This window comes from Lonchura striata, chromosome 2, assembly GCF_050655825.1.
Source record: "Lonchura striata isolate lonStrDom1 chromosome 2, ASM5065582v1, whole genome shotgun sequence".
In the NCBI taxonomy this organism is placed as follows: domain Eukaryota; kingdom Metazoa; phylum Chordata; class Aves; order Passeriformes; family Estrildidae; genus Lonchura; species Lonchura striata.
In genome coordinates, this window is record NC_140704.1 from 133,806,139 (window position 1) to 133,878,004 (window position 71,866).

The 71,866-nt window shown below is 41.8% G+C and overlaps 1 protein-coding gene, 1 long non-coding RNA gene and 1 other non-coding gene across 5 annotated transcripts; 1 reads left to right on the plus strand and 2 right to left on the minus strand.

Annotated features, from left to right (window-relative positions):
• Nucleotides 1-22,728: 22,728 nt before the first annotated feature.
• On the minus strand, nucleotides 22,729-33,822 carry CFAP418 (cilia and flagella associated protein 418). 3 transcript variants are annotated; one of them, XM_021543239.3, is made up of 7 exons: nucleotides 33,708-33,822; nucleotides 31,820-31,919; nucleotides 29,685-29,755; nucleotides 29,117-29,182; nucleotides 28,249-28,344; nucleotides 26,181-26,312; nucleotides 22,729-24,843 (listed from the first exon to the last, which is right to left on the minus strand). In XM_021543239.3, exons 1-7 carry the CDS (start codon nucleotides 33,800-33,802, stop codon nucleotides 24,555-24,557), a joined length of 849 nt encoding a protein of 282 aa, XP_021398914.1. In that variant the 5' UTR covers nucleotides 33,803-33,822; the 3' UTR covers nucleotides 22,729-24,554. The 3 variants fall into 3 exon arrangements, with proteins under 3 accessions (XP_021398914.1, XP_085428487.1, XP_031359910.1); XM_085572361.1 differs by lacking the exon at nucleotides 28,249-28,344; XM_031504050.3 differs by having other exon boundaries at nucleotides 22,729-26,312.
• LOC146768434 (uncharacterized) lies at nucleotides 33,741-45,582 on the plus strand. The gene is made up of 2 exons (XR_014953007.1): nucleotides 33,741-34,162; nucleotides 34,742-45,582. It is a non-coding gene; the product is annotated as an uncharacterized LOC146768434 (long non-coding RNA).
• TRNAS-AGA (transfer RNA serine (anticodon AGA)) lies at nucleotides 34,011-34,092 on the minus strand. Its single transcript has one exon. It is a non-coding gene; the product is annotated as a tRNA-Ser (tRNA).
• Nucleotides 45,583-71,866: the final 26,284 nt, after the last annotated feature.

Sequence of the window (71,866 nt, forward strand, 5' to 3'; positions counted from 1 at the left end):
TTAAATATTGCTCTCTTTGGCTTTCAGTGATGCATATAGTTTGTCTCATATGAGACAATTAGAAGCAGAGGAAATTTGCCTTCTGTTGAGGTACTTCTTAGTTCACATATTTCCCTTGATGGAAGTTAAAATGGTAAATCCAAGATCTCATTTTTCTGTGAACAAACTAATCTATCTGACTTGTTGCAGGGAATATTTAATGCAAATCAATGAGCATAGTGCAGTTCTGCTCATTCCTGAAACAAATTCTTGATGTGCTGCATATTGGTAGCTTCAGGTTTACAGGTGCTGACAGCATGTCTTGAGCAGCATATGAGTACAATGTTAACATGGACCCTCCTTGTCACCCTTTTCTGAAGGACAGGAACAATTTGGAAAGGGCAAAGTTATTGCTGTTGCTGGTCAACACATTAATGCTGACAAGTTCAGTGTGTGATTCTTAGTGGCTGCAAATGCCTGAGGATCCTTTGATGTAGTTTTGGAGATAAGTACCTTCCTGCCATGCTGTCCCAAAGCCACACTTGGGGAAGGAACGTGCCTTATCTGAAGTGCCCTGTGCCTGTCTGCCCCGGAGGAGGGTGCCCAGCATTGTTGGGTGCTCCACAGCACCTCTCCAAAAATGCGGTCAACCCTTGCTGCCCAGCTGTGCCCCTGCAGTCCTCAGCTGGGCGGGCTGGGTAACTCAGAGCTGGTTAGGGGGTGCAGGGAGGATCACCCCAGGATGCAGGTGGGTTTGGTGAAGTTTGCATGTGGTAGTACAGCAAGTGTAGAGACCGCAGTCTGCTTATAGCACAAGCATCAGCATGTCTTATGCCTGTCACTTGGCTCTGTCAGGTAGGTGCGGCTCAGCAATGAATACCTGGCACTGGAGCTGCTGGCTGAGGAGCTTTATCTGCAGTTTCTGTCTTGGGTCTGATGTTTTGTGTTGGTACCCATGTTGAGAGGCTGTTTTGGCTGTCAGAAGAGCATCAGGCATGCAGGCAGTTGTCCTGCTCGTGCAAGCGTCAGTGCTGGTGTACAGGTGACTGATGGCTGGGGCCAGCGTCTGCCCTGCTGCCTTTCTAGCTGCTGCTGTTCATCACAGCATGCAGTGGCAACCTAAGTGGGGTTTAAAAAAGGAAGCTTGTTGGCATGCAGTGGCAACCTAAGTGGGGTTTAAAAAAGGAAGCTTGTTGGTCCACAGAATAAATACAGCACAACTGCTGGCAGGAGCAAGGGACCATGCAAGGTCTGTTCTGCTTCTCTCTCCTGTGTGCTGTCAGACCAGTGATGAGAGGCTGGAGTGACCCAACTTTTTGGCTGAATTAAAATCTGTGACCTATTTTCTTGGTCTTCTTATACCTGTGTAAACTGGGAGGAGAAGGAAAATGGTGTCTGTCTGCTGCTTCCTGTGGGAAGTCATGGGACAGCTGAGGCTGGTAGGACCTCTGGAGGTTGTCTGAACTAACCCCCTGCTCAAGCAGGGCCACCTGGAGCTGGTTGCCCATAATGTGTCCTGGTGGCTTTTTAATATCCCCAAGGATGGAGACTATGCCATCTCTCTGGGCAATGTATTCCAGTGCTCAGTTGCCCTCACTGTGAAAAAATGTTTCCTGACATTCAGAGAGAACCTCCTGTGTTTCAGGGTGTGCCCATAGCCTCTGGTCCTGTCACTGGGCACCACTGGAAAGAGCCTAGCTCCCTCTTTGTTGTACACATTTATCCTTCGGGATATAAATGTGTATAAATACACATTGATACGGTTCTCCTTGAGCCTACTCTTCTCCAGGCTGAACTTCTCCAGCTAGCTCATAGGAGAGATGCTCCAGTCCCTTAATGATCCTTGTAGCCCTTAATTGGAGGCTCTCTGGTATGTCCATGTCTCTTTTCTACTAGAGAACCCACAACTGGACTGGATTCAGGTGTGGCCTCACTAGGGCCAAGCAGAGGGCAGGAATCACCTCTCTCTGTTTGCTGGCAATTTTTCCTCATGCAGCTGATGATACTGTTTGCTGCCTTTGCTGCAAGGGCATATTTTGCCTCATATAAATTGGGTCATGAAGTGCTGGGCACATCTATAAACTTCTGCTAACTTGATTTTTTATTTCAGGTTTGCTGGTCCCACCTGTGTAGTTGTGTTTCTTTGTCATCCTCTCCCCAGCCCCCCTCCAAAAAAGTTATATTTTTGTGTTTTGAAAGAGGAATGAAGAGTTTTTAAAAGTTGCTGGTATTTTTTTTATTTGTACCCAGATTTTTCACACAAGGATGTTTACCCTGTTGCCATCCCTTTGCTCTGCCATGCATTCTCACCCATACCGCATATCTAGGTGGGAGAACTATTACCCAACCTCTTAAATACGTCTCTGTTTTCCAGCAGAAGAGCTGACACTGTTTTGGTTTGGCCTTCCCAACATAGTGTGAGGATTTGATTTGCTCCAGCCAGGAGTTCCCATGCCGAAAGTCTTGGCTGTGTTTGGGATGGTTTCATCCCAGATGATGCATGGCCGCTGCCACACCTGTGGGCCTGCCTGTGACTAAAATAGCACATCTGTGGGTGTTGGTTCCATGACAGCCTGTGGCAGTGGGAGCTGGACTTCCCTCACCTCAGTGTGTTTGTCCTCAATGCCCAAAGCAGCTTCGTGCAGGCAGAGGTGTGGTAGCTGCTGCACTTGCAGCCATGCAGAAGGTGGGGAGAGGAAGTGGAGCTCAGAGTGTGACACCACCGAGCAGAGGGGTGGGATGGGCATTGGCCTTGCCATGAAACCCTCGTGCCTGCTCTGGGGAAGAAGCGTGTTCTGGTGCAGGTTTCACACGGTTTGGGGCAGGGAGGCTGGGGAGCAGGGCCAGGGAGGTGAGGAGCAGGGAGCTCTCTGCCTCTGTGAGGCAACAGCCCACCCCGGCTGTTAGAGGAACAGCCCTGCATCCCTGCTGAGATAAGGGCTCCTGTGTTGCTTCACTCCGTAGGAATGCCGAAACCTGCCTTCTCCAACCAGCTTGGAAGAGAAAAGGGCAGATAAAGGGGAAGAGGAATATGAGTCACAGAGAAACAATGGTTCAGGGCAATCCGAGAGGAGCTCAAGGCAGGGTTTGAGGACTGCTGTGCTGTCTTCCTCTTGACTCACTTTCTCTGCTGTATGCAGTTTTTTCTCCTCTTCGATCAGAGATTTGGTAATCAAGCCTGACCCCACATTTCCCACACAAGCAGCACTCTCAGCTCTCCCAAGGGGAGGGAGGACAGTGCTGGGGGTCTGGGTGGAAATCCAGTTCACCCATTGCATGCTTTTGCACTGGGAGAACCCTCAACACTGATGTGGCTCCAGGAAGGTTGCACCAGACTCCTCTTTGCCCCAGTCCTTCACTGTACAAAGTGCATGACCCATACAATGGTGCTACCTGGATGTTAAGAACTGTATTTTGTGGATATTGGGATGTGGGGAGGAGGCAGTGGGTACCTGTTAGTGACCAAGCAACCAGGGCTGTCTTTATGCATGGAAAAGGCAAAGCAGAACTCAGGAAGTTTTTCATTTAAGGACAGGAGAGGAGGTGAACCAAGGTTAAATAATAAAGAAATGCTGCAGGTTGGATTTTCCTTTTACAATTTGTGTAGCTGCTTGTGCTGGGAATTGCAGAGGCCGTGGTGGGAAGGAGAGGGTTTCCCATGCAGTGCCTGCCTTGCAGCTAGCAGCTGCCAGGGCTGTTTTAGCAGGTGCATGCAAGGGTGTAGCTTATGCTCTGTAAAGCTCTAACTGGGCTAAATCCCTACTGCGTCAGAGCCTGCCTGTCTCCAGCATCCGCCCGGCTCAGCAGCGACCGTGTCACCGGCTGTCATGGGCCACTCCCAGGGATGTGACTGGCGTTCAGTGGAGCCTAGTTCACAGTGCAGGGTGTGATGCAGCCTTCAAGGAAGCTACTCAGGGCCTTCAGAAAGCTTCCCCCAAATCTTTGAGTCCCTTGCTCTGCCCAGATTCATTCCTCTGTCAAAGACGCCATTGATCTCCCTTTCCCCTCGCACACGCTGCAGTTCCCTGTGCCCTTGCTCGGCACTGGCAGCAGCTTCACCCGTGCTTGGGAGATTTCCAGTGCAGCTTGATTTAAGAGCAAGGTGGGGTAATGGGTGCTGCAGGAGCTGCTCAGGTCAGCCCCTGTGAAGGGAGGAGCTCCCTGGAGAAGGCACCACAGCCTTTCTGTCCTTTCCTGCGCCGAGGCAGGGGCTGTGCAGAGCTGCTTCGATGTGCTCCACTGAGGAGAAGGCATGAACCTCCTTGTAACCGTGAGGGAGGGCAACCCAGGGCACAACCACAGATAAGGGAACACTCGAATCTGATACAAATATGGAGGCTTCTTCCCAAGGGGGTCACAGTGGATCACCTGTGAAAGAAAGTTGCCTGTTCTTTTTTCTCTCCCTAGCATGCTGTGGTGGAAAGCAGGAAAGGTATGGAGGGGAAGGGAAAGGCAGCCAGTTTCTGCTGTTTGCCTATAAACTGAGTTCAGAGGAAAACCTCAGTTTTTAGGCATTGCCAATTGTTTTTGCAACAAAATTTTTAGTACATATCAAAGTCCTTTTAAGAAACAATCAAATAATCAAAGCCCTTTTAAGGAACCCTTATCCTTGTGGGTCCAACAGCAAACTAATGTGCAGACGGACGCACAATTCATTGGGAATCTTTGGGGTCTTTTACAACCTTAATGATTGCATGAAACTCATGAGTATGAGCTCCATCCTTATAAAATACTTAGGGTAAGTGACTGTCACGTGTTATCTGTCCCATGGGGAAGCTGTTTGGTGACCTGGTGTTACCAGGGGATGCCAAACCCAGCTCTGGGCTGTGTTTCTCCACCAGTCTCTGTCATCACTAATACTTGGTGGGCGGCCAGCCTGTGCTTACAGCATGTGGTTACTTCTTGGGTTTTGTGTGTCAAGTTTCAACTCTTTGCAGACAAGAAGCTTTAAGATGTCATTTGTGTTTTGGATTTGCTGCTTGCAAACAAAGGACTGCTCCAAACAGGGCAGCACTGCTCAGCCCCAAACATATGCTGTTCACAGGTCTGGGTTTCTCACTCTTTTAAGTAAAAGTTTCCATACCTGAAGAAAAGTCAAGTAACTTTCCAGCAGTCCCAAAGCACTTTGCAGAGTATGCTGGGTATTGTTTTGCTCAGGATGGGGACATCAATGAACTTATGACATTGTTGAATGCCAGGCTGAGGGCTGGACACAAATCTTTTCTGCTGTTTTGCATGCAGATGTTTTACGTGATGGACTGTGTCCCTCCGGTGAAATGATGCCAGCAGTAGGGGAAGAAGAGTTTGCCTCCCCTTACCAAGAGCCACTGCCTTGCCCTGCAGAAGGGGCTCCCAAACCCATGGTGGTATGCAGAAACAGTTGGACATTGGCTTCTGGTTGATCCTCAGGTTACATCCTACCCTGGGACTGGCACTCACTTTTGCAGAATCCACAACCTTTGCAGGATCTACAACCAGGAGAGAGGATGTATCCCATATTCCTTCTTTCCTCTCTCTGTTTTTAGCCTGGACTTTTCAGCCATGGTCTCTCTAGAGATTTTCTTTAGTCTGAGTCTGTATGAATGTGGCCCTTCCACTTGGTGGGGAGGACAGGATCTGGCATCCACCTCCTCTCCTGGCCAGAGACAGCTCAGGCAGCCCACGCTGCCATGCCAATGAACTGGGTTGGAGGGCAGAGCTAAAAGAGCAAGTGCAGAAGAGGAGCCAGACCTCAGCAGGCATCTGGCTCTTTCCCAGCACATTACCATAGTATGCAGTGGCGCAGCTGCCTCGCCTGTTTTTTGTGAAGTACAGAACTGGTAGCTGCTGATTTATCTCATGAGCTGAGGGAAGTGCTAAGAGCAATCTTTCCCCCTGCAGGCTGCATGTGTGGCTTTTTGCTTTTAATGGGGAGAGAAAAAAGATTTAAAGATATTTGATCTGCAATCTAGCTCTGAGTTAGTTGAATATTTACTTTGTTGTACATGCAGTTAGTTATTGAAAATCTTATCGTGGAAGCAAATCAGACATGGTTCAAACCCAGGAGGCAGCCAGACATGGAGAACGTCAAGGAGACTGTGCCACACACCGAGAAACCTGCTCATTGCCGTACTCTCGCCTGTGTCAGGTTTTCCATGGAGCAAAGGGCAGCTCATGGTGCAGGGTCACCGTGTCCTCGGGCCCTTTCTGCACAGAGCCCTCCAGCCTGAGGGTACCAGAGCCCCTGTTTGCTGAGGGGGCTGCTGCCACTCAGGACAAGAGAAATGCTGCATGTGTTTCTGAAATGCTGTAACTACCCAAAGCAGGAGTTCCACAGAAGCCCTGTAGATGGGCAGCTGTGTGAGCCAGGAGAGATGGGGCTCTGTTGTGGGATTCCCTGATGCCTGCTGCAAGCTGGCTTCCTTTATCAGCCTATTCTGCCAAGAGGGTGATGGCAAGATTTTTATTTACTACTTCTATCTTCACAAGACTTCTGCAAGCTTCAAGGCTTCTAATTTTCTTTTTTTTTTTTTATCTCATTATGTTAAAATATGGCGGGCAGATTCAAAACCTTTTTAAGCATGTTAAACAGGAGAGAAGGATTGCTTTCCTCAGATGACCTGGCTAAAATCATAGTTCTGAGTCTTGCAACACAAATTGGATAAGAAACCAAAAATGAGCAGAGCTCTTAGAGAAGCAAGAATTTGTCTGGAAGCTATGCATGGGGAGAGTCCCATCAGCAGTGTGAATTAATTTTTGAGTGCAACAGAGTGCTGTTTATCTGACACAGAGCGGGGCTGGATGCCTGTCTGCAGGTGGGCAGGACAGTGTTCTATTTACCCAGGGTGAGGACAGTGTGCTGCTTCAGCAATGCCTCCCAAAAAGCAGTGGGGACTGAATTATGTGGTTGGTTATTAATTTTCTTCTTAACCAGATTCTGTCCCTCTCATGTTTTGCTGGCCTTTTTTTTTTTTTTTTTTTTTTTTTTTTGGGTTGGTAAGACTACACAGCATTCCTCTTCAGCAGAGAAGTCAGGATGGTGGACTTGCTCTGGCAGCCCATGGAAGAGTAACCCTTTTGCTGGCTATTAGAATGGCAGCTGGCTGCAGAGGGCCATGAAAAAGGTGCTGCTGGCTCTTGATGGATTTGCTGTTTTACTTAAAGCTTCACCTTCCCAGAGTAATATGAAGTACATCAAAATGTCAGGTTTCATTATACAGTTAGTGGTTTGGGAGGAAAACTGAAACACAACCCTAAAGGCTCCCAATCTGAAGGAGAAGCCAAGTGCATTATATGTAAATTCTTGCTTTTTAAGCATTGAAATCTGACCTTTACTCTTGAATTCTCGAGAGTTGGCAACTGTGCAAGGTGGTATGCTGCTCCTGCTTTTTGTCTGCTGTTTGGCAGCTTTGGTGTGTTTCCTGGTTAACCCACAGTGTAGCTCAATGGCTTAGGGGCTTTGATGTGCTTTCCAAAGGCTGATGCCACTGCCTTGGGTGCATCTCCACTCTCCACCCCTTGGTTCTCCCTGCATCAATTCCTCACCCTTGGCCTCCTACAGTAGCAAATAGTACAATGCTCTAAAAGTACAAACTCTTTAAGCAAGGTAGCCCCCTCTTCTTACTAATTTAGGAGGATCTTTAATTGCCAAAGCTCTGTCAGTGAAGAGCTGGGGCTAGCCTGGGCAAACCCAGCCTCTCCCTTCCAGGTGTGATTGATGCTGGAGGCATTGCCTGGGCTCCTGCCAAGGTCCAGAAAAGTATCAATGCTATCTGCTTGGATGGAAACAGGGAAGAGCTGTGAGCTTGCAATACAGCACCTAAACTTGCACGGCAAGAGTTTCATGAGGGCTCATGAGGCTGTCATCTGCACTGCTGAGGACTGGCAGCCATGTCTAGGGGTGATGATTTACCCTGCAATGCTGCCAGAAGGGAGGGGAAGACAGCTGGGGAAGGGGCTGCAAAGGAAAAGCAGGGAGAGAAAGGCCTGGAAGTGAGATAAGACAGAAAAGAGAAAGATAGATCAGAAAACAATAAAGTAAAATGGACTAAAAAAAGAAGAACCAGGATTTGAGATGTGATCAGGCTGGTCTAGGATGACTCTTGTCCATCTGGACATTTCTTTTGGTGGGGTACATGCATGACCAACCATGGGCAGGAGCTGCAGCTCGGACCAAGCCCTTTGCTGATGAGGTGATGACAGAGAGAGGTTTGGGATGGGTCTGGAGTGGACATGGATTTACTGATGGGCACAGCCCCTGGGATGAAAGGTGCAGGAGAAGGGAGAAAGCACTGCCCACCACCCCTTGGAGAGGCCAAGATTGCCTTTATGCCACCATCTGTGAGATAAAGTGCCAATGAGTCCTTTGGCCAGACAAATTTTCTGCTGCAAAACCTTGTCTCTCAGAAGAGGTTGCAGGGGTGAGTTGTGCCCAGAGTTTACAACAGAATAGTAGGATAATGTGGTAGAAATTTCTTAAAGATGTTGGTTTTTGTAGCCTTTCACACTACAAAATCATCTATTTCACCCCTCAGCATAGGGCTATCCTTAGTCTTGCACTGCCAACAGAGAAAATTGGGCTTTAGATTACACCTGCACCTGGGAAAGGAGGGAGATGCCAAAAAATAATGAATGTGAAATTAGCTGCATCTTGGAGAAATAATCTGAGTCTGCATTAGTGTGTGATAAACCACTCCCACCCACTTTAAAACTACCAGTTGTGTTTGTAGTTTGCTTTTGAGGGGTTTTCTTAAACATAAAGACATGGTTGCTGGTGGTGTGGCAGAGTGTAGGGAATCAAAACATAATTTTTAACATCTAGGCCTGACTTAGCCTCATTCTTAGGGGTCTGATCACTAATGAAGGGCAATCTGGTGCATGGCGAAATACCCAATAACCTTTTAGCACCCCTGAGCATCTACAGCCTCTTTTACACAGCTGCTTGTCCAGGTTTTGAGTAGGGAGGTAAGAGGCAAAATGACTGCTTGAAACCACAGAGCAACAGACCTTTAACAAGGCCAAGCTAGATGTGGGTTTTCATGCCCAGAAGTCCTCTACCTGATTGCAATCTTCTTGAAGTTAAAAGGAGTACTGAGTGTGTAAAACCAGGGATCTGGTTCCAAAAAGTGTCATCTTTCATGGCACATCTTTCAAAATGCCGGAGAGCAGAGGACTGCTGCAAACAGCAGCTCCTTGGGGCCAGTCCCCACATGCTGCCTCTGCGTAGCGGTGACATCTCATGAGACTGAACATGGGGAGGGTCAGGGTCTCTGCTGTGGCCATGCAGAGGCTTTTAAAATTTGCATCCATGGCTGCACCCTCACAAGTTGTAGCATTGCTACACAAGTACCTCATCAGCAGTGGGCAGAAGCAGATGGAGCAGAACTTGCTTTTCTCTTAGGACAGCCAGAAGCACTTGACCACTGTCCCAGTGGGGGAGGAGAGCAAGACCTAACCCAAGGACTCTGCAGTGCTTCCTGCTCCTGCCTGAGCTTGTTTGCCCCCAGCCTGGGAACTCCATATTGAGGGGTGCAGTGCAGTTGGCTGCTGAGAGAGGAGGGCTGGGACAGGGATGCTCCAGCACCTAGTGGGGTAGGAACAGTGCTGCCATGCAGTGACACAGGTATGTGATGCTACTGGCAACTCCATGATATTGCTGGCTTGGGGGCCACCATGGGTCAGGTCTTCATATGGCCTTGACTAGGACCCCAAAGCCCAAATCTCTTTCTTTTCTTATTAGCTATTATTAACTGATGGGTTTAGCAGAAGCTTAGCATCTTTAGCCATAAGGAGGTACTTGGCAAGCTCTTTTGCATCCCCTATGGGCAAGTGCCCTCTATCCTCACCCTCACTGGGATAAACAGTTTCAAATTAGAGGGACTCCAACAAATTCCCTCCCTGTTCCTGTAAGGAGTTTCTGCTGGGTCACTGGATGAGTGTGTTGCCTTACAGGATTTGGATGTGCTGGCAAAAGTGGGATGGAAATCTCAGCCCTGGCTTCCTCTTCCAACCTTACCATTTCTCTAGCAAGCTCCCTCCTCTGTTATCCTGGCGTGGGTCAACAGAGCCCACACAGCCTTCATAAGCCAGGTTTTAACTTAATTCCTGCCTTGCTGAGGGGGAACAAGCACAGAGCTCAGATGTCAGTGTTCTCTGCCCTGGGGATCCTGCCAACCTCTTGCAGCCCTTTTCCTCAGCTTCCCCTTTTGAGATGGACTCATGGGTCTGGGTTGGAGTCCTTGGTGCTGCTGTGCCAGTCCCTGATGCAGGTCTGGCCTCGTGGGAGCCCCAGAAGCAGGGCTGCCTGTGTGAGCTGGAGCAGCTGTAAGCATGCTGCATAAGCAGGGTCACGGTGTAATTTGCTTTTCACTGTGTTTAGGGCAAGGCCTATGAACACATCCCTGGGCTTCAGGTGCTGTACAATGCACCTGAGCTGCACAGCGTTCAGTAGATGTTTGCCTCTGGTTTTCCTTTGATGAAACAAAAGGACTGTTTGTGGTGATTAGGGCTGAGTCATAACCAGCCTGGCCTATTTGTAAATTGTCATGTCCCTTACCAGAATCCTGTGCCAAGGGAAGCAGATGCTCATGGCTGCAGTGTTGGGAAGGTGACTGGAGCTCCAGGGTACCTGGTAGGGCAGCAATAAACCACCTTTTATTAGCTGCTGTGAAAACAGGTTCTTTCATCTGAATCCTGGCCAGATTACAAGCAGCATGATGAATTAGTACCAGTTAATGTGCTCATCATAACTACTTCAAGGGAAATTACTAGGAATCGCAAAGGCACTCTTCATTTAAATATTATTCATTTATTTTAAATTGCCGAAAATGGGCAGGTGGGAAGGAATGCAGGGAGTAGACAGTGATTAGCTGCTATTGGCAAGGCTCCATGGCTTCATGCAGGGGATGCCCCTGGATGCCAGGGTATGTTCTGTGCTCTCAGCATGAAGGAAGTGGTAATTTTAAATATCACAACCATCAGGCCAGGCCTGTGTGGCACAGGGGCTGAGAGCTGGAGCTGCCTGAGCAGTTGCATGGTGCCAGAGGGCCTGCTCACACCACCCTTCTCTAAGCACTTAGGGGTGAGAGATCCCCTTTAATGAGGGAAATAAGGTCCCCATCTTGGTATGGATACTCAGGCCTCTCTGGGCTGAATTAATTTTGGACAAATGTAAAAGGCTCAACTAATTTTATCTTTGTTTCCAACCATGCAGACTTTCCTCCCCAGTGTTAGCCCCTCCAAGTCACATTAGCACAACAAAAATCAGTCCTGTAGCTCTCAAAGGGCAGCTCACCCGTGGCAGCACCACTCTACAGATGCTTTGCAGAACTTCTAAGCATGCCAAAGTGGCTCTTTTAATATTTACACTGGCAATGCCCTACAGCAGCAAAGGCACAAGCCTTATAAAAGCGTTGGGGCAGTGGCTCAGGGGTGAGTGGCCACTGGTGGGGATGAAGGGCAGGTCCTGCAAGCTCAGAGGAATGTCCCTTGTTCACCAGGTCTTTACTTACCCAGTAAATGGGAATCAAAATACAGCACCTTGCATTCTTTTGCACCCAGCTCCACCCTGCCACGTGCCTGTGGCTCAAGCAAAACTCTGCAGAAGCTGAGGCCATAAGGGACCTCAGACCGGTTTGAGGTTGAAGCCACAGGAATGGTGCTTTTTGAAAGTCTTCCTGAGAGAAGAAAACCAAATAAATATGATTTTTTTTCTTTTGCTACAGCCATTTCCCTGATGAATAAAAGCAGTGCTTGTGTCTCTGAGCAGAGCAGACAAAATGTCAAGGACTGTCACAGTCAGTACCTGTTCAGAGTCAGAACCTGCTTCAAAACCACTCTGAAGCACATAGATTTGGGTAAAGATGTGGGTCCTCCTTCTGGGGGCTGCACAGGGGGAAGCTGCCAAGCTGGAGGCATCCACAGAAGCACAGGAATGACATCTGGAACCCTGGGATTTGAAAATAGGCTGGGAATGTGGGGATGTTTGCTCAGGTGTCTACTGCTAAGCTTGCTACTCTGAAAGAGGATTGATGAGCAGCCCAGCCACAAGTGGGGTCTGATCCAGCCCAGCAGGTGGTTTTCCCCAGTTCCATGACACCTCATCCATGGTGGATTTTGGTCTGGCAAGACAGGCAGCACCTACTAGAGAAGGACATTTCAGGCCCCACAGTGTCATTTTACACCCACCTGCCTGGTTGTGAACGCTCTGTGGGACTTCAGGGTGTTTATTCAGCAAGCTCTGATGTCTCAGGAGAGAGCTTTGGTTTTGAATAATTTTTTTTAAAAGGCAAGAAAAGAGAAGGTTTTTCACCCACAGAGTGCTTGGTCACTGGAGCAGGCTCCCCAGAGAAGTGGTCAAAGCACCAGCCTGACAGAGCTCAGGAGGTGTTTGGACAATGCTCTCAGACACATGGTGTGACTCTTGGGTTGTCCTGTGCACAGCCAGGAGTTGGACTCAGTGATCCTTGTGGGTCCCTTCCAGCTCAGCATATTCTATGATCTACAATTCTATGATCCATAGCTTCTCAATGTTTTTGGCTTTTCTCATTTTTGCAGTACCTGAGCTTTTCTTCTGCAAGCTGAGTATTCCTAGTGGGAACCAGAAATAGCTCAAACCTGTCCATAATTCATCTAGCATCAAGTTGCTGTTTCCAAAGTTGCTGCAGTGTCCACATCCAAGCAAGCCGTGGTGGACAGAACATTCCATGGGCCATGCATCCTGCCGTGCCCTAAAGAGGCTTTCAGCTTTGAGTGCCTGTTTGCTTACTCAATTTTACAAAATTGAGTAAGGGCCCCTCTGTGCAGGCTTTGTGGCTACAGGGTTCACAGAAGATTTATTGCTTGGAAACAGCCTTTGAGCCAAGGACCAAGAGCAGGAGAGGTACATATGGGTACTGAGGGGAACAACATCACTTCTGGGGTCACAGAGGGGAGAAAAGAACAAGGGTGGCACTTAGCTGGCACTCATCATAGACAGCAAAACTTCATTCTCCTTATTTTCTTCACAAGGAAAGGAAACTTCCACAAATTTAAAATTGCTGTGTTTAAAAGCATCTTTTTTACCCTGTTTGGTGGGACAAACAGAGCTTGGGCTTTGCCCTTCTGCAGCTCCACAAGCAAACAGAGGTAGCTGAAGCTTCTTGATGTCTGGGATATGGAAGGGAGACACCTCTGGGCTTGTGCTCTAGTGTAGCATAACCTGCACTTCCCAAATACACTTTAACTTCTTCTTTGCTGTGTGCTGACTACTCCAGCTTTTTCACCAGTTATACTCAACCTCCTGTTGAGTACTCACTGCTAGTCATGCCCTGTGTCACCTTTCCTCATCACAGCATCTCTTGATTCCCCCACCAAGTGCCTGTGATTGAAAGGGGAGTGGCAGTGACAGCTCAACTCCTGACAGATTATATCTGTGTTAAATAAGCTGTTTCTCATCTCCCTTAATGCCAGTCTGCTCTGACAGCAAGAGAAAGGCTTGTGAGCTTCAGGCACTCTCATTGTCCAGAAGAAACATCTGCACACTGATATTATGGAGGGGATCCTCTTCTGTTTTAAGTGCATGATTCTTTAAATTAATGTAAAAGAACTGTGGGAATAGTTGAGTTCCTTGCTCCTGGTTCTATCTTTTATGAAATAGCTAAATATTGGTTTGGTAAAAAGACATATATGTACACAAGCATTCCAAAGGTTCTCTTTCTTGATAGATCTTTTTCTCTATATTTCCTATCTTCCTTAGCTACAATTGAGCACATCAATTGATTCAGCTATAACTGAAGTATTTGGAGTGCTGGTTGTTTAACATGTTGTTAGATCACTAATTTAAAAGCAGGTAAAGAGAATGAAATTGTACTTGATGCTACTTTCTTACTTCTGCAAAAACAGATCCTTAAAAAAGAAACCAAATTGAAAAAGTGGTGAGTGTACAGGGAATGAATGGACATTTCAGTGGGCAAAAGTTATCTGTAATTATAAAAATTATTGAAAAGAAATCTATTTACATTTGAAAGTTGAACACTTCAAGGAGGGCAACTCTGTTGGGAATGGTTCTGTCAGTCTGGAATATGATTAGATACTGTGATTACTATAATTTAAAAATGCAGTTTAAAGGATGAAAGGGGGTGGAACCTCTGTGAGTCTTTCTCCTTCCCACCATGTGTCACTACCCCAGCATATGCCTCTGAGGGGATCTAAAGCATACATTTTTATACAGTAATAATAATTCTATAAAATAATCAGTGTCGATGCTGGTTTTAAACCCTTCAGCCTCAATACTTTATATTTTAGCTGTGAGAGCTACTGAACTAGAAATCACACTGGCAAAATTTTCCCTGAGGAACCACTTGGTTCAGTTTGCACCTGCTGGCACAGCTGAGGGTTATTTGTAAAACCAAACCTCAGCCATGTGGGGACATCCCTGTGTGTAGGACCACATGTTGACAGGGGACAGTGGGAAGGGCAGTGCCATAGGTGCCTTGTGTGTGCTGGGGGTTGGTCACCCAGGTTTGCAGCTGGACAGTGACACTCTGGAAATCACAGCAGACCTGAGCACCTGGGTTTGGCACAGGTGAGGTGGTGAGAGGCTGTGATTTTTCTTTTTTAAACTTTTGTAGCCCGTGGCATGGAGAGAATAAGTGGTGGGATGGGATCCCACTTTGCAGCTACACCCCTGAGTGCCCTGCCATAGCACCTCTGCTCCATGCTGGGGGACAGTCAGCCAGGTCACTCCCAAGGCATGGTTTTCTGAGGGAGAAGTGGGTTTTATCCCCAAGTTTTGCTATATGCTTATTTAGTTCACTAAAGAAGCTGGTAGTTTTTTTATATTTTAAAATTTATCATTTGCCCATCCACTTTCCAGTGCTTATCCAAGAGGAATTCAAACCTGCTGCCAAACTGCTTTTCTCAGCTGTTTTTTGTGACATGTATGAATGTGGAGTAAACACACACCAAAAGCCACTGGAACAAGCAATGGTGGAGGCAGGCATGAAAGACACATTTAAAATGCAAGTGCACAATGTTTTGCAAAAGCTTCAATTAGGCTAATTGTTCCTGTTGAATTAATGCAATCCTACATTTAGATAAGCTCCTGAGGTATGACTCTTAAACTAGTTTTCTTAGGAGAGTATCAAAGTCTGGCTGACTGTTCTTATTTCTGGCTAACTCTAGACAGTGCTGAAAGGGATGATCATCTCAGCTGGTTTGATTGAAGCACCACAGTCTAAATCAAGCAAAGGCACTGTCAGCTTGTTCCCAGCACACGTTAAACCAGTCTTTGTGGGACGCTGTCCTAGAGCCACCTTGCCTTGCTTAGGTATAGCATGTTTTTGTGCTCAGATACATGATCAGTTTAGGGGAACACACCAGCCAAACATCTTCATGTTGCCTTTAATCAGTAGCAAAGGAAGACTTTTTCTGGTGTACAGTTTGACTCAGATCTTATTCTGTTGCAATTCTGGGAGCGAGTTTTGAGAGAAGAAGCCCTCAGAAGTGAACACTGGGGATGGCTGAGGGAATATGTATGTGCCAACCCTGCTCATCCCACCCAGGTGTTAAAAGAGTGAAAATCACTGCAACAAAACCATGGAGCTGCATTAAGGTCAGCAGCAGGGGAAAGCTGGCAGTGCAGTAAAGGAAAAAGAATGTACCAACACTTGGGAGCCTCAAAGTCTTTATCTAGTGGGTGAGACCTTTGAGTGTCATCCCTCTTGTGAGAATATAACACATTGACCAGGGACCAGTCTTCACTTCACTGGAGGCTAATACTAGCCCAGTGGGCTTCCCCTGCAGAAAATCTATCTAGTGTGTTATGATGGTGATGGGAAGGTTAAGTTTGTCCTGTGTGCCACGTACAAGGCAGCTCTGCAAGGCCAAAGTGCATTACAGGCCCTATGCAGGCAGCAGCACCTTAAAATCCATTCTCAGGTTGTGAAGCACACAGAGAGGTATGTTCCTTTGAGGTATCTTTCAAACTGAAACAAAACCAGAGGATTTAGTTCAAGGAAATTACATTTGGGCATGTGCTATTGTCTAAATCCAGACTCAAGATCCCCAAGGAAAATCTGGAATAATCCAGTTGAAGGGTGATTTGAAGTGGAGCCTTGTGCTGGTGTGTGGCCTTGCCTGTGCTCTCGCAGGAAGGAATGTCTCCAGCGGGATGGACCAGCTGTGGCAGGCATCGCCCTGGCTCACAGGGCCTGACCCAGCTGAAGATCAGGCTCTACGTGACTGGGGAACACACCATGGTTTTTTCCATGGCCCAGCAGCAACTGCTGTGTGCTGTGTTTTGAGGAGTGAGTTGAAAGGATCGCTGTCAACAAGCAGCATTGCGTGGGGAGCATTCCCCTGCCGTGATGTGGAAGGATTTAGGTACGTAATTCCTGACGCAGCTGCGTAATAGACACAATAAACTGGTTTTGCATCAGTCCCTAATACTTTATCCATCTGCCTTCCCTGGAAAGCAATGCTTAGCTCTGTGGAGAGCCACTGTGGGGTGAGCAGGGCCAGTTTGGAGCTGCACCCTCCAAACACTGGGTGGGTGGTGGAGAGTGGATGCTGAGTCCCTTCTTGAATGCCTTCCTCCACAGCCATGGCTGCCCTCAGAGCCAGTTTGGTCCTTTTAAGAAAACTGCTGTACTCCTCAGTGGCAATTTCCCTATTTAAAATACCATCTTGCAATTTCTCTAATCCTTCTGTCAAGGCCTCAGCAGTGACCAGGAGTGTGCTTGATCCCTGCCCAGCCACTCGTTTCATCCTTTAATTCAGGTTAATGCTTCAAAGAAGTACAGTACTTATCCCCATTACACAACCACAGTCTGGAGGCATTTCAGGGCTGGCATACCTTATTTTAGCATTAACTCCTCTTAAAACTATTAAGTTTTATGCTAAGACATGAATTTTTTTTAAATAACTAGCAATTTATGGAGAGATTTTAAAAAGTATGCTATGCATGTGAGTGAGTACTCATTGTCTGAACTCCCCAAGAGTCCTAGAAAAGTGCAGCCTGCCTCCTCCATCTCACCTTCCTCTGCTTTCTGGCTGCTGACAAACCTTCCTCAAGCACAGTGCACTTGTGGTTTCACAGATGCCTTCTTCTTTCATGGTAGAGCCCAAAATCCTTACTAGCAGTGTGGGATTTAGGAGAGGGGGAGGAGTGGAAGTGCCTTCATCTCACTGGAAGCATCCTCCATCTCTTTCCCTTTTCAAACTCACTGCTACTCCTTTTGGCAGCAACCACTGAGGAGCTTCTGCTGGGAGCCCCTTCCTTTGTATCTGAGGTGCATGGAAGAAAAATGGAGCCCCTTGGTTGGCAGGGTGGGTTAGTGCCATATATTAAAACTTCATAGAGTATAATTAGCAGAGTGAGGGGAGCTCCTCAGGTGTTTCTTTCCAGTGAGCAGGCTCCTCAGTGCTCACTCACACCTACCTGGATGGCAGCAACCTAAGTGATGATGTTTGTACACAAATATGTTAATGGTCTACAGTTCTACACACAAGTGCTGAATCAGAATATGCTACAGTGGATTTTCCTGAAAACATCTTTGCATTTCAAGAAGAATTTGGCTCGGTAAACACAACAGCTCTGGCTATTCCACTTGTGGCCATGCTCTCAAACCTTTCTTTCAATCTGCAAACCCACACTTTTTATTTTTTCCCCAGCAGTACAGTTTCCAGAACAGAAAATTTAAGGCGGCTGACAACAGAATTGCTTTTCTTAACTACTCTTCTTGGACCTATCTGATGTGACCTTCTGGGGCCCAAGGACTCACAACTCTAGACTGCACTCCCCAAAGAACAACTCGGTCTCCTACAAAATTTAGAAGGATGGCTGTCAAACGTGACAGTTGAATTGGCTAGATTTATTGAGAAACTAAATTTGCTTCCTCAAAGTTTGCTTTGCAAGCATGCCCTAAGCTTTTCCCAAGCCATTTGGACAGGGATAATGATTTTTCTGGAGGATGAATAAGCATAGTTTTAAATCTGTAAAGAAAACAACAGCCAACAGGAGCCAAAAAAAAATGTGGGAAGCAATTTTTTATTTTAAAATGTTTGAAGAGTGAATGTGCTCAGTTAAAGCAGGGTTGTCAAAAATACCACTAAGTGCCTAAAGCCCACTGTGACGTTAGCTTATTGCAGTTCTCCCTTGCTCTCCCGTGCTCTCCTAAATATTTCTCTTCTTGGCTAAGACACAGCCCAATCCATCAGTCAGCAGGGAGAGAAGGATGTTCCTTTCCTTCCTCCTGGGACTTAACTGGGCAGCTGGCATGGAACATGTGGTGTTTTGATTTATCCTGTAGCCAGCTCCCCTGCAGACAGGAGGGCATGTCTGGTGGCAACCTACACCAGGGTTTAGCCTGAGCTTCCTGTAGGGGTAGTCCTGTCTCAAGGCAGAAGGCAATGCCTCCCAGCCCTATGTTAATATCATGCATTTGAGCTTGGCTCTAGAAAAAGGAAAATATTTAATTCCAGACAAGTTAATGAACTCTCATTTTCAGCCCTCAGCCCTTTAAATAGCAGGACAGGAAATATGAATAACTTGCAATATCTGACAGAAAATAGCTGCTTCATTCTTTTATGGCCTGTTACCCTGTTGAACAATGACATGAGAATGTGTTGGGACCAACCTGATGAGGTGCGCTCACTGCAAGGTGCCCATTAGGCTGTTTGTTTTTCCCCTACTTAATGGTGTCATTTGCCTTATGATGCATCCCGAAAATACCCAAGGTAACCACATGCCCAGCAGTGGCTGAGCACCCGGAGTAGAGAACTGTTATTGCAAAGTCTGCTCAATGATTTGACATCTGGAAAATATCCAGTTTACAAACATATACTTTATAAAGAAGTAATGTTCTCCGGGTTTTAGATTTGCAATATACCACAGAGATAAAACTCTTCTGCAAAACTAGAATGATTAAAGATTCTTGCTTACCCTAGCAACCCTGGTGTGGAGCACCTGGCTGGATAATCTGGTGCTAAGACTGCTGACAGCTGTGTCACCATGTCCTCCTGTGCTCCAGACAGGAGCATGCGTGGCACCCACATTCAGTGAGCAGAACAGATAGAACCCAATATCCTCTTGACTTGAATTATTTTAGCCATTCAAATCCAGAATGTCATCTTTGCAATGACCTAGAACAGATTGCTTTGTTGCTGTTCAGGACATGGGTAGACTCTTTTATACCACTCTCCTTTTTCATAGCCTTCCTCACTAGAATGGAACTAAATATAAATCTAGCATGGAGGATGGGGAAAGGGAAAGGGAAAGGGAAAGGGAAAGGGAAAGATGTTTCAGACACGTGTGTGAAGATGCAACTAAAAGACTGCTTTAAACTGCCTCCAGGTCTCAATCTTAGCCAAAATAATTTCTCAGTATACTTTGGGGAAGACATGAGAAATGAGAGTCATCATTCACAGAAAAATTAATGTGGAGGAGCCTAGCATTTTTCAGCCACTAAGGAGCACATTGATGGAATGGTGCTTTGTTGTGCTGTAGATTCAGGGCAGATGGATTTCCCAAAATACACACATAAATCAAAAGGAAAAATGACATAGTATGTTAATGAGCAACTAATTACACTGCAAACAGTGTTTTGAATCCATGTATCTGCCACTTGTAAACAAGACATCTCACTGATCCAAAGCACTTAAGACAATGCAGCAACAGCTTTTTTCTCTGAAGAGATGGAACCAGAGCTGTGCCAGTACCGATACAAAATCTGTAATCTAAATGAGATATTGCAGTGTGTATTCAGATTCAGGAAAAGCTTATATTCCTTTATGATTAGTAAGACTAATAGCAACTCTTCGTATGACAAAGTTTTTATTTTTAAAGATGCACATCCTCCTAGTTCAGCATGCAGATTAAACTCTTCCTTCAAGTGCCAGTAAGCCAGACTGAATGAGACTGTAGAACATGAAGCATTATTTTGGACAAGTGGCCACCAGATATAATCCCTTCCTAAACCTATCTGCACGTGTAAGATTGAACTCTGATAACACTGATGAGAATGGGCTTCCCAGGAAGGGCCAGGCAGCTATCACAGGCTGCTGGAGCAATTTATACACTTTTTCTTATCAGCATCCTGAGCAGCCCGCTCTGCCTAGATAAGGAGTTTGATGCTAAATTCAGCCTTCCTGTCTCTGGTAACTGCTTCCCCCTTCCTGTGAATGCTGTTTACATCAGGGCAGTCAGGACATGGGATTCCAAGCACAGTCACACTGCTGACTATCCCAAAGCTGTTAGCTGGAAGATGTGTGCTGACTATCACATCTACTGCAATGTCTTCAAGTGAGGCAGTACAGCTTGCCTTTAAATAGAGATTGAAAAATTCTATGGATACTTTGTAAATACTCTGTCATATTCAAGAGTGAATTTTTTCCTGTCTGCAGGCAATCACATTTTCTAAGCAGAGGAATTTAAGGTACTAAGGAGCTAGAATATTATGTGCTGATTTGCCTGCCTTTCCTCCTCTGAGGAGCTGCAAGGGTTTTGGTTTCATTAACTCTCCTTAAATACTTCAATATCTTTTGCTGACATTTGAATAACAGTTATAAACCACTAAGAAGGTTTTACAAATCCTGAATATTTTAGCTCTTATATCTAAATATAATATCAATGTTAGCTATTATCTCTAAAACCCATCAACAGGAAACAGGTTTCAAAATACAACAAGAAACCCTGAAAAAGGGAATTGGTGGGTAGGGGGTGGATTCACCCCCATCTTCTCGGCCAGCCTGTGGAACTCCAATCATAAAAGATTCCTAGAAAATACTCCCCCATGTGAAGTTTTGTCCTTGCTTTGAGCAAATGGACATCTGAACTTCTCCCTGCAGTATTGTATTTTTATTTCACTTAGGTGTATCATTAGTTTAGAAGCAAACACAATGGCTTATTTTCTATTTGAAAAAATGTTTTATCAAAACATATGAAACCTCTCACAGTGTGCTACTCAGCCTTGCTTATTCCTTTCTGCTCTATTAAATTCAATTGTTTCTCCTATTAGAAGAAATCAAGAAGTAAAGAACGAAGTGTCACAGAGGTCACTCTGTGACATCCATGGTGTAACTAGGCTAAATTTAGATCATACTTTCTATTTTAACAGTAAAATAAGTAAACTTTAGTTTCATGGTTTAGGTATGCTTGTGCTTCTAGTTAAAAGTACCTTGTCACTTCTGCAGAAACAGACACAGCTTCACTGGTGGTTATTGGAAATAATGTTTGCTTCCGTGCACTTTAAATCTGCTTTGTACACTTACTTTCTGGACACCCAAAGAACCAGAATAGAGTTCAGAGAGTGAGACTTAACTAACCTCAGCCGTGGCTCATGGATGATGAACTGCATGATATAGGTCTTTGGATGATTCTCATGCTATATCTCAGACTGCTCTGCAGCATTTCTGGTCTACTGCTTTCCTACATAGACAGGAAACTTTTTTTTTTGCATTTCTAAATTTTGAACTTTTACTATTTCATTTTAAAGAGCTGTCACCTTTGGTGATGTGCTATATAAATTTTATATTGAATATTAAAAGATCCTAACATATGCAACCTCTACTTGCCAAAATTATTTAACATTTTCAGGGAAAATTAATTTGGGCAGGGTGAAAAAATTGTGAGGCAATTCAGGTTTTCCACTGATGTTATTAGAGGATAAACATACACAAATATACCTACATATAGACACACAGAGAGTTTTTTATGCTTCTTTACATGACAGTTAAAAATTTAAGCTATTTCAGTATTGGTCAAGGACCACTTGAAGACCATTTGGATTAATTGATACAAAAATAAACTAGAATTCACACAGATCTGGCTACCCTACTTATAATGACACTAGTAGGAGACAAATTAGTTTACATTCAACAAACCAAGGCTTTGTTGAATGTAAACCGTTTACAGAAAAAAACAGGGGTATGAACAAGTGAAACAGAAGCCTGAACTGTAACTCTCAGCGGTGCTGCTCTGCCCTCTGCAGACTAGACCGCACAATCACATATTAACCCAGATCACGTACTTCTAAAACACATCTAACTCAACAGAGAATGAAGTTATCAAAGTGAATGAAACACACATAAACATCACTGTGACACTGCAAGTCCTAAATAAGTTAGGAGTACTCCTGAGGAAGTGGCTGGTTTCTGAGCATCCTCACTGTGTCCACACTGCCAATTAAGTTGAGGAAACAATTACTGCCCAAATAGCACCCATTCCTGGAATCTGAATTCAGAATGAGGTACAGGAAGTATTTATGTTTGTTGCTCTAATGTAAGCCACACGACATTTCTGGATGGTGGAGAAACAAGTTCCAACTTCCATGTACAGAGCAACTCCTCCTTGGTACTAAGAAGAGTTTCCTAGAGCAAGACCCAGGGCACGTGCAGCACAGCAAATGCATGACTGATACACCAGGCTACCAGCACCCCATTCTGCAAGCTGCTTAGCTATATGCCACCCTGCACAGCACCTGTCTCCACCTTTCATCCTTGGTAAACATCCAAGAAATGTGGCAAATACATTCACCTTTATGAACTCTCTATATTCATGTGCTCATCATGTGTTAGCTGGTAAAGAATGCTAAAGCTTCTTTAATTCTTCCCTATTTGCTGCATCCCCACCGGTGTGAGAAAACACACAACAGTACTTACTGCTTCTTATGAACTGGACAGTGCTTTTGAACTAAGGACATGTCATAACCCTTCTGACAGAAACCATAGTTTTTATGAGGCTTCTCTTGGATAGGAACAGTGCACTAGAATTCACACAACACACAATTCAGATTAGTTCCAACTTTTCGTTTTATTAAGTAAGTGCTGACATTTGAAAAACTTTCTCAAAGCAAACATGCCAAACCCCAGGCATCAGATATGGACCTCACAAATGAGCAGCACCTGGTGTCCCTTTACTCCACCTGCCTGCAGTTATCAGGTGTTACACCACAGTGTCATATCTTTTGAAAACAGAGCCTGGCAGGAAGAAAAATTTGCATATGCAGCTCCTGACATAACACTTCTTGTATTGTATGACTACCACATGTGCTGGTTACATGACCCAAAGACTCACATGTCAGGAAACAAGAGAAGTGGCAGTCTTTCAGCAAGTGGCAGCATTTGTAGAATATCTTCAGTACAAAACTAAAATAGGTGTTTGGACAAAAAAAACCCCTTATTTGATATAATACAGTGCAGAGCTTGCAATATGTAATGTTATTATGCTTCTGTAAGTTAACTTTAATGGCAGGTTGCTTCTTAATAATGACTCTTCTGAGCTATATTCACCCTCCATAGTTTGCAGTTAAAGCAAGTGAAAAATAAGTCAGAGCAGCATGTTAAAATCTGATGGAATCTCATTTTGTCATTCTTCATTGCTTTTGCTTTTTTGAGGGGTCTGTTGCAGACTGATAGGACAGGCTAGGAAATTTCCAAGCGTATCAGTAAGCAAAATAAAAGTCTTAAATTTTCACCTTGCCCATTTCACAAATGGAAATGGTATTATTATTCCAAAGCAAAAACCTGGAGGAAAACAGTGGTCATGTTTATACTTAGCAACACTGTTCTCCAGTACTTCCAGTCACAACAGCTGAATTGCATTCTTAAAAAGAATTCTTTACATATTCTTAAACAGAATTCTCTACATAATCCCTGCTATCTCAGATAACTGACACAGAAATATCACTTAGGGTCTGGGTTACATCTTGAGAACCTTGTACAATCTGACAATGCCTTCATCAAATGAACACTTAAGCTCTAATTTTACCTTTCTTTACATTCTTTTCATCCAAGGACTTTGGAGTGGTTTGTAACATGTAACTGAAGAAAACAAAGGAAAGGAAATAAAATCTTAATACTGCTCCTCCTTCCAACAAAATAATTGTACCTAATGACGCAGCAATTATTCTCAAATCTAGAAATATGATAAATTCTGAAAACCTGTACCAGAAGTACTATTCTGTACCTGTTTACAACCTCCCTTGGACAAAAGGCTGTCATATCCCACCACTCTGACCAAGGCCAGAAACAAGCTAATTACACTTGAATAAACCCGATTATTTCAGGAGAATGTTCAGAGTACAGGAGAAATGCTCCCTTTCCTAGTCACGCAAGACTTTATCTCATGAACTGAGATGGGAATTAGGATTTTGCCCATCTCTGGCTCACAGGTTGCAAGCCCAGCTTGTTTCTACACTGTGACACAAATTCCAGTACAATTCTAGCCAAAAGACACCCTGTGGAGCTACTTGGTCATGCGTTTCAAATAGCCTTGGAACAGAAAAGCCAAGGCAGTGCAGCTCTTTTTGAAATGCATTCTTTGAGAAGAATGGCAAGTAGATTTCTTCTTCCCCAGAGAAGCTTGTTACCTACCTCTGGGTTCTTCTCTTATTCTTAGCACTGATGTTCTCTAGGCATGAAAAGTCGCTTGGGCACACCTGAAGAACACTCAGGAACACTCACTGTGCACAGCCCAGACCAGGGCTACATCTTCACAAAGGACACAAAGGCAAGCAGAGTTCTTTTAGGAGCTGACTGAGCAGTAGTCAACTGGTCTCTGGTCCTGAAACTGCAGTTTTGGACTCTAGCAGTTGAAACTTCAGCCTGAAGTATTAAATTCACTGAAAGCAATACGTGACCCTAAATATGTCTATACCATCATGCGAAGTAGTACTCTCCAAAGCCAGCTCACCTTTGACTCTACAGCAAGGCTGCATGGGCACTGGAAGGAGCAGTCTGGAGCACTGAAGAAGCACTGCTAGACTTCCCAGGCACACTGCTGGGCCTCTGCAGGTTCTAAAACAAGCACTCATGGGAGGACAAGGTAAGCACGGTGCAGAGTGCATGATGCCTCTGATCACTACTGAGATCTGCTCTTTCAGAGGGCGACACACACAGGAATCACGTCTGTAAGACCACACAATTGTTTTGGGAAAGCTCAGACACAGAACAAATGTACAGATTAGAACCATGAGCAAAACTTCAGAGAAAGGGAAATGGCTCTGTAATGATAGAATTCACCAAAGTAAGTAATTCTGAATTTATCTGTACAGATACACATACTGCACAGCAAAACTAATGACAGATTTTCCATATTGAGACACTTTTCAATGTAGTAAATGACAGGACTGGTTATTCTTTCCTCCCTCTCCCCCTGCATAAAACTCAAATCTACCTTCGGTGTTATTTATACATAATGAAAAGGAAAAGCTAATGAACTGTAGTGACTGACTGTAAGCAACTTGCCAAGTAACAATGTTACTGAGGGAAGGGAATGTGTTGAAACAGGACAGTTGCACTTTCTGAATACAAGATTTTTTCTAAAGAGAAGCTGAAGTGAAAGGTAAGTGAAACTGAAAAAAAATCTGAATTTGAACATCAGTGGGGATATATATTTTCTCACTCTTAAAAGCTTGAGCCTTTTTCCCTTGAAAATACTGATAAAAGAGTAACATACCCTTCAGAATCACTTTAAAATTGCATATTTAAAAACTGCACATTTAATAATTGCACAATAATTTTTTAATCTCTTGTGCAGTGAGGGCTGAAAAGAAGTTAAAGAAATTCATTGTGGTAGAAGTCCTCAGTCAGCAGAAAGTGCTCTGAAGAAAGCAGTAGGAACTGGATGAAAATGTTCAACATCTGCAATTTTGGCTACTGGTGGGTAAAAGTAAGTAAAATTTTGGGGTGTGCTGAAACCTTTAAGATGAGAGCTGATCCCATAGTAATTTTTAAAGAGATAAACAACCACTTTCTCATTTAGAACTATAAGCAAAGCAGCAGAGCAGGATTCACTTCTGTGCAGAAAGTCATATGCTTGCGTGTCGTGGTTGTTTCCCAACCCACCATTTTGAGTCCAGGATCCTGCAGACACGGGAAATAATGCTCTCTGCTAGATGTGAAGAAGACTCTCAACATACTTTGCCATGCCCAAGTCTGTTATTTCCTCTTATTTTCTTTACTGAGTATGAACTTTAACCTCATTTAGCTTCCGGAAAGCCTCCAAGTTGGTTATTTCTCCTAATAATTAAACTCCCCACACTGCTTACAAGACAGTTAATTTAAAAAAAAATATTTTCAGGTTCAAATATGGGTGTTATAATCTATTTCTGGATCTAAGTATTCAATTTTCCATCTGTTCTCAAAAAACTGCATAGGAAACAAATTGATTTTAAGAGCCATTTGCACACAAGTGGGTATCCCACAAAAGAAGATTTCATTCTCCATGTTTACCACAAACCCACCGAAGCTGCTGCTCTGTTTGGAGGTCAGTTAATTCATCAATGGATCTCCAGCTGCACTGACAAGCATATGCACGTGCTCCTTTCTTCTTTATCATCTTTGCTCGTAGTTTACTGAGCTCAGGCATGTTATTCCTGCCAAAGAAGTGAATTCATTTTAGGATCATGCTGGGTTGTTTTGGTTTTTTTTTTTTTTTTTTTTTTTTTTAAAGAAAAAATATTCATGAGGCCATTTCAAATCAGAAGACATCTTGACAATTCTGACTACCACTGTCATGGATTAATTTAGGGATATATTTGAATTCTGTTTTGAACACTCCTTTCCTGAGTGCAGTTTCAGTGTGTAGTTTTTGTGCTCTCACATAAAGTACAAAGTGATGTCTTTGTAAACAATGTTACCTGTTATGTTTCCAGTCAGTCTCCAGAGACAGAATTGTGAAGTAAACCAAGCAGAGATAATTCTTGTGTTAAAAAATTACACAAAAATGTATTTATCTTACCAAATTTACTGTAAAAATTGCTATGCACAATGGGAAAAATTACATACTTAAATTTTTCATCAGGAACTGTTACACATGTTGATTGTTAAAGTGACTGAAATGAAATGGCTGTAAGAGGGTAGACTGTACATCAACACAGAAATAATTCCTGTGCAGCCATCAACCATAACAAAAAACGTGCATGCTATGACAAGAACAAGTTCTTTCCAAAATACTAAGTGAAAATGTAGCATTTTAACTATCTGTGCTCTCATGACCTCCTCCTGGCCACTGAATTGCTCAAAAGCAACATTAAAAAGCTCATTTAAATAAAGAAAACTCAAAACAAGTATCAAGGGAAGAATTTTTAGCAAAAGAGATCAGACACCTATTGATGGAAGGAAAATGTTTAACCTTAAAGTTTGCTTTCTAAAATTCAGGTTTATCAAACTTAACAGCTAAATATTTTGCTAAAGATTACAGATTTTAATAAATGTTACAGGTATTTGATACTAATGCCGCTCATATGGTTTTTTTATTCCCTTTTATTTCATTTCTTAATTTCAATTAATTTCTGAGAAGTGAAACAATTTTGACTTTGGGTAAATAAAAGAATCCCAATTTTGTTTAAACTTTTTCCACTACCAAATTAATCTTAAGAGACTAGTGCAGCATGGTATTTTTAAAACTGCTTTAAATAATGGGAAAAATAATGGTATTCAATAAAAAATACTGATTTTGAGACTGGAAGAAAAATATAGGAATAACCAAAGATGTAACACAGGAAAAATCATGGAAAAGGAGCCAATATCTCCATTAATGTTTTTTCTCTGACTGTCACATCCCTGTCCAAGCAGATACTCTGAACACATCCACCTCTACCATCAGTTAATTGGCACAAACAAAGACTGTACTAAAATAAGAGGAACCAAAATTTGATGTCTATTAGAAATGTGCCTACTACACTATCTTTCACTTGGCATTAACTTTAGAAAAACTGGAAATAGGAACTCCTTACTTTTAAGTCTTCAAAAACTATTAAAAGAATTAAAGACATCACAATATAAGCAGAAAACAAAAATCCCACCTCTCCATTGAACCAAACCTTGCTTCAAGAAAGAAATTTGTTAAGAAATAAAGCTATTTGATTTTCACTGAACATGACAGCACACCTGATAGTGGAAAAAAACATATGCCTTTAAACCATCACAGACTGTATGAGTGAAGGTGAGGTGCAAAGCACATGCTGAACAGTCTGTATTCATGTTGTAGATACCCTGCACTGGTTGGCAGAATCCAACCCATCACATGGATTACCTGCTTATTTCAGCAATAAGATGGCCTTTTCCTCCATGAAACTTGAATTATTTTTAAAAGCAGAGGGAGAGTCATGGAAGAAGAGATAGAAACGGATGAAAACAGATTTTGGGAGACATTACTTCCCCCTCCCCACAGACTGTCCCACTTGATCCCAAACAGGTAGCATGAATGCTTTTTAGGTGACACAGAAATGCTCAGGGCTTTTCATCTTTCCCATTCTTATTGAGCTCCAAAGCACAGTAGCACAACACTAATACCCACCCCAGACACACCTGAAAAAAAGATAATCACAGGACTGATCCCAGACGTAGTCATTGAAAAGTGACACACGGAAGTCACAAGCAGTACAACGTAGCTGATCACACGTTCTGGACAAAGAAGAATAATCAGAGAAGCTGACTGAAACAATATACATACATCATAAATGGGTCAAAGTACAACACTCATTCAGAAACTCTAGAAGCAATGTCACTTAATGCCTTTACATCTCTGGCATGTTCAGATGTATGGTATGTGATTTAATTATATGTTCATGTATTATTTTTACAGGTTCCTATCCTCACTGAACACATAAAATAAATTGATATTCACTTGATATAATCTCCTTAGTCTTCCTCACTGATACAACACATGTGTTGAGTGCACAATTACTACAAAAAATGCCACATGGAAATGCAGTAATGTTCTAAAGGATGTTGTGGATAAATCATCTAAGTATCTCTTCTGCTAAATTCAGCTGCAATTGCAAAATACTCTGACCATTTTCAGTCCAGGTTCTGGGAGATTTCAACCAACCCAGTGACTTAAATCACATACTTGGCATCACATACAAAGATCAAGAGAGGCAGAGAAAAATAATGCAGCAGCAATTTCCTTAACTACTTGTTACTGATTTTTGGTTTCATGTCTCATTTCCAAGGATCTTCCACCATTTCAAACAAGCAAAAGGTCAGATGGTCAACAACAGAGGACTAGAAGGGACCAGTTGATTTCAAGTGCAGTTACAGGCAGCCACTTCCTCAGATGACTGTAAGGCTGTCCTGCCCAGTTCAAATGCAGAATTTTGTACCACCACAGAAACACAGCTGTGAATAAAAATAATGCTAAATCAAGTAGCACATATTTTTTCAGGTTTCCTACCTTTTTGAAATATTTGTTCCTATCCCAGATGGTGAAAGGCTTCCACCCAAGTACACTGGACAGCATCTAAATGGATTCATTAAAAAATATTAAATTAGAGCAAAACAGGTTGGAGAAAGAAGTATAACATTTATCCTAGTTTAACAGCATGGTATTTAAAAAATAATTAAATATAGGCAAGGCATCCAAATGATTGTAAACTACAGAATTTTAAAATTTTCATTATCAAAGCGTTCAAAGAAAAGCTCTATGAAAAACACTCTCCATGCCAAATATACAAGAATCTACATGTTGCAGCATTTGATAAATGTATGTGTCCATAAGGCAAAGGAAGATGTTCAATAGCTTAAATAATAAATTTATAATAAATTATTTTGACCACATGGAAACACATTAACAATTCTTTGAAATTACCAATTTATCTTTGTTTTTTCTTTAAAAAGACTATCTCTCTTCTTGGTGTCTTTCTTAAGAAATGTCAACACAGATTAAACAGCAGCAGTATTATCAGCCTGATAAGAAATTATAATCAAGCAATGTTCAACAAGCCAGAATGTTTTTCACCTACCTTTTCCCATGTGCCTGTACAACACCACTATTTCTTTCAGGTGTGAGATTTGCAGAATTAGACTGCAATTTCTGTTTAAAAACAACCAAAGAATAAAATGCAACATTACCACAAAGTAGAATATTCTGTTTTACTTAGTAAGCAGAAACCAGAAAATCCCAGTCACAGAAGAAGGGGACTAAGACTTTGGGAATTTTCCTGTTCAAGTTTCTGAGGCTCTGAGGTAACAGGTAAGCAAGGAACAAAGCTTCTCTTCCCATAGTGAATTTCCAGCTCTGGCTGAAGGAATTCCAAACCACATGATTACTTAGACTTTACAATCAAGACCTCCTTTTACTAATTTTGCTTTTAAAACCGCTTATAATTTGGAACCTTCTTCCTTGATGTTTTTAGCTTTTGTTTTATTAAAACCCATCAAAAAATTAGATTATTAAAAAAAATAGAGTCTTTGAAAGGTTTCTTGTTTGCTGTACACAGAAGAGTTTATTTGAATTCTCAAATATGAACACTCTAGATCCTAAACGGGAAGTTCTAGAGATATAAAATGTTACATTATGCAAATTTACTGGCATAATTCTCTCTCCTTCAGATGTATAGAAGCGTTTTTTGTAGGTTCAGATTTAGCCATCCTGTAAAAAATTAAAGACAAACAAAACAAAAAAAATGTCACTTGTGAAAATAAGGAAATCTGCAGGAGGTTATGAAGTATAAGTAACACCATTTTCTACTGCTAATGCCCAAATGAGTATCTATTTTCAATGCCTTTTATCATTGTAATTGTCTTGAGAATGTAAATTTGCAGCTTTATCTCCATCTCCTGCTGTGAAGCAAGAAGACATTTGCTGATACAAAACGGGGAGCAGTGGTTGATGTATCAGATGACTGAGCTGCTATCTAAGAGGGGCCTCAAATGACTTCCAGAAATGGGGTGAGAAGAATCTCTTCAAGTTCAGCTAAGGTGAAATGCAAACTCCCACCCCAGGGGAGGAATAATCCTTATGCACAGAACACCATGTGGGCTGACCAGCCAGAAAGCAGCTTTGCAGGGAGGGCTGTGGAAAATTCAGTAGATAACAAGTTGACCATGAACCAGCAACATGCCCTTGCAGCACAGAGGGCCAACAGTATCTTGGGATACATTAGGAGGGATGTTGCCAGGAATGTCCAGGGAGGTGATCCTTCCTCTCTACTCAGCACTGATGAGACAGAATCAAAGAACACATTGATAATATCCCCCTGGAACCTTCTCCATATTGAACAGTCCCAGCTCTCTCATCTGCCCCTCATATGACAGGCATTTCAGTCTCTTAACCATCTCCATGGGCCTTTGCGGGATGTTCTTCAGCAGCTCCATCTCCCTCTTGTACTTGAGAGACTAGAACAGGTCTATGACCTCACAGACATGTCTGGAGCACTATGTCCAGTACAAAAGAGGCATGAATGTAATGGAGTGGGCCCAGGAAAGGACCATGAAGATAATGAAGGACTTAGACCATCTGACATCCAGGTATCAGCTAAGAGAGTTGGAATTGTTTAGCCTGGAAAAACCATAGTTAGGAGGACCTTATGAAGGTATGTCAGGGACAGATAAAGAAGACGTAGCCAGACTCCTCTCAGTGGGATCACTGACAGGAGAGGCAGTGGGTGCAAACTAAAGTACAAGAATTTCCACTCAAATGTACAAAAAATCTTTACAACTTGTGAGTGCGGTCAAACACTGGACCAGGCTACTTAGAGAGGCTGCAGACTACATTCTCAGGGATAACTGAAAGCCATTTGGACAGTCCTGGGCAACTGGCTCTAGACAGTCCTGCTTAAGAAAGTGGTTGGACCAGATGATCTCCAGAAGTCCCTCCTCCAGCTGTGACCATTCTGTGGTTCTGAGCATTGACACTATGCTCTGTTTTGAACTAGCATTTCCTCTAATTGCCTGTTATTGCCTAGGTAAGAACATCTCTGTACATCTCTCCTGCTCCTCACTACAGGATTACTGCATTTTCCTTTCTGCTTTTTTTTCCAAGTTTATTCTACAGCCTGTTTTCATTCATGTTTTGCTTTAAAAGTTTCAGCTTATGGTGCTTTTACTTCCATTGTTGAACCTGACTTGTTCTGAATTTCTCCAAACCCCTGCTCACCGGAGGTGTTTTGGCAAAGCTGCTGTCACTACAGATTTCATCAATAATGTCATCTAGATCTTCTTCACTGCTGCCAGCACTCAGTAACACTTTAGCAGATCTGAAAAACAAATAAATCAGCCTTCAATTTTGTAGCAAGACTACAGCAATTCTAAGAAGTGTGAATTTAAAAATGTAAACAGTTACAGCCTTTTCCCCCTAATATTTTTGTAGTATCTCAGATAAGCCACCCAAATCATGACTGAGCAGATGTAAACTGCAGGGTAACACCTTTCAGTCACTGTTGCGTTGTCCCATCATAGGTCTTATTTTCGCTTGTTTCTTTTATTTCCAACCACTCCCAAGTGTGAATAAAACTATGACAATATAACCCCTGCTACACTTACTGGGCAATTAACTGGACAACCCTGATTTTTCACATTTAGCTTCAGAAGCAGGAAGGAGATAAGGTCAGAGGAAGGTCTCTACTCAAGCTACACAACTGCAGGGGTCCTGAAGAGGATTCCTGCAGAACTGCATGAATTTAGAAAGATCACCTGCACTTTGCTTTTATTCAAGTAACACTCAAGTCTGCTGTTTGCTAGCTCTTTGTCAACGAGGCCTGTAGTACTGCTGCATTAACCAATCAAGAACAAATCTACTCCTGAGAAAGAAGAAAATGGTATCAATTTTTTTTTTCAAGATTGTAATTAGGTTGACTAAAATTAATGCTCATCTAACCATTATGCAAACAATGTGGAAGTCCAGTAATTTGGTCAAATGTGGTGGTCTTCCTGGTCTTGCATTAGTCATTGGATTCTTCAAGATCCTTTCCTGAGACTTTGAAATATGTGTTGGATAGGCACTCAGCAGCTCACCTGTGGAAACATCTGACCAAGCCTCTCTGGTCCACAGAGCTTCCAAAGGGAGTCTGAGATGCCTGTCAGGGACTGGATGGAAACCTCAGGGACAGGATGGAAACCTCATGTTTGGGATGGAAGCTTGAGGGCAGGCTGAGATGTCAGACATCAAATGCTTAGCAGTACCGTAAGCAATGACCCTGCCAGGACCAAACCTGCAAAATCACCCTTTTGAAAATTGTGGAATTTGAGGCAGATAACCTCAAAGTGTAGCATGTAGGTTAAGTGCTTACTGTAGTGGATATGGTTAATAAAGTATGAACAGAAAAAAAAAAACTGGAAGTAAAAGCATGAAGCTGTGTCAGGGGAGGTTCAGGCTGGGTATCTGGAAAAGGTTCTTCACCCAGAGGGTGGCTGGGCACTGGAACAGCTCCCCAGGGAAGTCACAGCACCAGCCTGACAGAGCCCAAGAAGGGTTCGGACAATGCTGTCAGACACACGCTGTGACTCTTGGGGTGTCCTGGGCAGGGCCAGGAGCTGGGCTTCAATGACCCTTGTGCATTCCCTCCAGTGCAGAATATCCTGTAATTTCAGTGAAATGACTAAAGCATCGAGAGAATAAAAACTTTGATAATGTTATTGCTGAACTTTTTCCTGCTCTAAATCGCGAGATTCATAGATATTTGAGGTCAGTTATATGCAGAGAGGTAATATAATAAAGTCAGTAAGAGAGCCAAGTGATCTCAACCCCAACTCAGAGGCAAATCAGCGCAGCTTTTAACGCCATATTTAATCCAAGGCTGCGGTACACGCAGGAGACAAAGACTGTCTGAAATAACTAAATTCGCTGGCACACGGTTTGGGTCTTTCAAAAACAAGGGCTGCAGGTGACACTCGCCGACCGTCGGCCCGGTTCCGGCCCCAGAGCCCGCGAGTTTTGGGTTCCCGAGCGGTCCGGCCGGGGAGGCGGGGACGCTGCGCGCACCCAGGCGGGCCTCGCTCGGCGGGGAGCGCTCTGCTCTGTGAGGGACCGCGGCGGGACCGCTGACCTGCCCCGGGCCGCCGCGGGCCCCTCCTCGCCGCCGTGCCGGTGCCACAGCCGCCTCTCCACCTCATCCAGCAGCCCATCCAGGTCGTCCGCCATCTTGCCGCCCCGCGGTTGCCAAGGCGGCCCCGGCAGGGGCGGGGTCTGCCCGCCCGCCCTGCCGCGGCGGGGGCGGCCCCGGGGCGGCTCTGGGGCTCCGGCGGGGCTCGGGTCGCGGCTGCGGCCCCGCTGCGCCGCTCGCGGGCTTCGGCAGCCAGCAGCGGGGAGGAGAAGAAAAAAGGAAAACGCAAAGCCACGGGATGGCGGCCGTAGTCGGCAGGATTCGAACCTGCGCGGGGAGACCCCAATGGATTTCTAGTCCATCGCCTTAACCACTCGGCCACGACTACGCATGTTACAGGAGGCCTCCCCACCTTCCCATGGCGACTTACCCGAGAAGGGGCGTGCTTTGGCACTCGGGTGCGTCATTCTCTCAGTGAAAGGTCTGAAACAGAGGTTAAACTTAATGCGTCTGTCATACAGTCCACCGGGCTGGATATTGGTTTGTTTAGAGCAAATCAAACGGTTAGGCTTTGCTAAGTCCCGCGGGAGAACTCTGTTTTTGTTTTTTTAGGTGTTTTTTTTTTTTTTTTTGTTTTTTTTTTTTTTTTTTGTTTTTTTTTTTTTTTTTGGCATAGATTGTTCCTAACAGTTGTGGAGACAGCGGCCTCGGTCCCCTTAAAACAAGGAACACTCCCCAGCTGGCATCCCCAGTAGCGTCCTGGAAGTCGGGGCAGGCATTTTTGAGGAAAGCCCCATAAAGGCAGCTCTCGCCTATGGCCCTGATAATAAATCCACACAAGCGTGGCAGGTGTCAGTCACCAGCCTTCAAGGCCAGCTCCACCTTCCCTCTCGTCAGAGCCACACTGGAGGTGACATGTCCCAAGGTGCGCACAGTGCCCAGAGTGTCACTGAATGCTCTATATTTTTTTAGAAGTGTAAGGAAGCAATTTAGAGAGAGAGGTCCTGTTAAGCTGAACAGCATTGCCATCTCCTTAGGTCAGCTGAGCCAGAAAGCACAGTGCTTGTATCCTCCCGTTGCCAAGATGCCTCAAAATTTCTCAGCCTGTGATGAGATGGGTCTGCTGTCCATAAGACAACAAGGTACTTTACAATTCTCTATGTATTTCAATTAATGAGTTGCAAGCCCTGTCTGAATTCCCTCATACTTAAGCTTTTATTTAATTGTTCCATTTTCCTCCCCACATATCTCAGGTCACTGTTAATACCCCCACCCAATCCATGGCGGTGCTGCTGGGGGAGATGTGTTGGGTAGAAGAGTTGTGAGCCTTTGCTTGGTTGATGTGATGGAAGAAACCAAATAGCATTGATGCTGCTCCAGCTCTTTTAAGTGGTCCCTTGGCCAGGCCTCTGTGTCATGTAGGTAAATTCAATCCAGAAGAAGAGGATTTTTGGGTGGAATTTTTACATTCATCTCTTGCAGCTGTGGAGAGTTTAAACTAATCACAATTCTCCCAGTATGCTATCATCTCTGTAATTTGAAAAAGGATCAGGAGCCCACAGGCTTGGAAAATCTTGAAGAAACTCTTGTCCTGAAATACATCATCACATGTGAAAAAGACCACTTGCTGCATCATCTTAAAGGAGCTTAAGAATGCCAAAAACCAGTATCATTCTGGCATTCTTTCAAATGGCCTTAGAAATCTGAGTACATTCTCTTTTGACTGCAAAACAGATTCTTTCCTTTTCCATCAATCCTGTGGCTGTCAGTGTGTCTGTTGCAAGGTGCCAAAAATGTATGGAGTGTCTATGGGATGACGGTGCCAAAATCAGGGGTGCCTCGAGGCCTTCTCCCATGAACTTGTTGCAGCATTTGCTCAGTTGGAAAGCATTTGAAACCAAAAAGGAAAAAAAAAAAGAAAAAAGGCACAGACCTTTAAAAATTGTTCAAGATTGGCTTTGTGCAGATTACTGCCTGCTGTTTAGATCCTTGTTGTTCAAAACTTCTGAAAGGCCTGATGCAATCAAATAGACTTACTGGTCAGATTGATTCCAGACTAGTCCCTGGAATCACACAGAGGTGAATCTGACATACTGGGCCTTCAGCTAAGCTGTGGCGAGAAGAAAGGAGTTGAGGTCATGCCCTGAATTTTGTCCTCTCTTACAGAATCAGTGAAGGTGGCTTGCTCAAATCATGTCTCCTACTGACTGGGTGCAAATAGAAAGGTTAGTGATTGCTGAGGGCTGGAGAAGTACAGAATGTCTCTCTCTCTTTTTTATTTTTTTATTTTTAATTTTTTTTATACTATCTTAATATATTTTTAGGAAGAGGGGACAGAAGGCTGGAAGCCTGGACACCCAGGCTGTTCCGTGTGGAAGCCATAATGTTCTCTAATCCTCAAGCTACTGAAAGCTTTCTCAGTGATGCTATAAAACTGGATTTTGCCACAACAGTGATAAAGACAAAAAAAAAAATTCTAGGGCGGGATGTTTATTTCCATCTTCTATTTTCTCTGGCAACCAAAGTGACCCTAAATTGAGGCTGACCAAAACTGTTCTCAGCCCTCTTCTCTGAACAATGAACCCTCAGGGGCTCAGGTAATGATAAGAGGTCAGCAGAACCAGGTAACAACAAAGTCGTTTCTTAGTGCTACCCATTGCCAGACAAGAGGGAAATGATTGCAGGGAGGACTCTTCTTGATATGGTGACAGCATGTTGCAGGCCTTTCTGCCTTCCAATCTCTTGCCCCAGAAGTTGGGATGGAGGTAATGCAGTGAGTGCCTCTCCCCAAGGTGTTCTGCTGCCTCCAGCATATGTAGAGCTGTACAACTCATTGCTCCCAGTTACAGGATATTACTCTAACCCTGTTTCTTATCACAATCCACTATAACATTATTTTGAGTGAAACTCCTTCTTTCTTACTAGTAGTACAGTGCATCAACATGAGAAAATTCATGGCTAAATCTAGATTTTTGGCCATATATTTACTAGCAAACATGCCTGTGAATGAAATTTTTCTACTAAAGATACCAGATTGGGAGACAACTTATTGGGAGACAACTTACTGAAAGACCTTTTGGCAGCAAAATGAACAGTGTGTGCAAGATTCCTCATATAACACTGGTTTGTGATGTTGAGAGACAGCCTTGGATCAAAGGACAGTTTAAGCTGGAGGCTATCCCAGTCCTGGACTTCACTGTCAATCCTTCCATTGAAGGTGCCAGCTTAGAGGGTAGATTTTCAGTTCAGTTTGCTGGCACAGCTGCCTTACCCATGAGGGGCATGAGGACTGGAAAAACTTCCAGTTTCTTCCAACCTTCCTCTCAATAATTTCAAGGTTAGAATATGTGAGCAGCCACCACCTGTTGTCTGGGCTACACAATTCTCTTGTAAAGGAAACTGTTCCTGAGAAAAACAGGTAGGTGTCCAGAATGACAATCTTAGCCATTGCTGTGAGGGGTCAACTTACTTTTGGATGTTTGTAAACATACATGCTCATTTTCAAATGAATGTGACCTAGTGCTTACCAAGAGAAGCAGAAGATTTTTCAGGACAGTATACAAAACACAAAAATACTTGTCTGGGGGCCTTTTAATGAACATGGCATAATCCTCAAAGCTTCTTATAACCATGACATTTTGATCTCCATGAGGGCATAACAAACACTGGAAAGTGGTTTCTGGAAAAAAACTGTCAGCTTGTAAGGCTGTGTAACAAGGAGGTCACACTTCCAAATCAATGATAATTATGTGCAACTTCAAATAAAAATGGTGTTGCCAGGCACTGTGCAGCTTTACTGCACCTGCATTCTCTGGCACCAAGGGTGTCAGGCCCTGTAAAGTGGAGCAGAGGGACGCACATGGTGATAAAGCAGGTCAGTGCAGAGAACATATCACAAGGTAAAAATGTTTCCATTTAACAGATAGAAATAATAAGTAGTAGTAAATATCAGATAATTGGCCTGCCAGGAGGGACCTAGGCTATGAGAACGTGAGTAGGAAGGAGAAAGCATTAATCACAGAGGACTGGGGACTACTGTGGAAAAATTCTTCCTGCTTGCTGCCCATTGCACAGCTGTGGTGAGAGACAAACATCATGTAAAACCAGCCTAGCTGAGGGAGCTGAGACCAAAGCAAAGTTAGTGTTCCATCACCCTTGCCAAGGCTGGAAAATATTTTTCAGGGATGATTCTCCAGAAGAATTGTGAACTAGGAGAAACTATGCCATTAGCCTCAGGGGCATGGTGTGAGTGTGCACGTGGAGATGAAGGTGCTGTTTGTGTGAACTCCACACTAATATCCTGCTCCTCAGTGGGGCAGGTTCAGATTTTTCTTCCTGAGGCCCCGGGATCTCTGTATCTCAGATAGACAGATGTGGCAGGGCTGGCATTATCACACATCAGGTTCCAGACACACTCCTTTATTTCACTGCATAGCAGTGCTCTTTGTTTCACTGCATAGATTCCTTTTCTCAGTACAAGAACCCTGGTCAGTGAAAATATTTGTTAGGCAGAATCCTACTTGTGCAACATGAATGCCATTTGCATGTGTGATTTTGTACAGGCTTTTACAGTTAAAAGACTTAAAAGAATGGCAAGAAGAACAAAGAATTTTTCAGATGAAAGACTTTTTCTTCATAAAACCTCCCTCTAGAGCTCAAATGCTAAAAAGAGATCTTCATGTCTGTGAGTAATGAGGTTTTCATTTGGATGTGAAATAAACAGGTTTTTTTCCAGTGCAATTTTCAAAAGGAAGAATGTTCAAGGGCAAATTGAAAATTAAAAGCTAGGACTTCATTGATTGCATCAGGGTCAGGATTTCATACAGAAGGTGAAAATCCAGTCCATCTCATTGCAAATATCTGTTCCTTGCTGGAGGATGGGAACTGGTAACTCTCCTTCCAGCTCCAGGCTGTATCTCCCAGCAGAGGGCATTGCAGAATGACATTACTGTTTTTCAGAAATCTGGCAGAAGGTAAACTGAACTTCAGGAGGTTGTTTGGCCAGTCTAAAATAAATTTTCATGACCTCCACTGGAAGAGTAGATCATCAGTTGTTTAAAACCAAAAGGGGCTGCTAGAAAACTGTAGCTGGAAAATAAAAGGAATTTTTCCTTGCACTACAAAAAACCCTAATGCCTGAAAGAGAAAGCAGATGGGAGAAAGCAAATGCAAGAAAGCATTGGTTTCTCAGTTTCTCCGTCACACAATTTATTTTTATTTTTTAGGTGACCCTGTAGGCTGAATTGCAAAGACTTGTTTCAGGTTCAGATCCTCTTGATATTCTGTAAAAAATAATAAACTGTTTCCTATAAAAAATAAATGCAGAATTAAAGTGATAATGATGTGAACAACAAGGAGAAGAGAGAAAAAGTTCAACATTTGCAGTAGATGTGGATAGCAGGCATAATTTAAAATAATGGAGGTAAGGAGATTTTTCAAAAGACTGTTGTGTACTGTGTATCAAACCAAGAAGCTGCACCCTGAGCAGTTCATAGCCATCAATGCAGGCTTCTCTCTTCCCTCCTATCGTCCCTGAGCCCTTGACACATCAGGAACACATTCAGGGGCAGACAGAGCAGTACCAATCATGCAGACAGGTATTTTGACCCTGTCTCCACATTCTCGCTGTTTCTGTCATGTAACAGTTGTGCCAATCCACCTTCTGGAGGAAGTGTGCATGGATTTAATGCAAATGAGCAAGTTGACTCTGTAACACAGGCATTCTGTTAAGTCTTAGTCTACAGGCAGTGTTCAGTCCAGCTCATTGTGTGGTCACCCAGCAAAGTGAGTGGGCACATACCTTGGCAGAGAAGAGTAAGGGACCAAGGGCAGGAGAGAGGCTGAAAAATGTGTGGAGCCACAGTGTGTTCTCTTGTTTAGCATTTGTTCTTTGGCAGGTCACAAGAGGATTCAGTGTGTTTGAAAATAGTCATTGTAGTTTTACAGGTGGAGAAACGGAGTCACCCAGATGATTGTAGCCTGCCCAGACTCATTAGATAAAATCAGGATAGAAGTACTAAGAGCACTCCCAGCTCTCATGTTGATAAAGTCTCAGCTTTGCTGTACACTCACTGAGCTGCACCATGTCTATATGCTATGGTGAGAAACACTTCCAAGTCAAAGGAGTCCAGGTGGGCAAGAGGTAAAGAGCAAATTCTACCACCTTGATCCTTGATAACATTCTCATTCAGGTTACTTTACAGTGTTAAAACTAATGGGACTTGAACAGAGAAAAGGTCCTGAATCTGAATTTCAGTGAGTGATATTGAGGGAGTGATTGGGGTATTTTATACATACTCTAAAAATGCCTAACAGGCATTCAGCTCTGCAGCACTTGAAAGGACTGTAACCTTTTCTACAGTTTAACAACACATTTCTCCATAAAACTAACTTGAGAGAAATTCTCTGCATTCCCACACTGAACACTTAGCAGTCTTTTCAAACTTATGTTATTGCAATAAATATAGCTTATAACCATAAAATTAAGGTTATGTAGACTTGTAACTTTTTATTTTATGCTAGCTCTGTGGGCCACTAGCAATTTCTACAGAGGTTACTGTCCTGAAGTCTGCAATGAATTACATGAGTAATCTAAGAAGAAACAAAACTCATAAGAGTAAGAAGAAACAGAAAACAACCCTCACTCTTTAAAAAGACATTGGATGTTTAAGGGGAAAAGGGCAAACAAAAGCAACTTCTCATGCTTTACCACTTCAATTTAAGGTAGTTCTTTGTGCTGTACAGGGAACTTGGTAGTATACATAGCTGTGATTGCACTCATGAGCTGTTTAATGGCTATGGAATTACTCAAATAAGTGTGATAGGTCTTAAAAATAAAAGCAGTGTTTTCTTGGAGTGCTATCAATAAGATTCTGACAACCTGTGCCAAGTTAAGATCTGATGAGCAAAATTTAGGTGATTTTTTGCTGTGATCTACTAAATAAAATTTGTTTCCATCTAGCCGCATCCTTGCAATTTATGTAACAGATTGATTGTGAAGTTACAGAATCTCTGGTTTCTACAGAAAATGGGCTCTGCTTTTATTATGTGGTTTTACAGTGCCTAGAAAACCTTTGGCTTTCCAGTAATGTAACTGTAAACTAAAATCTTAAAAAGATAGTTAGCTTTTCTTTTTCCAGTAGTGACTGTAGACTGACTATAGAGTCAAGGTACCTCAGCTTTTGAGTTCCTGAACAGAAGTTCTTTAAAGACTGCTGCTTTTAAGAAAATAGGTGATCAGAAATTTTTGGAAATTATCCCTCTCTATGGCAGATTTGTTACCTCCCACTACTTCTGTTGTCTTGAAAATTTTGAAGGCCATGAACCACCTAATGAACAGCCTTGTTTTTCAAGATGGCTCCGTTTATTGTAAATCTGTGATTACAAGCATTTGGACATTGGAAATTGGATGCATCTTTAGTGTCTCAGGCCCTTAGCTAAAAGAAATACAGCCACAGCAGGAGGGGGCTAAGGAAAGGAGCAATTAATTTAGTTTTCCAATGTATTGCAGCAACACGGGTGTCATAATTCAAAAGCCTTTGGAACAGTCTTCTTAATTTCCTCCTATCCAATTCCCTCAACTTCTTGTCTTGGTCTGGCTTTTGTTCACTTCATGCAGGCTGCCAGACCAACCCAAGGCTGCCTGAATGCAACCAGTTGGTCCCTGACGCAATCCCAAGTGGTGACCTGTGATGCTGACCTCAAGATTTGCCAGGTGGAAAAGGACCCACTTGGTTTTAAAGTGCTGGCTCTGTTTTGTGAAGAACTGGCAAAGTATGTTTTTCTTTTTACTTTTATAGCTTGTTCCAAAGTCCATGGAGGATACACAGCTGGCTGGCAGTACCACAACTAATTCCATGGCTGTAGGGTCTTAAAGAGCCTCTGGTGGTGATGCTCAAAAGCAACGCACAGGAGTAATGTGCACTATGTAATGTGTGCTGCCTACAGACCTTCATGCTCTCCACAAATGCACAACATTAGTGAAGTGTTTAATTAATCTGTGATGAAAGTAAAGCAGATGTTTCTTTAGATAGCAACTTCTAAGTGCTCCTGATCTGTGTCCATTCTGCTTTTACCCCCCTGCTCCTTGCTCTCTGTGTCTAATGCTACTGAAAGTGAATGACAATTCCAAACCTGTTTTAGAGTTTGGAAATTGCTTGTGTCTGGGAGAGAGAAAGCTGTTCTTTTGAAACTCTTTAAATAAATATTCAGGTTCCAAATGAATTAGTATTTTTCTCTTGTTCAGTTGTGTATTGATGATAGTTCTATTTTCTCTAGGGTATCTATTTTTATGGCCTTTCTTTTTCCTTCTTGATGTTTGTGGCTTTGCAAGTAGTCTGGAAAAGTCTGCAGGACAAAAAAGAATACAAATTTACTGAATTTCATCTAAATCATAACCCAGAAAAGCAGCAAGTAGAGAAATAAATAGTAATAATCCTTTTGGAACTAATCTCATGTCTCTCTTCTGATTAAGGGGAATTGCAAATGCAATACATATCTCTGTAGTAGCAATTCCAAGGACAATTGTATGAAACATGGCAACTAGACAGGTCTCCCAAATGCTTGCTGGTAGTTAGGATGAGGTAGTTTGTATTTTCTTGTTGTTTTATGAAGTCACCCACACAGTCTTTACACAATTGCTGCCTGTGTGCACTGACGTGAATTATCTTACTGTGACCATTACATATCTCATCACCTTCAGTCAGCTAAATGTCAGCATGTCTTAATAACAAAAAAAATCCAGATGTCTGCAGCTGAGGTTCACACTTCAGTTTAGTTAGTTTAGTTTATATCTCCAAATGGGAAAGATCTACTTCATGTTCTTAGAGGAACAGGACAGCCCCAGCTCTCAGGCAAGATCCCTAAAACCTCAAAGGAACACATCAGAGAATTGTTTCTTTCACAGGTTGTGTTTGTCTCTTCTTTTGTGACTCCCCATTCCCAAAACCTAAAGATTAGTGCTTTTACTGAAAGTGTGAAAAATCCATGCTCAGTTCCCTCCCCTGCTCAAAAAAAAAAAAAAAAAGTCCAGAACTATTTTTACCACCCATTTTGGGAAAATGATTTTTCTCATTTTTGAAGAGGTGTTCTCAGTTCCTCTTATGGGTGCAGAAAAAAACCACAATACTCAGTGGCTACCATTTAATGCTTTTTAGTTGTTACATGAGTGAAATTGCCTTTGATGTGTTCTTAGGGACTTCTCCAGTGTGTTTCCAGAGTATTTAGAGTGATATTTTTTTTTTCATTGAAGAATTAATGGATAGGAAAACATCTCTGCCAGCCTTAGAGCAGAGAACGAGTACCACTTTTCCAGGTGAGTTTCCCAGCAGGATACACAGCCATATTTATGTGATTTTCACCTGAGAGCTGGAGTTGTATCTTGTGGTTAGGGTAGGGAGCTTGAGCCTTTCAGGTAGAGAAGGGAACTACTCAAGTGCACCATCCAGTAGGCTTCTGCATAAGACTGATGGTAGAATCACTGCACTACAGCTTTTTAAACACCATAATCTCTAGCTCATTCCTGAAAGGGCTTCAAGAGTTACTCTGGAGCTCTTGACCTCAAGCAAAAGTTTGTTCTGCAGCATAAGGAAAGGAGCTTCAGCTGTGGGGTGGAAGGAGGATGCTAACACACTACTGTTGCCCATGTTTCATGTTAGCTAACTCTAGATTTATGTCCACTTGGTGCTGAGGCTATTGGGCCCCATTCCTGGGATTTCTGACTCAAACTCCACATGTGGGGAGGGGCTGGTTTCTATTTCACCACCAATAATTCAGGCAGTGTGGCTCTTGACATTCAGTCCTTTCTTCTTTATCAGAACTACACAGTTGACTCGTGGTGTGCATGTTGGTTGCTCAAGACTAGAGTTCAGCTATGCAGCTGTTCATGTCTTTCTCAATGAGTTGGGATTATTGAATCTCTTTTCTTTCTACCATTTATCTGGGCAATACACCTGGGAGGAGATCCAGCTCCATAGTATTTTTATTTGTAGGTAATCCAAGTTTTAAATATTAGTTATGTGCAAGGCATAACCAGGTACTCATTTGATAGGTACTACCTAAGTCTACCCTGAAACAGACATTCATCTTCTTCAATTTTTCTAGTTGTCTCTGGCGCAGTGTATTGTTATGGACAAATTCAATTGGGGAGGCTAATTATAGATAAATCAATTAACAAGAATTTATTAAGCAAGCAGTATTAAGCAAAAGAACAACGCTGGGCAGCTGGGGAATCTCTGCTCTGCCACGGCGCACCTTCCCCCTTTGACCTTTTTGTTTTTATAGTCCCTGTTTTTTTCTGGTTGACGTATTTTGTCTCAATGCACTCTGCACCTGTGCAATTGGTTTCTAGTGGGTTTTTTTTTCTGCCCTTGGTGGTCATAGGAATGAAGGCTCCTCATCTTCCTTGCAGATTGTCCTTGGCCTAAAAGTTAACTTGTATGTAATTAGTTACACAGTCTTCTATGCTAGTTGCATTCCCTACTCATTCAAATTCTTACCTCCTTCAGCACTTGTTTTGATGAACAAAGCCCTTTTTATTTATTTCATGTATGATAGAAATCTTGACTGGAATTGGCAATGGGATAAACAAATGCAGCATAGTCCATGACTGAGGTGAAGAATGGCGTTAGCTCATTCCCTTAATCAAGTATTTTTAGCTGCAGCTCCTCTGTGTGTATCACATGATAGGCAGTGGTCATTTGTTTGGTGCTTTGGCAAAAAAAAAAGAGGGGTGGAGAAGAGGGAGGGACAGGGAAGGAACAGAGTGGTGGAGGCCAACAGATACTTTGATGAGGGGAAATACATTCATAAAGTAGTGGTGGAGGAACCTGGGCTTGACTGGTGCCTGCTGACTTCACCACAGGCTACATTTATCCAAAAATCAAGGAGGGAGGTGAGAGGGGAGTTTCCTCTAATAGGAAACCTGAGATGATTTGCTTTTTGTTGGACACCAATGTGTGAGCAGTTGTCTGTGTGTACTACCCAAGCATGAATCTCCTGTATGAAGAGAGGTTGTTAATATACTTTCAAGTTTGCTTCTGTTATTTATTTTTACAAATGTCCATGGTATGTCCATGATGGGAGAACCAAGACTAGACAATGAAAGCTGAGCTGCAAATGCAAAGTCTTCCTATGAATGTAAAATGGAGTTTTATAAAATCATGTGTTTTATAATCTTTATGAATTGTGACTGGTTTCCAGACTGAAAAAAAAATTACAGTATCTGCAAAACTGCACCTGCAGCAAGGCTGTATAGTGCTGATGAAAAATGTATATAATGGATTATTACCGTTTTGGTTTTTTTGGTGTTTGTTTTATTTTGGTTTTTTTTTAGGTCATGGATTTTCCATTATTTATGGTAATTCCTTTAGGACAGCTCTGGAGTCTTGAGTGTTAAATGTGTTCATGTGCTCTGGGGTACCTGCATGCAATTTAAATGGAAAAGAAGATAAGTGTTTGAGAAGATTGAGCTCTACAGCCACTGGAAATTGGAAGGAGTGAAATTTTTACAGCTAGATGTCACAGTTAAATCTTAATTACAATCATACTGTTATAAATCCACTGTAACTCCACGGGGAGCTTAACAAGGTCCTGACCACACTGCTGCTGAATTAAACAGCTTGTGCCTAGCATGTTGCAAGCCACTCGTTGGAGGAAATAGCCTTTGGTGGAAGTAGGCAAGTCCAGACAAGTTTACAGGCAGTATCTCGATTGTCTTTTATAGTACTGTTTTCTGGTGCCCTTCTGGAGTTCCTCATAACCAGGAAAGCTTAATAAAAAGATGTAGTGCATCTTTAGAAAATGAAGATCTAAGAGAAAAATGTCATTAATGAAAATACTGAACAAACATGATACTAAGATTAAAAAATGTCATTAGTCACGTTGCTGGCTCTAAGTAGTGTTTGTAATGACCCTTGGAAAAAAAATAGAGTATTTCTGAAGACATTGCAGGAACAAGTAAATAGAACATTTCATAGGTTATGTTTTCTCCTTTGTGTGCATATAGTCAAGGAAGAATATACCACATAGGAAAATTAGTGTGCCTAACATATTTCACATCACGGCTATCCCTGCCGTGCTTTCCATAGTTAGTTTAAAATTGTGTTCCATGGACCTACAGTATTTTCTTTGATTTGCTGCCAATATTTGCTTAAGCAAATTGAAGAGCTCATACTATACTAGGGTAGAAAGAATGATAAATTGCAAAAATGCTGTAAATGTTAAAGCCACAATTTTAAGCAGAAATCTGAAGAAATTGCTCTCGTGGCTGATAACTTTAACAGATTGAAATGAAAACATGCGATCACATAATACAGTAAGTGAAAGCTTGTGATAGAGAATACAGGTTAAAAATGTTTGCTACATCTAAAGAGAGTTTAAAGTATTTTTTTACCTGGTTCCCTGAATCACAGTTCATTAGTGTTCAAAACAAAGGCTTTGATTCCTAGAAAAAGTTTACCAGATATTGTGTTCAAATGTTGGGAACTTAGATGCTAAAATCTCCCCTTTAAAAAGTGCTTGCAGTTCCATTGTTGACTTCAGGATAGAATTTCGTCCATTTTAGTTCATTTAGTCTATTTTCTTCTTAACAAATTTGTGTTGCTTTTGTTTATTTCTGCATGTGTGGGGAAAAGCATTGCAGCAACTCTGTTTTCACACCCATGAGGCACACAAAACAGAGCAGAGCTGAATCCTGACTTGGTACACTAGTTTTGTTGAACTGCAAATAGAGGTTTAGTTACAAGTTTTACAGTTTCTGGGAATCTCTTGAAATGCAAAGAAGGAGATGCATGATCAGTTATTATGAACAGGATGTACTATTTCATGAAGTATAACAATCAAAATAATAGAAAAGTGGCATGTATTCTGTCTCTGATTTATACTTGCAGAAACATACCATGTATTTATACTAGTTAATCTGAAGATATGTATGCTACTTAGATCACATTAAAGTCAGATAAATACTGTACAAAAATATTTTAAAATTCTAATTTCTAGAAAAGAAGGAACTCAGTGAGATACAGAACTAATAAAGTCTCATATTTCATTGCCTTGTTACTTTTAGGTGGAACCTTGGATATTTGACTGGAAGCTGTCATTTCAATTAGACGAGGTTCTCAGATCTTTTAATGATTTCCCTTAATATGGAGATACCAAATTACTTTTATTGAAAGGCTATTAATAGAAAATAGGCCTCATCACAGACACTTATTATATATTTGTACAAAATTTTGTAAGAAATACATGTTTGGAACAGACAACAGTAGAAAAGCAGGCATAATGAAATGTCTTTTATTTTGCTTCTCTCCATAAACTTTCCAGTGATTTGAGAATTAGGTAATATTGTCACCAGGTGGGGAAAAACCAAGTACAGCTCTTGAAGAATAAATAGCATAGGAAAGAACTGAAGGGAATCATTTGAGAACATCCAAACAGCTGAAATATGTTCACTGACACTGTTATTTGAACAGTTGTGAATAACAACCAGATTAATTGAAGTCAAAGTTTCTCCATAATAATTCAGAAAGAGAACAAAAGGCTTAGTCTACTAAATAAAACATTTGCTATGAAAAGCTTACCCAGCTCTAGTTCATATATTGTGAAAGGATGTTGACTTAAGATATGCTTTATTACCAAACTCAGATAAGGATACAGGGAAATGCTGTCTGAGGATTTCATTAAAGGAGCTATGGACTAGGAGATCTAAGAGTGGTCAGTAGTTGAAATGAAGGTATTTTACAACTTTATGACTAGAGTAATAAGCAAAGCATGTATCCATTGGAACTTGGGGGAGGAGGTAGACAGAGAAAAAGAAACGTATGACAGAGTGCCAAAAGATAAAACATCTTTTGGCAAGCTTATTTTGACTTTTTTAAAATTGGAACAATGGACTACTAGGGACAGTCGCTCCTTTCCACCATTATGCAATGACTTCCACTCCATTTTCCATTGTTAGCCCTCTGTGTCAGTAGATACAGATCAGCTCTGGGTTTTAAATGGCCCTGGCACATTATGAGATCTTACCTGATTCAAGTCCGTGAGTTTCCTCAAAGCAGAGTGTGAGTTTTCCTGTTTCTGCAGTGTGCTGTGCTATTCCTCCTGCCACAGACAAATGCATGTGGCTTTACTGTGATAACACTCTCAAGGTTATGTTGACCTTAACCAGTGAGTCAAGCAGATAATATCCTTGTGGAAAGGGAGGACTAAGTGAGGCTGGACAAGTCCTCTCTCAGGTTTCCTGAGAGATTACAAAGAATAATGCTCTCACATACACACAAATAAGAATATGCAGTTGGAGGGAGTGTTCATCACTGCTGTGTTAATTTCTGATGGAAGACTTGCAGGACAACTTGCAGGACATTAGAGTCACTGCAGCTTGCATCCAAGCCCAAGTCAATGAATTACAGTGCATTCTCTGCTAAGTAGGACTTCAGTTCTTTCACATGAAGCAATTTTAAGAATTACAAGATGTAACTGGGAAGGATTGTAGGATTGTCCTGAAAATTGCAGTCCTTTGAACAGGAAGCTTTATTAATTTTTAGTCATATAAATGCCATATATGTTTGCAAATCTTAGCATCTTCTGTGAATCAGTCTGTGGACAGTGCTAAGAGTCCCATATGCTTAGGTGGGTTGCTAATTTTACATAAGTGAAGGGAATTGCTCACATGTAACAGCTAGCAGAAATCACTATCAACGAGTCAGGTGCATCTTTACCGGATCAGAACTGTCATAAAAAGAAGGAGAAGGGTTTCCACTAAACAAGATTATTTAACGATTTCTTTTATAAATTTCTCCTTAATTTTCTTCCACTTTCTTCTTTAATTTAGGGGTTCCTGAATTCCCTTTAATGCTGGATGGTGAGTTCAACACACATGGTTTCATGCAGACCAGGATACCTGAATGACTGTAGTTAGTGAAGGTTTTTTTGCTCAAAGACAGATTTGTATCTTTATTTTCACTTGATTTTTGTGGCTAATCTGAACATGAGCTTCTCCATTTCCTCTTCATACTGTCTAAATTATCCGTGTACTTTTGCAGCTACTGTCTGCTTTCAGCCATTGAAGGCTGAAAAAGACTAAGATGAGCAGATTAATGGAATGATGTATTCTGTGTAGTTTCAGATTCCAGATTACATCTTCTCCCTGGCCCTGCATCCAAGAGTTTCACAGAAAGTTACTTCATGGTACTGAGAACCAGGCAAATTTGAGGAGAAAATAGGTTTGTCAAATGAAAGAAGGGAAAAAAACCAAACAAACATGCTAAACCCCAAAACGGTCCTGCCAAAAATCCAAAGCAAAGCACTAATTCAGTAACACTGGAACTACTCTGTGACCTTTCACAGGTGGGAGTTGAGGAATTAAGGAAACCTTAGAAAACTGAGGTCATGTCTGCTCAACCTAGACATTAAAGATCCCGTGGTGCTTTACATACTAGGAGAGGATTTACCCTCATGTTCTGACCAAAACATAACCTTTTCCCCAGAGCAAAGGAGCATTCATACTCTCTGATTAGTGTCTCTTCTCCATCCTGGAAGTGTCTGCATTTTGATGATGCAGCTTGTGCCTTTGTGTAAACACACTAACAAGTGTATACAGCAAGACTTGGGTATGAAGGGGGCTTTGCTCACACAAAAGCAAATTCCTCATGTTTGTACAGAGTGTGAAAGGTTTATGGTCATGCCTTGGGAAGGCATGTTCCCTTGGAAAGGGAAGTATTTGGGGATCCTTTTTTAGATAATTTCCATTATTTATTATTAGTTTAGAGGGATGGCCAGCAGTGCAAGCAACAACATGTAACAGCTGTTAGGCTTGATTGAGCATTCTCCTTTTACATGAGCGCAGTCCTTTTGAATGCATCAGAACTGTTAGGAGTACTGGTGATATTTACCAATATTACTTTCAATTTGGGAAAATAATGTAGGTGTGAAAAATAAATTGCAAGTATACAGTTAAACTTGCAAGAATATTTGCAGAACATAGCTTTCATTTATAATTAGTGTTTGCCAAGCTCTGTGCTAATGGGTCAGAATTTTTGCCTCCTATTTCCTAATTTTAAAAAAAAGTAATTCTTGTCATCTTTTAAAGCACTTTGACTCTAGGGAACAAAATAACTCAGACTTCTGCACTAAGTTATACCAGAGAATAATTTTGTTGTACTGTAGCATAGACTTTGAATTGTTGCTGTTTCAATACAAAAATAAAAACCATTCGCTTAATGTGTAATTAATAGTTTGGCATTTCCCTAAGGCTTTACCCAGGACCCTTTCTGTTTCTGTTTTGTATTACTGAACTCCCCTGCTAAATATTTCCAGATCATATAGATTTAGATAAGACATGTTCCAGAACTTATAACATTTTTTATTTTGACTTTTACAGTATTTATTAGTGTAATGAAAATAATACTTTGACAAGTCCCCAAATAAATGGTAATATTCACCCCTGGATAGCGGAGTGAAATGTTCAGTGCCATAGGGTATTTAACTGTGCTTACATTACAGACATAAAAGATATGATAAAATTTTTAATGCAGATCTGTTAAAAGCTTGTGACCCTCTCCCTTGCCCAAGGTGTTGATCCTGTACTTTGGGAAGCACTGGAGTACATTGGCAGACAGGAGAAGTGCCACAGGGCTCTCTTGGGAATACAAGGAGGCTACACAATTGGGACTTAATTGTAAAGTTAAGTGCTTTGTGGCATTCTCTGGGACCACTCTTACCTGCTTCTATGCATAATAAAAAGGTGTGAGAAGAATAATTTGGTGAAAAATGTGTGACTCAGAAATTGAATAGCTGGGAAAATATCCAAAATTGTCAGATATTAAAACCCCAATTATGATAAATTGATAGGAACTTCTGCATTCCTAGAGATAAAGAATTTTACCCATACTCACCAATATGTATGAAGTTATTGAAGCCACTTTTATGCTTAGTACTGTACGAATGAAAACTACTTCTGACTAGCATAAAGAGGCCCATTTCTGTTTAACAGATTGTGTGCTTAATGCCTGTAAACCTTAAAGGTGATATTTGTCTTCTTTGTAAAACTTATAACATACTTTGAGCCCATTCAAAAATTAAGGAGCCTTTAGAATCTAGGCTGGATTTTGGGATGTGTGTGCATACAAAAAGAAGGACTTTGTGGAGCTCTTTGGCCCAAATGAATGCATTTTCTCCTTTATGTGGCAGATCCCAATTTATGGTTCCCGAGCTGTGTCTTCATATCATAGTTCTTTTCCAGGTGGACGTGAGTCAGGTGGTCACACTTGACACACCATTTTGTCACCCGCAGAGACTTACAAGTTAGTTTTTAAAAAGAGAAACAGTTTAAAACCAAGAGCTGATGGGTCTCTGTTAGTGAATATTCAAAATTATGTTTCAACATTTACAAAAAACAGTATTCCTTTTGCTAAATGAAAAGTTTCAACACAAAAATTAGTTTTTCCATTTTTTAATCTGAGCCATAAAATATTTCCAAACATGAGAAAAACTCCTAAGTTTATGCTCCTTACGAAGTTCAGTTGTTCAATACATTTATTGCTTGTCTAAAAATTGTGTAAATGGCACCAGGTTTGCTACATGAGCAAGGCTGAGAGGCACAAAGGTGTTTCCCTGACAAAAACACTTATGTTAAGTAAATTGAAATTCTTTTTCTCCTCTTGGTCATTCCAGAAGAGACCACATTGAATGGCCATTCAAATTTTCATTTATTTGGAGCATGCCCACTTTTTCATTGACACATCCACAGAGTTGGCTGTGATTTTTTAACATGAAGGTTCATAATTTGTAGAAATTCCTTCTTGCCAATCTTTTTCCAGTACATGCTTTCATGTGTCCGTAAAGGGCATGTATTTGACTGCATGAACACATGGAGCAATTTGAGATTAATTCAACATTAATTCAATGCACACCTTACTGTTTTTTCAACATAAGGAAGAGTGATCAGTTTTTTGTTTGGTATCACTGTACACATATTGTCTGACACCATCTGGCAATGATCATTGCATCTATAACTGGAAATGCCATGTTTTTACTCTTTCCTATAGGAGTGTGAAATGTCATGTTCTGGTCCACACATTACCTCAGCCCTTTGCAAATGGATTATTTTTATAACAGCTCTACAGAGCTCTGTCTCTTTGCAAAAGCCATGCACCTTGCAAATGAATTGGACCTCAATGTAATGAATCTGAAAAGACATTAACTAACTCTCAACTCTACTGTTCACCAGTGTGTATGCAGAACACGCAAAATTTATCATCTCTTTCTTTTCCACCACAGCTACCATTATGTGATGGATCAGTGGAAATAGGTTTCTTGATGATTAAGGAGCTAACTGTTAGTAATAACTATGTGTATGAAAAACTAGCAAAAACTAGCAATATTTTTGATTGCTGAATGTCTCCTTTGAAACTAAAAGAAGATTAATTCTCTTGATTTAGCATGATTAAAGTAATAAATGTAAAATTAAAGTATGATTAAAAACCTAATGCATGGCCCACCAGTGGACTTAGTAAATTACCAGGTCTCCCAAACACAGTTTCACCATTCTTATTGATGTGTTAAAAACCACTATTGGCATAATTGTGCAGGTTATTCTTGTTTATTCTGGTATCTGAATTCTTCTAGGGATTATAAGGGGAATTTGGGACTCTCCTGTGGCTAAGTGCAACAGGAAAATGACTGGCAAGGGGGTAGAAAAGTAAAATAAGGACAGAGTAAGAGCAGTAAGACAGGGCTGGGAAGGAAAGACATGGCAGATGGTGAATCTGTATTGAGCAAGTAAGGGAATTTCTTTCCAAACAATCAAACTGCCATTCTCTATGGTTTTGCAGAGCTCTTATCCTAACTGCTGTTACCCCTGCCTCACTGAAATGGGTATGTACCATGACTTCAGTGAGAACATGATAAACTGAGCACTAAGTACAGATGGATATCACACTTTTTGCGTGTTTTGATGATTATGTATTCAGTTTACACTGGTCATGTGCACGAAGTTGGAGGACACCATTTTTATCTTAAAAAAGGAGAAAAATATTCTCAAAAAATCAATGCAATTCTTTATCTCTGAGATAGCTTTGAATTTTCAGGACCCTCATCTGAGTAGGGTCTTGTATCTGAATTAGGGCCTATGATATGCTGCAGGTTCTGCTTCTCTAAAGTTTTCTGACTGCAGGGTAAGCAGCATTTGAGTATGTGGGCAACCAAGCTGTGCTGGTGACAAGCAGGTTCTGCCTGCTTAGATTTATCTGTGTAGAAACCTCCAGATGCAGCATGCTGGTGATGCAAGAAGGACTTGGAAATTGTACGCAACTTTCCAGAGTTACACTGACAGAAGGTCTTGATTGTTCGTTTTGGTGAGGAGCAGGAAGATCACAGATGGCCAAGAAAAAGTCTCCTTATCTGTAAAACAAGGATGTCATTCAACTGAGCTCTGTGGATAGGACTGATGCAGCTGTTTGACTGCTGGTGATCTCTCTGACCCGGCTAGCAGCAGAGCAGCTGGAAACAACACCCCGAGGGATCTGCGGGGAGCACGGGGAAACCCTCAGGTTTGGGAGGGTGGTGTGGTCGTGTGGCACAGCAATAAGGAAGGTGCGGGCACAACTAAAGTGCCAAAACTGAAGATATTTATTGAAGAAATAAAAGGGTACAAACAAGGGTGCAAAACAAAGCATAAAGAGGCTGCTTCAGAAAACCCCAAAGTGGGACCAACACACACATATGTAGTCTCTCATAGAATGTTCTAGAAGTCTTCTGGCCAGTCATGGGCTGTTGATCTGCATGCCACTCCAAATTGGTCCCAGAGTCCTTTGTGAGTCCTTTGCTCCTCACCATAAGCTGCCTGGATGTCATCAGTTGTGGCTTCTTATTTCTTAATGCATGATGTTGGTTGTCTGTGGTTTGGCTGTGTGGCCAGTCTCTGGCCGGTCTGCTCCAGGGAAAGCTCCCACATAGAACAAAGGGAAAGGCAGGATAGAAGAAGTCCACACTTACTTAAATGTGGTAACAGCACAGCTTGAGGTAACTGTTGTCAAAGGTTAACAGAGGAAATATGACCTAGGGTTCATCCAACTGCAGATTCCCTTGGGGTTTAGACTCCTGTTTTCAACAGCCTTTTCACCAGTTTTGTCCTAAGCCCACTGACTCTTTCTTTGGAGAATTGCTGAGCATAGGGGAGCATTAAACCCATGTTAAAAGTCAGGAAATCAGGATCCTTTTTGTTTAGAATTATAGAACCATTTAGGTTGGAAAGAACCTCTAAGATCATTGAGTCCAACCATTAATCCAACACTGCCATATTCACCATGTCCTCAAGAGTTTCTGTCTTTTGCATTTATTGATGTTGCAGGTGTGTTCAAGGAAGCAGCAACACTTTGTGGTACACACTACAGATGAGCTGGAAAGGGTCTTTTCCAAGAGAGGGCCTATACAATTTTCAAACAACAGCTAGTTGGACATGCTCTGTAGGAATATTTCAGCAGCAAGATTAAAACAGATGTGGAGGCAGCTGTAATTTAGGAGCACGTGTAGAATAATACAGGTGAGTTGGTGGTCAGCATGTTTGCCTCTCTTACAGGCACTTCAGGCTTGCTTAAGGTATGCTGGCACTGGTGGAGTTTTTGAGAAGCCATCACTTGTGGAAGTGGGTTTGAGACACAACACATCACTTTAAAATCTGAAAACACTTGAGCAACCAGATGTATGGTTTACCCTGACATCCTAAAAGTTGACTGAAATCTCTGAGTAAAAAAATAGTGAAGTCTGAGCATGGAAAAAAACCAGCAATGTGTCAGAGAATCATGTGAAAAGCTTGAGGGGAGAAAACAACCTTTGCTGAATGCTTAACTACTCTTTCCCAAGCAAAAAATACAATGGCTTCTATGCTGGTCACAATTATGCTGTTATAAATCTACTGATTTCTTCTGTGCTACCTTGGATTTACAACATTGTAACCAAGTTGGGTCTGCTGCTGCCAAAGAATTGTATTTTATCACTCAGGCACACCCAGGAGACTTCTCTTTATGTTGTCACTCAGCAAGTGGTCTATCTTCTGAAAGTAAAGTATGAAGATTCAGCATGTCCAATTCCTGCTTCCTTTAGTGATTATTCTGTATTTAGTCAGGATTAGGAACAAAAATTTAGTTCTAACTGGCTAATCTGATTGCAATCTCATTTGCAACCTTCTGTTTTGATTTTGAAGTAGTGATTTGACAGAGAAACCCACTGGATTCAATGGGAGGCTGATCTGTATCAAGGCTCAATCACAAAGCTGTAGGATTGGAGGGTTACAAAATGTCCCACCACCTGTATCACAGCAGGATTCCATGACATGTCTTGTTTGTTCTTAACAATCTGCACTGTCTTCTCCAATATACTGGAGCTTAGGTCCACTGCTCACTCTGACCTCCTAGACTAAAAACTCTTTCCCTCCTTTCCTGCATTGCTCTGAAATCTTCTTTACTGCAAATTAATTTTTCATCCTTTTCTCCATGGCCACAGAGAACAGCTTATCATATCCGTCTCCAGCAGTCTTTTTAATACTGGAAAACTGTTATCATGTGACCCTTCAGTCTCTTCTTTTCTAGGCAAAACAGACCTAGTTCTTTTAGTTTTTTTCCTCATAGGTCATGTTTTCTAAACTTCTTAACATTCTTAGTTAGTTAGTTAGTTTGTTTGTGTTTTTTTTTTTTTTTTTTTTTTTGTGTGTGTAAAAGAGAAGACAATTATTCTGGGAAAATTATTTCCCCAGTAGTGAGTCCCTGCTGTGAGACCATTTCTTCCTTGCTAGACAGTGTGTTACTCATCTTTGAGTTAATGTTGGCTTGAAGGTCTCAGACTTGTTGTCTGTTATCTCTCATTATCTTGTTATTTGTTGTCAGTCTCTGTGGTCACTGTGTGGTGTGGAAAATGAAAGAATGGTGAGGATGTATTTCTGAGTGGGGGTAATGTGTGCTAATGTATGCCAAGTTGTACAGATTTGTCATACAGATAACTGATTGAAAAGTCACATATTTCATGGTTTTCAAGAAGCTCCTCTTTAAAAATCCCTCATTCAAGAGGGAAGTTAGTAGATATCCTTGGAAGATTCTGGAAGGTGGATGCAGTGGTGTCATGGAGCATCAGTGCTGATGATTTGAACTAAAAATTCATATTTCCATTGCTAGTGGGAAAGTCTCTGCAATGGAGAAGAAATGTATTTTCTGTCTCTGACTTTTTCTCCCTCACCCCTTATGACAATGGTATTTCTGGAGGAGGAACTGGTCAGGCTTGTCTCAAGAGCCCAGACTTGGCTCATTTCTACCCTAAATATACAGGAAAGTTACGTTCTACTGATTTTTGTAACTGAAGCTTGAACTAGTCCTATGTTACTTATTTTAATAAAATACACCAGAAAATGTAAGGATGATATGAAAAGCCTCTCAGAATCCAGGATCAGCCCTGCAATCCCTTAGTCCCATGACTAGTCAAAATAATGAGTGAGATTATATTAGATTTTTCACATTTCTTTTCCATGGGGGCAGAAGACTGAAAAATGTTGTCAGATATGTCCAAATCTATTTTTACATTTATTAAGCATCATCATCACTTATTGCCCTAACTTTGATACATAAAATTTGCCATAATTTCTGAGTCTGGCACAGCTGAGAAACTGCAGCCTATTGATTCTGGCCTGCAGCATGTCTGTGGCAAACACACAGCAGTTACTCTAATGAGTAATGTTTGCCACAGTATTAAATGCTGGTGGGAATGCAAATCCTAATGAATTCATCCTGCAAATTTAGAATTGCCCCTAAATTAGCTCAACTAACTTCTGCTGAAGTTAAGCTCTGCTTATACTAGCCATGACAAAGAACTTCTTCTCTGCTCTAGGACAGAGTTAAGCCTACTTCCAGCTGAGATGGCTTATGAAATGTTTTCACAAATGTGTGTGGATAGCATCAGAGTGTTTCAGAGTCACATTTACAAACTGCACTCTCCTTCAGGAGCTGTAGACCCTGTTCAGAGAGGGCTGAAAGAGCCACTTGAGTCACAGTTTGCACTGTCAAGAGCACAAAGCAACCACCAGCCAGCAGGGTGCAGCTCCAAACCAGGCAAAGTTTGTTGGTGTGCTGTGTGAGCTGGGAATAAGGCAAGCGGAAGCACTGCCCTCCTGTGAGCCCCAGTGGGAGGATTTTAGAAGGGGAGAAGGCTGTGGGACTGTCCAGGAGGAGCTGTGAGGGAATCAAATAAGAGGTACAGACACTTTTGGCAAAGGTAGTTTAGAAGTGGATGTCCTTGACCTTGATGGGATGATGCATGTCACTGCCTTCCATATACTAAGGCAGGAGGGAATTTATTCAAGGTTCCAGAGATATTACGGAAAGCTGCCAAATAGAAGACCTTATGAATCCTTCTTCAATCCAGTACCTTGTAGACACAGCTGCAGGTTGATTGCCTGGGTCTCCATACTGCTCCTGAATTGCTGTTTATCTCTTTTGCAGCCTGGAAGAAAGTCACAAGATTTCTGGATTTTCATTCCTTCAGAGTAATTTTTATCTTCTGTTTTCTGTGTTTGAATTATAAATGCAGTCATACCCATGTAATATTGGCAAAAGGGTTTCCTAAAAACTGCAAAGATGCTTCTAACCTTCTGCCATTATGTGATTATTGTTGCCAACTTCCTGGACATTGAGAGTGTTTACTTTCCCATTTATATTTTTGCAGAGAGATACATATCATCAGACTGTAGTCAAACACGTCTAATTAAATAACTCCATCCATGTTCACATACAATAGTGGCCAATTCAGGAGCTGCTAGCAGTTCTGCCACAAGCTGAAAGTCCATGCCATTAATTTCTTTACATTAAAGTGCAGCTTGCTAAAAAATAATCTTTTTTCCCGTCACTGGCATAATTAGAACTTTCCTGATGCCTAGTTTGGCAACAAAAAGGTTGGCTTTATGAATGGATGTGTAAAATAAAAGAAACTGTTGCTGATGATCAGAAGGCAATTTAGCTTTCTGCCATGAAGAACAATTTCCAGAATCAAGAAAAACGTGAAGCCTGTGTTCTGTGTATTTACCATTCACCGGTGCAGGATGCTATGGTCAATCAGTTGTTGGTGTAGACCTTAACAAATCACATAACTCTTTCAACCTTTCTACTTTTCTGCGCAAATGAAAAAGTAACTGTAAATCTTGCTGACAATTACTTCTATATCTATTGGCAAGCAGTCAACTTTGGCCTGAACAACATGGGAACAATATGTGCTGCACAGCCAATGCCCATTAATTGTCTCTTTAGTTTCTCCTGCAACTTGTAGAACACATTTCTCCCAGGTGATCTGCTTGTTTAAACATTAGTACAAGCCTGTCTGGCATAAATGCCAATAATTTATGAGTCAGATTCTGCTTTTCAGTAATATTTACAGTGTGCTGTGTTATGGAGCACATTAGATACTCTTAAGTACAGGTAAAAATGTAGGAAAAGGTGTTTTTTTTTTTTGTTACCTTCAAGGAGAAATTAAAATTACTCTAATTTTTCTACAAACTGTTTCATATGCTGGTGCAGACCCAAAGCCCGTTTTTATCTCAGTCTACATATGTATGGTCATTAGTGAATGGCACAAGGATACAGTAAAAGCAGTTTCCAGATACTTTCCTCTTTGTGCACAGAGCTGCTGTCTGGATTGCCTTGTCATCTTGACTCCATGATGTACTTCTGTACTGATTAATCACAGTTGTTTTTGTTTCTGTAGCTTCTCCAAGACTCCTCCCTGGTTTCTGAGAAGGGTGCTGTGATAGTAGGCAATAATAACTGCTTGCTGCTATGGATGCTTTTCTAGTGGGAGCAGTTGACCTTTGACTTTCTACTTCTGAACTAGTCTGTCAGTGCTGAATGCTTTATAACACTTATTTAATGAGCAATCTCTTCTCACCTCTCCCAAAGACTTAATAGCAGGAGCTGTAGTGAGATCTCCTATCATCATCTTTTTTTTGTTCCAGAGACATTACTGAACATGGACCAGTGTTTTATTTAATGTTGTTACAGCTAAATCCAAGTAACACAGAAAAGCAAATGAGGAGGAACCAACAGTGCCTTGAGTACTACCTCTTTAAGACTTTTCATTCAATTTTATTGTACAATTTAATCACTGGAAACCCACTGAGGATTGGAATATGTTAGACTATTCTAGTTAAATGTTAAATGTCAAACTATAGTTTAGGTATACTAACTATAGTGGTGTTGAATTAAATGTCCTTTACAATTTTAAGGGTCACCTGCTATCTCAGGCTCCTGGATCTGACGTTTGGAATCAGACATGTTTTCTGTCCATTTTCTGGTTGTAATGTCTGGATAATGCTGCACTGTATTTGGCCTATATCTACTTTCAGTTGACTAAAAGTCTTCTTACCTTCAAACTTGAATCTAGCTCAAGCCTGTTTGAAGACCTGAGAACACTGGAAAGGATGGATGGCTTGCTGTTGTGTGTCATCTATTCAGCTGTAACAGGAGACCCTGGCACCTTTTGTGGGATCAGTTAGTGCCTAAGCTCTCAGGGGGAGCAAATCAGGCTCCTTCTGGTAACCTAGCATTAGGCTTGTGTGTGTGCATGATAGATTTATCTCCTGCTAGACTTGCCCCTTTTTCACTAGACCTGAGATATGGAGTAATAGCAAATCCAGCAGTACAGTGTGTCAGAGACCCTGCTGGCCCACACTGCCCTGCTGTGCTGCTGCTGCCCTGCCCTCTGTCCCCTCAAACAGTGCTGGATGAACCAGGAGGGTGCACAAGGAGCAGCGAAGAGCTCAGAAATGTTAGCTAGTGTGCTGGAGATGTCTGTAACAGCCAACTTGCCCAAAAGCACTGCGAGGGAGGGGTGCTTGAGCTTTGGGCTGGCTCTGCAGTGAAGTTCTGCCTGGGCTCTGCGTCTGGGGCATGCCAGGGCAGTGCTTGTGCTTATGCCAGTGTATAGCTTATATAGCTTCACCTGGACCAGTAAATAATGGCCACATTTACTCTCTGGGGAAGTGCATTTGTGCTAGTGAAATATTTAGGCTGCAATGTGATGGTGCTTCTCAGTCTCGAATATGAGGCTGGAAAGAGAAGATACAACTGGATTACAGGAATATTTACAGACATGGGAGGATTCTCCTTTCACCTTGGCTGGTTTAGTTGAGCAGATATAGTTTTGTTGCCATGACCAGGCTTAGAGTGCTGTTCTCGAGAGCAGCACTGACACAGTGGGGTTCCTCTGCCCATCTCTGAGGATGTCTGCAGTCCTCCACAGAGGTTCCTTCTGTTCCTTCTGGGGGATGGTGGGAACATGCTGTCTCTCTTCTATGCATCCTGTAAAGCAAAGGCAGGGGGAGACTTGTCTGTGGTCACAATAAACATTTCAGAATGAAACTACCCTGCTCTAATTGGCACATAAAAATATGTGGCTTTTCCAAAGGTACCTAATTTTTCCAGGTCCACATACTCCCTTGGGGAATTCTTTGTGCTGAACATCTTTGGTGTCAAAAACAAAGCATGGGTGATCTGGGTGAATTTCTGAATGGCTGCTTACTCCTGATAGTCACATGCCTGTAACTGAGTTTATTCCTGGTGGTGATGATGGGGATAAACCACATTCCCATCTCCAAAACAGGGAAATACATTGTAAAAACAAAATTTCAGTGCTGATAGTGGCTTAGAGGAAGACCAGAGCCAGTAAAAACAGTTATTGCAACCTTCAGATGAAATCTCTGATATGCAGTAGCTTTCCCAGATGTACAGGCACAAGGAGGATGGCTGGGTTCACATATTTTCTCACACATATCTGCTAATGGAGAAGTCCCATGTCCCACTGTAAATGTAAATACCCGGTAATGTTATATAAAATTATGGCTTTCTCTAGAGAATTTTTGCTTCATAAATTTTTGGCAGCTCAGGATGGATGTAATCCTGCTCCTATGTGTTAAGTGGAAACAGGGCCTATTGCTGTCAGATTGCTACACTGAAGCCTTGAGGAATAAGGGATATCTTATTAATGGACACAGAAATACACTTGCCATGAATTTTGAGACTCAGAATTTAAAATGTGCATGACTATCACTTTTGAATAAGGTATTGCCTCCTGCCTGTATTTTATAACACAAAGAGGATTATTGGTTCACCAGAATACATGAGAGGAATTGCTGCAGTGGTGGCATGTGAGGTTTGGATATCACAGAATTGTTTTGCCTTAGATAGCTCAAGTGATGCTGCATGACACCTTTTCCCAGTGATCTGAAACATAACAATGGTGTATTCTCTCTTACAGTCTCTGGCCTGGCTGGGGTTTGCCACAGAGGACATTTATTTGCCACTGCACATAAAAGCTTTGAAGGATATTGTGTTGGTGATATATTTAGTCTTTTTGTGCTGTTGGAAATTTTGTCATATAAAATCTCTGGGCACTGGTTTTGCTTATCTTTTGTTAAATTACTTTCCTAAACAAATTTTTCACATGACCTCAATTTTACACAATATTTTATATAGCTTCATCTTAAAGTCTGACTCATGAATCTTTTGTATCTGTCTTCCTACATTTGTTGTGTGAAATATTCTCAAGTTAAGGATAGGAAGATATGTGTATAAGTCTCACTTCCTAGGTTGGAGTCAGCATGTGTTTTTTTGGACATCTTGGTACCCTTTCCCAGGGGGATTTCCAAGTCTGGGATCTTTCCAAATGGGAAGACTCATCACAAGCTAGATCAGCAGTTGAGATCCATGGAGGAACTGGATGTGGTTGCTAGGCAGATTCCAGGTATGGATGGGATCTTCAGAAACCTGTGTGAGCTATCTACATGTGAGTCTCTGTTGGCAGTAGGATTTTGTCCATAAGTTTGAATTCCCTCGTCATCCAGAGAAGATTTTATTCAGCATGCTCTGCACTGGCCCTGTGATGTCTGTGTATGTCCCATGAGCACAAAGCAAGTCAGTTTGTTGGGCAGAACAGAGTGGGATTGGAGTGTCAAGGGCAGAGTGATCCGTCTGTGCTTCTATCAAATATATCTGACAGGGATTACTGTCTCTAGTAAAAATACCCCTTAGAGATGCCAAAGAGCACATGTGTACTTTTCAGGTTAACAGCATGTGACTATAACTGTGTCATTCTGTGATACTTATAAATATTTTGGAGAACCTAGCTAAAATTTATGATACATGAAACACAGTGTTAAGGCATCATTGAGCCACCACTGTTTTAAAAATCCGGCATCCCCTTTACTCATAAGACTAAACTGTTTTAAATTTATTTACACCCCATCATTTCCTTAGGGACCTGTTTTCCATAAACTAATGAGGCACTGGTGCAAGAATTCTGCTGTTATTCCTGGCAAAAACCATTTTGACTCAGAGGCATACCTCACTGGACTTTTTTCTTCAGTAGCCTACTGCAAATAATAGATAGGAGAAAATACGTCATGTTTTTGAGTATCAGAGACAAGTTGCAGGACTGTGAAAGGTTAAACAACACATTACAAGTTGAAATCTATCTTGCTGCACTTGTCCCCACAATTTTTCCTGTCTTACTCTTCTGATATATTTCAAAATTGTACATATGATTTGTTGAAGACCAGGTCAATCCACCAGCAACCACAGAGCATGCAAGCTTGCAAAAGGGAAATAATGAGATTGGCATTCCTCATTGTATCCAAAGGAGTGTTATCTCATTCTTTTTCCCTTGGTTAACAGTGTGTCACACAATGGATCTTTAAGGTAACATTTGAGACACCAAAAGACTGCTGTAGAAACATACAGGACTTTCTAAGCAAGTTGTAAGCTCAAGGTCAATTTTTAAAAGTAAAAAGCCCAAAGCATCACTGGATTTTCCAGGTGCAGATTTTCAGTGCTGAGTGAAAGTTCTGTAAAGGGACCGGTCACTGTAAACAGCCAAGTACAAAATTGCAACAAATGTGAACTATAGAAATCAAACCCTATTGGTACATAATGCATCCAGTATGCTCTTCAAGTATTCACATCTTTGTACTAAGTCCAATAAGAACATAAAAGGGATTTATTAATGAGGAAAAAGTGGTTATTATTGGTGTGACTACAACTGATGAAAAGTGTCAAAATAAGTGTCTATGATTAATCTCAAGGTAAAAACCTCTTCCCAATTACATATGAAAACATGTTGTTCTCCCTGTGGACATGGGAAGATGGGCACATTCTCTTCCTTAGACATCTAAAGCAAGGTGCCTATGTAGGGGTCTGCCATTTCTCTGGAGTCATGGGAGAGAGAGAGGTGAGGGTAACAAGTGGCTCTGAAGATCTTCTGCTCCCAGTTTCCCTGTAAGGAAGATAGAGCATCCCTCTGATGCAGGGGACCTGTGCTACTCACCTGGAGTGGGGAGGTGAATACTCATGCTCTCTGCCAAGGTTATTAACTTCCCTGGAATTTGTGAAAATCATGGTAGGTAAGAAGGACATTGTTGTGGTTTAATTCCAGCCAGCAACCAAGCCCCCCAATCGTTCACTCCCTCCCCCACCAGTGGGATGGGGCAGAGAATCGAAGGGCAAAAGGTAGAAAACTCACAGGTTGACATAAGGACAGTTTAATAGGGCAAGCAAAAATCACACATGCAAGCAAAGCAAAGCACATGTCTTTAACTAAAAGACTGCCTTTTCTTGCAGAGAAGAAGAAGTCATTATTAAACACAGGAGACAAAATGTGCAGAAATAGCGATGAACTAGAGCTATAGAAGAGGATTTGCTTGTTTAGTTTTTCCATCCTCCCCCATTAATCTCAGTTTTAATCTAGTTTCTTTAAGCTCTGAGTGGAATACAGTCCTTTATCTGTGAACCCTCAGGAATGTAAAGCAACCAAATAGGACAGAAGTGAAATCTTCAAGCAGGGAATGTCCGTGTATATTTCAGAAGCTCAGGTGACCATGAGGAAGAAATCTACATGAGGCCAAATTGTCAGTGGATACAGAAATTTTTTTTCTCTGACCTTTCTTTTGCTCACTGTGTCACTAAACTGATTACTGTTACATGAGGGTGTACCCTCAATAGCTGCCCACTTGAGAAATTTAAATTAATTAAATCCACCTTGAAGATGAGATGAACATTACAGCAAATACTAAACATTCTAAATAATTAACTTAAAAAATTACTAATGATGCTTGAAGTTCAAAAGTACTAATCAGGATGTGTAGAAGTGGATTGTGCATCACTTTTTGAATTTTATAATTTCTGTGTTGTATCTCTGAAACATAAATCCTACAGTACAACAGATGAAATCTGTTCACACTGAATGTAGCCATTGCAAAGTGCTTCTGAATTACCCTAGAAAAAGTACTGTGATAAGTATAAGCATATTATACTGAATACCGTTTAAAAAAGGGTTCAGTTTTCTGACATGTTTTAGATCTTCTAATCCATCCTGATAGCCCAAGTTTAAATTTTCCATGTGAACTTTTTCTTTCTTAAATCTTAGAAGGTGATGAGGTCCCATGCTTGTAGAGTATTTCAGACTTTCCATTTCTTTATTATGTGTGTATGATGTAAAGTGCTTTAATGTACAAAGTAAATAATGGCTTTAGATATAATTAGACAGATTTGTAAATTTAAATATTATTATATATTTATAACTGCAGCCAGTTTATTTCCTAATGCCCATGTCTGCCTACTCTCATAGAATGTGTGAATGTTTTAGTTTCATTTTATGATGCTGTATTGCTTGTATGTGTGTAAGCACTTGAAAATATTCTCACAGATATATAGGGATGATGGAGCCCATGTTCAGCCCTTAGAATGGGTGACAGACCCTTGACTTGAACATATTCCTGGCAAAATTTATTGCTGATTAGGGGCAGAAATGAGTTTTTACACTAAACATGCTCAACATGTCAGGTAATGCATTTGGCCAAGGGTACGTACAATCAAAGGCATTAATCCTGGCAGGCAGGCACCAAGATGCCCAGCATGGTGCTTTAGAGATGCTGTGAGCTCCTGCAGCCTGCCAGAGGTCAGGCAATTGCTACAGGCGAGAACATGGGTGGGTAGAAGAAATGGTAGAAGTCACAGGATGCCCCATTCCCACCAGTCCCTCCGCATCTCTGGGTGCACACTGCCTCTGGTAAGCACAACACATGGATTTCCCTCATCTCTCTGGTTCAGGCTTGGTCTGCAGAGGGGAAATGGAGGGAGAGCCTCTGTGTCGGTTCTTTACCCTAAATGAAGCCAGAGAAAATACAAGATTTGGTCAGTTTTGGACACAGCCTCCATTCTGTTGCCTGTTCTTGAAGCTTTGCTTGCACTGGGTGGAGATGCTGGGAGAACATAATGGTGAGCTGCATCTTCTGAAAGCATTCCCTTGTGCATTTGTGCACACACACACATACCCCCAGCACGGGTGCCATTCTTGCCAGGTGTTTCACTGCAGACATCTCAGTGAGATGCGGATGGGGCAGGAAGGGAGAGCAGGGCCATCACTTTAGCCAGCAGCCTCCAGGACAGAAACAGTAAATGCCCACTAAGGTAGGTGAATGTACCAGCAGGGCTCATGAGACAACTATGGGGTCATTCAGGAAAAAAACATTTCCCAGACTTGCCTGGGTCTTACCCCAGCTTGTCACTTACTGTGACCTTACGTACCCCATGGTATGCTTATTTTTGTTTTATTAACCATCATCCATTCTGACTCATAGCAGTATGGCCAGAAAACAAGGGTCTGGTTTCTTTGCACCCCCTTCTTGCAACTTCAGCCCCATCCTGGAGTGGGGTGACCAGCGCAGCGGGACTGCCACGGGTAGGGGATTAATGGTGTCTGAATGAACTCCAGCACTAAAACTCACCTTGGTGGGACATTGAAGCTGTGCTGCACTGAGGGACAGAGAGCACCTTTGGGAGATTTATTCCCCTACTTAGACCTTCATAATTTTTTTTCCTTACCTTTGCAGAAAAGGAATTCAATAAATCACAAAAAAATGCCTCATGTGCTCACAAGGAAAAAACATTACCTGCACATTTTCTGCATGCATACAGCATTGTATCTACATTACAAATGTCACAAACATGTCTTAGAATCCGTCTGCTTCATTTTTTCCAGATGGCAGAAAAACAGCTTTCTACAGCTGTTCCTTAAAACATATTTTTACTTAAGTAATGGTGTTTTGCTCAAAAATGCTACTCATAAACAAGTAGTAATGCTCAGACCCATTTTGCACTGTTTTAACTGACTATCTAAGACACAGAGAAGTGATGAATTTTGCTTATACGATCTGTTTTTTTTTCTTTGCTTCATGGTGTAACTGATGCTCACAAAATTATGTAGAATGGGTTGTCAGATGTGGCAGCATTTTTTTGTTCACCCTGAGTAAAGGCTTTGAATTTAATTTGGTTATATATTTAAATAAAGTAGGGCTGAGCTGGAGAAACAGAAATTTGAGTATCAAATTCCTGAGACATTTTATTTTGATAATTTCAAGACTTTATAAAATGCTCTTGAAAATAAAGTCTTGGAATACATGTTTTACTGTATAATGCTTTACTTCTGGCAAATGGGAATTTTCTGAGAAAAAAATGCTGTCATTACATGTCTCAATTAATTCCACTTTATATGAGAAAGGTCATTTAAACCTCATGAAAATATTGTGTATAACTTCACAAGAGTTTTGAGATATAATCAGGGGATTTATGAGGAACCACAGTCAGATGCAAGTAAAGAGTATCATATGCCTGCCTTTAGTAGTTAGGGGATGTCCATCTTCATATTTTTGGAGGAAATAAGTCCTTGTCCTCAAGTCTTTTACCTCCACCTTGCATCTTCCATCCTTCCATCTTCCAGCTCCCTGAAATCATGGCTGTAGGGTGTCAAGCTGATGAAACAATCCCTTGTGAAAACCAAACAAAATAACATTTAAAAAATTTCTTTCTGAACCTGTGGTCTTGTATTGGGATGAATAATTTTTTTCTTTTTTGTGCTCCATTTCCTTGTCTCTAAAATGTAGTATGTGATCCTGTGCTTGAAGGAAATGGTTGAGTGTCTCCTATTGCAAGTTCAAGTTTTCTTGCACAAAAAATGGGCCAGGCCATCAGTGAGTGCAATGTAGAGCAGGTCAAACAACCAGGTTAGGTTTTGCATGGAAATACCAATTTGCTGAAATCCAGATTTCTGACCAGCTGGTCAAATACTTTTCAACCAGAATAAAATTGTTGGTTAAAAGCAGCAAGATGAAGAATCTACTTGCTGTGGAGAATTTTATTACAGAGACAAAAACAGTGCAGAAAGTTTGGAGGAAATTAAATATTGTGCAGCATTTGCAGCAAGTAAAGCACCTTTAGGAACCCTCCTTCTCAGGAATATTTCCTGAAAGGTAAATTTATTTAAAAAGATAGTCTAGTTTGTTGCTGCAAAGCATAATCTCCTGTCAGAAAAGACTAGAAATGCTCTATATGCTCAGTCGGGTCTCAGTAATGGCTTGTTGTGCCAAAGGAACAAAAGTTGTTCCTTCATGCACAGTTAAAAGTGGCTCAGAGATGGGGGTACAATGTAGCATTGCCATGAAGAAAGTGAAAGGCACATTTGGCACTAATTTACCCTGTTTTCAACCCAAAACCCCTAGCATTTGCCTTGAAAACCATGCACCACATAGTCACAGAGCACTGCAGCTGTCTGGAACATGTTAAAAAAACAAACACATATCAAGACGTGTATTTCATGTGGACTAATAATAATTTTTCAGTGTTTTGAAGGAAAAATCTGCAGGACACTGCAATTGCTTCCTCCCCTTCCTGACTTTGTTGGTCATCTGGAAGATTGTCCCTGTGCTGTATTTTTCTGGGACCTGTTCACATCCTTCTTGCAGTTGGATAGGAGCATACCCAAGGGATGAGTTTTGAATCAGCCTAGAAAGATAAAGCTGGAACATCCATGCTTCTGCTCCTTGTTCATTCAGCACTTCCTCCTCTCCAGGTTTCCCCTGCAACACCTATACTCACAGTCATTTCTGTAGAAAGTGCAAAGTCTAATCCGGGGCTCTAATATGGCATGAATTTACTCTATTCACTACACCCTCAAGAGGATGCTCCAGGTTTTTACTGTTCACAGCACACATTCAGGCTTGACTTTCTGGAAAGAGTTCTCCAGTTGTTGGTGACTTGGTCAAAAATACTGACATACTCCCAAGATGAGTGACACTGTATTTTTGAAGTAATTATCTCCTTGTTTACCTAAATCTAGGTCAAGTGAGGTCTCATTTGGAGGTTTTCAAGACAATAAATAGCAAAGAAATTAAAAAAATGCATTGCTGAAGTTGAATTTTCGTAATTGGTGTGCAGTCTATTAGAGACTGCAAAACATAGCTTTCCTTCACTCCAGAGAATGTAATACCAATTTACCAAGTCTTTTTGTTAGGACATGAGAATTTCTAAGTCATTAAAAGACATTATTGTTTGTGTGGTCTGATTAATTTCCAGAGGAGTAATGGAGATTTTGCTAAGGCAAAGTGGCTGCTGAGGATCCAGACAGTGGGTAATCCAGCAGCAACTTGTGAAAGACAATCCTGTGTCCCGAGCACATGAGTTGAAATGTTGGTACATGTTTTCGTTACACCAAAGGTCTCTTGGTCCTATGTTCTTGGTTGTTAGAAGCTCTAGAATTCTTTTTCCCAGTCCTGTATCTGCATTGCACACACCAACTTGCAGTATGGTAATCCAACAGCAGAGGTAATCCAGGTGCCTAACAGCTGGGAAAAGTATCAGTGACATTAATGGCAGAATTATACAAATGCAGGTTTTTAGATACTTTATAAATTCATTCATGCAATTTTGTTGGGTGCAATTCTGACCTTAAGGTAGGGCCTTAAAACCAGATGGAACTTCTGTGATCAGGTAAATGCAGAAGACGTAGGATACTTGTTTTTCAGCCCCCAATCAGGTTTATTCATTCACTGCAGCCCCAAGTGATTCCCATTAGCTTTAAAAAAAGCTAAATGGTTTAGTGCCACAGAGTTAGGCCACATTAATCTCACCTTTTCCTATGTGGACTTTAAAAAATGGAAATGAAAACAGTTGAGAGAAAATACTGGTCTTCTGGGAGAAGAACAGGTTCTGTCTGCTGCTCCCAGAGGGAATATATAACACCAGGATTAGAGTTACTGAGGAGTGGCTTAATGAAGCTGGCTGGCTCAAAGCTGCTCATGGTTGTACACACAGGAATAGCAAGGCAGTCCATTGTCTTTAGCTCAGAACCAGTCAGATCAAAACAGTGTCTTAATACATTAAAAATTTATCATATCTTTTTATTTGGACTTAAGGACAGATTTACTGATCTTTTTTATGTAGATGTAGGGAATAAAGCCTGATAGTTTAAGTCCATTAGAGGATAAATCTATGGATGTTTGCTGATCTCCTGAGCCAGCAGAAACTGGCCTGTAAGAAAAGGATGTCTCTGCAAAGCAGTTGGCTGTCAGCTTCTCTGGCAAAGGGGCTCAGGTGGTCTTGCTCAGGTACACCATTGCACATATCCTTGCATTTAGACAGGGCCATTCCTGGACCTGCAGCCCTATGTAATGAAGCAGTTCTTGTGTTGTCACTCACATTAGAAAATCACCTTCTCAAACTGAATCAGCTCTATTTTAAAACAGTTTGCACTCTTTAGAAGTGCAAGCCAGCACCCCACTACCATCTGATAGCTAAAGCGTCTTAATTACCCTCCTCCATGTATTTGAAATTTTCCATAAATTAATTATTGTATTGGTTTTATGTTTTCATTGTCTTAGGTATCCCACATAATTTATTATCTCTAAAGACAAAGTAATGTTGACATATCATTATTTTGCCTTCATCCCCCATTTTTCTCCTTATCAGTCCCTTGCACTCATGCCTTGCTTGGGTGTGCACTGGCCTTGTCTGTCCCTAGTGGCTCCCTATATCCAAAGAAATGGCACTGCCCTGCAAAAGTGCTGAGTGCTTACCTATGCTGTTGCATGCTTTCATTCACACTTTGGACCATTCTGCCAGACAGCTCCTGGACAGAAGGTGTCATGAGCTAGGGAATGCTGTTCTAGTTGGTACCAAAAGTATAGGCATCTAACCCTAGGTGTGCCTAAATTGCTGGTATAGCTATATTCTCATAGGGAATTCCTGCACTCTTCACACCAATATTTCTCATTACTGCCATTGGTAGAGGTCAGGTCTGCACCTCTGTGGTGGGTATTACTGTCATAATGCTGGACATTTTGTAGATAGCATCATTTTCTGGATAGAAAGGGAAAGAGAAGGAGGGAAATAAGAATTTGAAAGGGGAATAAGTTAGTGCCAGTTGTTAAAAATTATCAGCTGTCAAAAGGAAAAAAAAAGGGTTGCATTCAACAAACATATAATTTTGTTTGAAACCTCCATTTGTTTGCATTCCTATCTTAATCCTGAAGTTTGTTGATACTTGGGCTGGTGTATGTGCTGCTGATACCCTCAGACAAAAGTACAGTCTGCAATTTATCTATCTGGGAAGCCTTTCAAGTGCCTGTTGACAGAAGAAAGTTTGGTTCTGAGCTACACTGAATCATCCTGCTCTCTCATTGAGACAAGTGGCACAGTAAGGGAATACCACAACACAGAAAAATGCTAATTAGATGGAAAGGAGAACACTTCGGACTTGCTGTATCTGTTTTGGTAACACAATCTCAGTTAAGATTTATAATGGGAGATACCTATCCATTTTCTGAGACAAAATCAGAGTTGTTGTTCCTGAAATGACCATTTCTCTTTCTTGTATAGTTGAAGACAAACAAACAAACAAATGATTTTATGATTCTTGACAAATACCTGATTGATAATGATGGAAATCTGCTGTTCCAAGAACAGATGAAAAATTACTTCACTGCTAATAAGTCTGAGATTTACTACAGAAAGGCAACCTACAGAAGTAAAATGACAGTTTAATTCCTCAGTTTCATTGATCTAATTTGTTTCTAATGTTTTTCTCTCCATCCACACCTGTTAACATGGAAAACAGTGGCATTAGCTTTCTTGACTGTCTCATTAATACTCTAGTCAGATATGTACCTTTTGAAAAACAATCAGGCAATCTTACTTTGTCTAGCTAGAAAATTACACATACTGCCTTCTCACCTATGGCCAATAGATGCCTAGTTTTTAATTTCTCAAAAGCTCCCCAAAATCCCTAAGGCAGCATCAGTTCCTACATGCCAACACTTGAGTTTATTGAAAAATATATAGCAGCAGCTGTGACCAGAGGTTCCTGCTGCCAGAAGATAAAGCAGTAGATGGAAGTTCCTGGATCTCCACAAAAAATACCTTTAAGTGTGGGTGAATTCCCACATAATAAGATAAGGAGAGGATGGTTTGGAGAAGACGTGCCTGGTTTTGGAACCTGTTCACTAATTATTATTTAAATACTACAGTATTTCAATTTCTAAGGCCATTTGTTCATTTTTGGGAAGCCCCAAATTAAAAAAGGAAATAAACCTTATGCAACTACTAGAATTGATTTCTTCTTACCCAAGCAGTGGCAAATTTACCCTTTAGAGAATCAAATCAAAATTTGACATGATCTCAAATGCCTGTTATTTCATTGTACAGGTTACTTCCTTGAAAAAAGCCAAAAAGGCTTTGTTTTCTCCAAAATTACATCTTTCCCAGAATCACAGAATTCTTAAGCTTGGAAGGGACCTCTGGGGATTGTCCAGTCCCATTCCCTCACCCAGGCAGGGTCACTTAGATCGATTTACACAGGATCGTATTCATGTGGGCTTTGAATGCCTCCCAAGAGGGAGATACCACAACCTCCCTGGGCAGCCCGTGCCGGTGCTTTGCCACCCTCAGTGTAAAGAAGCTCTTTCTCATGTTGAGGTTCTGCTTCTTGTGTTTTAATTTATGGATTTATGGCCACTGCTCCTTGTCTTGTCATTGGGCACACTGAAAAGAGATAGTGAAAAGGCACCATCCTCTTGGTGCCTGCCTTTGAGGTCAGAGGTGTTCACAGGTATTGAACAGTCTTTCTTGTGACAGATGCTTCAGACCCCTCATTGTCTTTGTGCCCCTTGGCTGACCCCCTCCAGTAGCTCCTTGTCTTTCTTGTACTGAGGAGCCCAGAACAGGATACAGCTCTCCAAATGTGGCTTCACTAGGGCTGAGTAGTGGGGCAGGATCACCTGCCTCAATCTGCTGGCTGTGCTCTTCCCAATGCACTTC

Coding starts and splice junctions, on each gene's coding strand:
- CFAP418 (XM_021543239.3), bottom strand. CDS start 33,802: ATGGCGGACGACCTGGATGGGCTGCTGGATGAGGTGGAGAGGCGGCTG. Junction 29,756..31,819: donor GCTTTGCCAAAACACCTCCG/GTGAGCAGGGGT, acceptor GTTTTTAAACAG/AAATTGCAGTCTAATTCTGC. Junction 28,345..29,116: donor GGAACAAATATTTCAAAAAG/GTAGGAAACCTG, acceptor TTCTTTGTCCAG/AACGTGTGATCAGCTACGTT.